At 34.8% G+C, this 71,887-nt stretch overlaps 5 protein-coding genes and 2 long non-coding RNA genes across 10 annotated transcripts in view; 2 read left to right on the top strand and 5 right to left on the bottom strand.

Annotated features, from left to right (window-relative positions):
• The window catches only part of LOC107958050 (importin-11), a 10,089-nt gene extending 4,321 nt beyond the window's left edge, over positions 1 to 5,768 (bottom strand). For 3 of the 4 annotated variants that reach the window (XM_016893703.2, XM_016893704.2, XM_016893705.2), the window contains exons 1-13: positions 5,290 to 5,768; positions 5,085 to 5,194; positions 4,814 to 4,886; positions 4,549 to 4,610; positions 4,246 to 4,387; positions 3,688 to 3,906; positions 3,485 to 3,551; positions 2,482 to 2,881; positions 2,077 to 2,224; positions 1,797 to 1,957; positions 1,353 to 1,452; positions 652 to 726; positions 394 to 528 (exon numbers count right to left, since the gene is read on the bottom strand). In XM_016893703.2, the coding sequence (XP_016749192.1) occupies positions 394 to 528; positions 652 to 726; positions 1,353 to 1,452; positions 1,797 to 1,957; positions 2,077 to 2,224; positions 2,482 to 2,881; positions 3,485 to 3,551; positions 3,688 to 3,906; positions 4,246 to 4,387; positions 4,549 to 4,610; positions 4,814 to 4,886; positions 5,085 to 5,194; positions 5,290 to 5,430 (1,833 nt within the window). In that variant the 5' untranslated portion in view covers positions 5,431 to 5,768. Of the gene's footprint in view, positions 1 to 393; positions 529 to 651; positions 727 to 1,352; positions 1,453 to 1,796; positions 1,958 to 2,076; positions 2,225 to 2,481; positions 2,882 to 3,484; positions 3,552 to 3,687; positions 3,907 to 4,245; positions 4,388 to 4,548; positions 4,611 to 4,813; positions 4,887 to 5,084; positions 5,195 to 5,289 lie in introns of those variants that run through there. The other variant, XM_041115819.1, reaches the window with a different exon arrangement.
• Positions 5,769 to 7,509: 1,741 nt separating this feature from the next.
• Positions 7,510 to 8,063, bottom strand: LOC107961285 (uncharacterized). The gene is made up of 2 exons (XR_001701249.2): positions 7,858 to 8,063; positions 7,510 to 7,725 (listed from the first exon to the last, which is right to left on the bottom strand). It is a non-coding gene; the product is annotated as an uncharacterized lncRNA (long non-coding RNA).
• Positions 8,064 to 16,438: 8,375 nt separating this feature from the next.
• LOC121219391 (receptor-like protein 7) lies at positions 16,439 to 17,332 on the top strand. Its single transcript, XM_041097485.1, has one exon. The coding sequence runs from the start codon at positions 16,439 to 16,441 to the stop codon at positions 17,330 to 17,332; it is 894 nt and encodes a 297-aa protein (XP_040953419.1).
• A 24,638-nt stretch (positions 17,333 to 41,970) lies between these two features.
• LOC107958048 (receptor-like protein 7) lies at positions 41,971 to 45,453 on the top strand. The gene has a single exon (XM_041115796.1). It carries the CDS (start codon positions 42,095 to 42,097, stop codon positions 44,906 to 44,908), a length of 2,814 nt encoding a protein of 937 aa, XP_040971730.1. The 5' UTR covers positions 41,971 to 42,094; the 3' UTR covers positions 44,909 to 45,453.
• A 769-nt stretch (positions 45,454 to 46,222) lies between these two features.
• Positions 46,223 to 47,450, bottom strand: LOC107958049 (30S ribosomal protein S31, chloroplastic). The gene is made up of 3 exons (XM_016893702.2): positions 47,148 to 47,450; positions 46,991 to 47,055; positions 46,223 to 46,472 (listed from the first exon to the last, which is right to left on the bottom strand). Exons 1-3 carry the CDS (start codon positions 47,311 to 47,313, stop codon positions 46,338 to 46,340), a joined length of 366 nt encoding a protein of 121 aa, XP_016749191.1. The 5' UTR covers positions 47,314 to 47,450; the 3' UTR covers positions 46,223 to 46,337.
• Positions 47,451 to 51,341: 3,891 nt separating this feature from the next.
• Positions 51,342 to 56,334, bottom strand: LOC107958047 (auxin transporter-like protein 2). Its single transcript, XM_016893701.2, has 9 exons — positions 56,007 to 56,334; positions 55,701 to 55,907; positions 54,812 to 54,997; positions 54,597 to 54,709; positions 54,280 to 54,463; positions 54,010 to 54,107; positions 53,261 to 53,468; positions 52,367 to 52,624; positions 51,342 to 52,274 (listed from the first exon to the last, which is right to left on the bottom strand). The coding sequence occupies exons 2-9, from the start codon at positions 55,878 to 55,880 to the stop codon at positions 52,053 to 52,055; spliced, it is 1,449 nt and encodes a 482-aa protein (XP_016749190.2). The 5' UTR covers positions 55,881 to 55,907; positions 56,007 to 56,334; the 3' UTR covers positions 51,342 to 52,052.
• Positions 56,335 to 65,148: 8,814 nt separating this feature from the next.
• On the bottom strand, positions 65,149 to 68,136 carry LOC107958046 (uncharacterized). Its single transcript, XR_005928710.1, has 8 exons — positions 67,837 to 68,136; positions 67,541 to 67,617; positions 66,983 to 67,059; positions 66,790 to 66,876; positions 66,536 to 66,625; positions 66,339 to 66,393; positions 66,130 to 66,252; positions 65,149 to 65,813 (listed from the first exon to the last, which is right to left on the bottom strand). It is a non-coding gene; the product is annotated as an uncharacterized lncRNA (long non-coding RNA).
• Positions 68,137 to 71,887: the final 3,751 nt, after the last annotated feature.

Raw genomic sequence — 71,887 nt, 5'->3', positions numbered from 1 at the left:
CAGAAGTATACAAAGATGCATATCATGTGCATAAGCACAAATACAAATACACACACTAAAAAAAAAAAACAAGAGTTACAAACTCATAAAAACATCTAGAGTTTCTAACTTATACTTCTTATTTTTAATGAGAACCAAAGAAATCAATTATGATCTTAAGTAGGACTGGACAAAAGCAAAAATCTGTAGTTTTCAAGTAACATCCACCATCTATTCAACTTTATCATCAGGAGCTTTACAAGCATGAAAGAATTTTTTTAAAGCTCAGACTGTAGATTCCAGAAAATTTCCACAATGCAATAAAATACACATATCACCTTCTCTTGAAAAGCAGATAGGGAAGAAAGAATGCCTTAGTAAACAGTGAACATTAACAACAGCAGCATAATATACCTTTGAATCAAACTCTTGAACTTCTTTGACCAACTTAAAACATGAACCCCAACAAACAGGAAGTAGATCAGAAAAATCTTTCTCTGAAAAGTTTGCATCTTCAACATGTAAACATAAGGATCGACAGGCTGCCAGCTAAAACAACAATAGACAACATAGTAACTGAGCAAAGTACAAAATAACCTTCACATTATGAAGAGGCAGAGAACAAAGCCGGGAGTTATCATATAGAAGAGAAAGCGAACGAATGGAGCATACCCTCACAGATAAGTCTTTGTCCTGTAACAACCGTATCAAGGCACAATATACAGCTCTTTTTGTGTCATCCTTTATCTGCAGGATCACAAACATCAGAAAAATTTATGACCAATTCTCCTGCTGCAGCCAATGCACTTTATTAACATTCCCATTAATAGAAATTAAAGAGGAATAACAAATTATACACAATACTATTTGACATTAGGAATTCCAGACTCGTGATGCATCACTCTTCTACTATCACAACATACAACAGATTACCCGATTCTTGATGCAAGTCAATATAAAAAGCACTCATCCAATGCTCACCAGATTGGAGCCTATTCCTAGTGGTACATATTCAAACTTTGCATTTGATTTATGTACTCTATATTCGAGTATTGCAGCCAAAGGAACAGGATCAAGTGCCAAACGATATTACATCTCACACTTTTCTTGAATCATCAGTTTCTTCCCTGAGGGAATCAAACTGCAACACTCAATTAGAAATCTACCATGTCTGAAACATTATCTACCATTAGTTTTCCAGAGGGGAAGTTTCAATTTTGATTGGACAAGCTTCTGACCTGAAAACTATTGGTCACCGTGATGCTATACTGATGGAAGCCTCAACATACTGCTGTGGCATGCATACAAACACATACATTTCACAAGAAAGAACTCAGAGATATGAAATGGCCTACAGAAGAATATTATGTTACCTCAGAAACCCATTGTCCCAGTATTAGAGCAACTTTCCGGTGGATGATACGCATATTTGGATGATCATTAGAAAGTTCAAGGGATAAAGCACCATTAAACCTGCAATCCGGGATTTTTCAGGAAAAATGAATTCATTGTACCACCTATTGAAACATAAGAAGATGATACTCATTTATTTATTTACAATGCATTAAGAGCAAAGCTTCAACAAGTAAGAACTGAACAAAGATATATTAGAAAGAAAGCAACTAAATAACATTCCCACTTTGCTTGGATTATTAAAATTAGGTTTACTAACAAAATAAGGTTTAGGGTTTAACACTCCCCCCCCCCAAAAAAAAAAAAAATCCTACCCCAGATCAACAAGGGTAGAAAGCTTATAAAATCAGCAAAACTATCAAGCGAGTATAAACCAAATATAGCCTACTAGCGAGTGGGTATACCAATCTCTGAAGCTGAGATAATTTGAGAGCTCATAATATACATATGCAGCGGCACCATAGGCAGCATCTTTAAGAAGTAACCCCGGAGTTATTTCAGATGTAGAAGTTGGGCAACCATTCATTGCCTCTTGAAGGATGGACACCACAATAGGAGCCAGCAGCTAAATGCAACAAGTTAAATTGAATAAACATACATGCATATAAAACAGCTGCCAACAAGGAAAAAGAAAAGAAAGGATCACAATAACATACAAAATGATTAGTACTAACTATCACATACTTGACTGTGGTTTTCAAACAATACAATATATAAAGCCTCCGCACAAGGCCTCAGTTTCTCTGTCCATTGAACCATATCCTGCTCATGATGAAAAACCTCAGGATTCTCATACCATTCCTCCAAATCACTCGTGGTTAGAACAAAATACCTGTTAATACATTATTTCGGACAGATTTAAAGCAACAATTTGTCAAAACGCAGGAAAGAAAAATGAAATACAGGGTGCTTTGCTCACAGAACTATTGATGTAAAATCATGATAATAATTTAGAAAATATTAATTTTAACCGTGGTTTTCCAAAATGTCACTTTTCTGCACCACAAAATGGGTTAATGGGTGGAAAAGGAAACATCAGAACGTGCAACAGGCCAAAGACAAACAGATAAAGAAGGAAAGCATAATTACCTCCTTATTAACACATTGCATAAAAGTACTATCCGTTCATTGGGCAGAAGTCTAGTCAAAACACCAGCAACAGCATTAGAAATGTTTTTCTTCATCTGCTCTAGTGTAACACCATTCTCATCCATAACCCGTCCAGTAACACTTGGTTTATATTCTTTACATTCAAATACACTTTTAGCCATTACCATACACTTAATCAGGAATTGCTCAAAGGATAATATATCTGGCTCAGGATCTGTAATCTTATTTAAGCAGAAATTTAGAACAGGTTGAAGGACGCATATATCACCAAAAGAATAAGGATGCCTTTGTTGAATTGCAACTAGAATCTTCATCAATTTAGTACATGCCCTCTTTATAAACTCCCAAAATTTAGGATGTCTATTCTGCAAAGATGTATCTGTAAAATAAGGTAACATAGAAATAAATCAATCATACAAATCTTCTATAACAAGTATTTGAGTGGCTTCAGCTTTATTGTTCAAAACAAGATTAAAAGTACTTTTTTGTTTACTGACCAAAATTAAAAATCAAAAGTTCCAGAATAAAAATATCAGTTCCTTCCACAATGCGAATGGAATAACATAGATTCCCATCAGACCAAGGAAACAGAATTTCTACATTCCAGAGGTTCTACCTAGTTCTGTATGTACAAGAAAAACATACATATATGGAAATTAAAACACACCAAGGAACTTGGTTTAGTTTCATACACTAATTCTAGATGAGGTCACTATTCTGCAACAAAGTTGTAAATATCACATGTTCATAGTGTGTAAGGGTATGAGTCCTGCAAAATAGAAAGCAGGAGAAATATTTGACGAATTTGTAAGCTAATTATATTGATTGCTTTTGTGGTTAATTAAAATTACAATATAACTCATTTGACCAGACATGCTTATCGCCTAATTTTTAGGAGAGGAAAAGGCAAAGTTCAAGCGTAAATGAATTCGGTTTTTTGCAAACGGGAGCAAAAATTGAAATCAAGCACAAGCTATCTTACAGTATGGAAGAAATGATTGGGCAGCATTCAAAAGCACAGGAGAGACCTCTTTGACTGGTCTTATCTCCTGCAATATGAAACATTCAAATAATATGCTCTCATTCCAAACTGCTATAGAAGAAAACAAGAAAATATAATGAAATGGTGATTGACTCTACAATCCTCAAAATATTCTAAATGGAAATGGAAAGAGAAAGAAGTACCTGTATACATTTTGCATCACTTTGAAACCCTGAAATCACTAATTGACATATTATCTTTAGACAAAACAACCATCTCTCACATGTTAGATAAAGATCATCATGATGCTGCTCCTTTCCATTTGAATTATAGCTCTGTGTGATTATAGAAAAACCATGTGATATTGTTTGTAAATCACTCTGCCAAATATGCCAGCAATATTTGTATAAATGGGATGAGATCTGCCAACAAAGTTTAGTAAGTCAGACTCTTTCAGTCTATAGAACAGGACAGTAAACGCAAAATTAGGAGTTTGAACCTATAGCAAATAAATTACAATCTCTAAGTGAAGAATGTAATGTAACACATATGAAGTACTCATAAACCAAAATGCAGAAGCCACTAATTAAAGTTCTAAATGTATATATTAGGCATTAGCATGAAAATGTTTTTCAATTAAGCTGTCAGTGTAGCATCCACCTTAATTTAAGCAAGAGGGAGCTAGATAAATGAGAGGTCCACAACAAGACTTTCATTTAGGGGGGTGCTATAAAAAGGAAGATGTTTCAGCATTCACATACCTCTGCAAAATTCCTTTGGTCTGCAGTAAGACGTTTTGTGGATAATTCTTTCAAAGTTCTAAAGAGAATCATAAAAATCCTGTGGGAGGTAAGAACATCAGCGGATGGGAGCTGCTGTGCAAGAAATGAGACAAGCTCTGGCCTGAAGTCATTACACCAACAAATCATTAAATATTATTAGCTAGAAAACGAAATGTCAATGAGATGTCATAATGCCGGAAGAAGAAAGACTTATTCTAGCTCAATAAAGTGGGAAAAATCATTAATGGATATCAACAAATTTAGTGAGTGATGATAATACACCATTCCCGGGGATAGTCAAAGCGAGCAATTTTTGAAATAAGCACTGCCAGCATTTGAGCTATCTGTATCAGAGAAAGAAAATGAAAATGATAGAAAGTTATTAAGGACTACTAAACTAAAATCAAATTAACATAAACAAGGTCCAATTCATACGCAACTTCAATCAAAGCCCTAAGCATCTGCTTCGCCAGTATAAGTCGAAACAACTAATACAAATAACCTTAAATTCTTTACCAATAACAACAAGAAAAGTTTAGAGAAACACCTGATAATTCTCTTCTCTCAAGTGTGATAACAATTTTTGTTTTAAATGTTGTTTCTCTTCATTGCTTATCCCCCTGAATATATAATTTCAGATCATTAGCATATCTATAGTTAACATTCTTCATCAGCTTGTAGCTGTACAGTGTGACTTGCTACTCAAAAATTCAAATGCAGTTTCCAAAGAGTTAAAATGAAAAACCGATCCTCATATTTCAAGTTTAAGCTCACTTATGAATAACATGCATGAGAAAAAAAAAAAGTGCAGAGCTTACGAGGAATCGCGTCGCTTCCTCCAATACCGATTAATACTGTTTTTGAAATATACAGAAGCCATTAATCGAATATCCACTTGCGAAGCTAAATCTTTCGCTGTAATCACTTCCTAAATCAATAAACAAAAACAAATTGCAACTTAAAAGCATATAAATTTCAAACACATTGTACAGAAAACTGCAAAATGAATACAACTAAATTTACCATAAGACAAGAGCAGAAACCAGGCCTGCTTTCAGATTGAGCAAGAGCCAACTCAGCCGGTTTGCGAATAGACTCATCTTGACTCATTGAGTTGGCGAGCAACGAGTATATGGCAGACAAATCAGAAACCGAGAGCGCCATCGGTATATCCTAAAATCTTCTCTCTTAAAACTTTCTAGTAAGAGAACAAGCTGAGTCGAGTTAGCGAGTCGGACTGGTGAGTCGCGAGAAGATTCGGAAAGGGCGGGGGAGGCTTTTTCACATCAAATGGATGATAGATGGTGAGGTTTCTTAGATGGAGTTATTTTCAAGCTTTCTCTTCTGTTTGGCTAAAGTGATACGAGAGATCTTGGTGAAGACGATGATGAAATGAGGAAGTGAAGAAGAAGAGATGGTGCAGGACCACCGTCTTTTAAGCCTCTTTAGCAGCTATTTTATGCTCTTCACCTCACTCACTCAGCCCTTTCTCTCTATTTACTTCCTACTCGCAGTATATATATATATTGAAAAAGGTAAAAACAAACAGAAAAAATATATATAACAAACAGAAAAGATAGTGAAATGATTTTATGGATGAAATTTAATATTTGATTTTTTTTTTTTTGAATTTTGACAATATTTGGATATGGTAAATATATTAATATTTGTATATTTTTTATATTTATTATTCGAATTTGTGGGTCCAGATAAAATATTGTGGGTCCATTTTTATTTTTTAGATAAAATATTTGTGATAATGGATTTAAATTCAAATATTTATTGTTGGAATTCCATTTATTTTAAATATAAAGATTACATCACAGTAGTAAAAGAGGTATCAATGGAAATAACTAAACAATAAGAAAGGAATAATTTTTAATAATAAAAATAGATAAAATTATTAAAATTCGTATTTTAATCAAATTTAAGAGATAATTTTCTAGTTAAACTTAAATGTATATCTTCTTATTCGTTAATTAATCGAATTGGTTCTCAATAAAAATATACAACTTCTTCTAGATTGTTATTGAATGACTTCAAATTTAAATATTTATTACTCATATCCACATTTCAATTTTACAAATAAATTTTACAATTTTACATTAACATGAACATTATTGTCAATATAATACATTAGAACGCATTATCTTCATTTTTATAAGTTAAAAAGAAACTATGGATTACAAAATATATTTCCAAATTCAAATTGAAATTAAAAAAAAAGTACAAATATTCAACTAATTATAAAAAAATATTCTATTAATGGTTTTAAATTTATCAAATCATGTACCCTAAACAATAGTCTCTTTGAAGAAAAACTAATCCAAATAAGGTATAACACCAATGGCTCATGTTCTATAAAGTTATTGCCATATCTTTTGAAAAGCAAAAATCTCATATTTCAATCCTCCTTTCTTTTTACAGATAAAGTGATAAAAAACACATCCTTAATCCTGTGAATAAAAATTATTAAATTTAACTAGACTTTGAATTTAATCAATATTAAATATGAATTCATGTCTGAACAAATTGGCACCTTACAGTTATCTCACCTAATTTGCAGATACATCTTCCCAAGTACTAATTGCTTTCAAGACACTAACACAATTTTGACCTGAATCCATCCCAAACCCAAAAACTCGATAAAAGTATCATGAAAGCTCCATACAAAATGTTATTTTCATTTTGCACTCTTTACCCAAAAATAACAAATTAGTCAAACAAGTCCTTCCAATTAAAATTATCATCTATTTTTGCTATTAGAAACTAGTGCAGCTGACGGTAATTACCAAATAATTACATATAATATAAGGACCAAATGGTTTTTTTAAGTAGAATAGCAAAATACAATCAGACTACTAATACAGGTCTCCATGGTACATTTGGCCAAAAACGCTATCCAATTAACCAAATCCAAATCCTGACTTATCTCAAATCAAGTAACTCAAAATACCCAAAAGTTTAAACCCCAAAATAACAAAAAGAAGTAACTTAAAACACCCTAACTCGGATGGATTCAATCCAAACCCAATCTGTGCTGCGAATGAAAGATTCCAAACAAAAGAGATCTAAGAACAAATCATCCAAAGCTTCCTATATATCAGGTACTTTTTTAAGTATTTTCTATTACTTTCTCTACAGAGTGATTGTCATGAGCTATATAATACTTTGATTCATCAACATTTGCAATCAATGTGAATACACCTAATCAATAATCAGAATAAAGCAGAAACACAATACTTGTAAAAATACCCATTCTATATTAATCAGTAAACTGTTCTCAACAATTTAAAAATCCAAAAACCATCCACTGCTGGATTAACACCGATTCAAAAGATCGAAATAAGAAATTAAACCAAAAACTAAAACAGAACCCACAGATTTCACTGTCTACTTGGATCTCTGCCTCATCTTTCGGCGCTTTCTCTTCAACCTTCTCATACGCTTCTTCTTCCACTGTTTAAGAAGAATACCCCCAAAAAAACAAATGAAAACCCATAAAATGATAATAATATTGAATAAATTTTAGCATGACGAAATGTACTACGCAGTGCAATCATCTGAGTGGGATGGGATTCATAAAATTACCTTGGCTCTCATGGTGATGTGATGACGAAAAGCTTACAGTCGCGGGAAAAAGCTAAAGCTGGTAGAAGATGCTGCTTCATCGGGTTTACACCATTATATAGATAAACCCTAGGGCTTATTTATGATCCAGCTATACCTTCTAAATGATGGGCTAAAATTTGGACCAGTTGTCTATAAATGGGCTGCTTGATGAACTCCGATTAATGTTTCTGATTGGTCAAATTTGCTATTAGACCCTGTAAATTACTTAAGTTGTGGATTTTGTACTTTTACTTTAATTTGGTCATTTTCTGTCTAAAATTTAAATATTTTAGTTCTAACTAAATGATAACTATTAAACTTATTAAGTTAAGTTCTATTATTTTTAAAATTTGATGTGTCAAACAAATTATCACATGTGAAATGCTATTTTTGTTTGTTATTTTCACATATTACTTACAAAAAATTAGTTAATAGATTTAACAACTAACGTTTGCATTAAGATTAAAATTTTAAAATTCAAAAAATATAGTCACTCAGAATGATCCAATTGGTGAACGTGAACTAAATCTATAACTTTATGCATAATACATGACTAATGACATAATTTAACCAAATATATTTAACTAATACCATTGGGTCAAAACTAAATTTTCAAAATTCAAAAAATATAAGGACTAAATTGATCAAGTTAAAGTACATGTACTAAATCCACATTTTACACATGGTCTAATATCTCTAATTTGTTGTCCTAGAAGTCGATCGAGATATCAAGATGCAATAACAATTACTCTCAAAGGTTTAGTGTTGGAGTTTGGTGAAAATCCTCATTGTCTTAACCTTTAATGACATTTCATGCAACAAACAACTTTGAAGGGTCAATACCACAAGTAATTGGCAAATTCAAAGAGATTAGTAGACCTAAGGCGTTCACAAGATCAATCCCATCATTTATTGGAAACCTGCAACAGCTTGAGTCCTTGGACCTTTCAAGCAACAATCTACGTAGTGAGATCCCTTTACAACTAGCAAACCTCAATTTTCTTTCATTTATTAACATCACAAATAATAAGCTAGTGGGCCCAATCCCAACGAGCACCCAACTTCGATCATTTCCAGAAGCTTCATTTGAGAACAATACTGAATTATGTGGAACTCCTTTGAAGATAATGTGCATATTGCCACTAACTAAAAAAGACAGCCCTTCATATTATGAGATTGGGAGTATTATACACTAATTCATTTTAAGTATTATATAAGATTTTGTTAGAGATTGTGTGACCTGAATTTCGTCTCTTGTTGAAAAACCAAATACAGTGGCAAAATAAGTGGATCTGTCAAGGTCTTTAAATAGCTTCTCATCATAAGTCATGTGATTGGTGCAACCATTATTAACTAACCAACTATTACATGGAATGCTTGATAAGAAGTAAGAGACAACAAACAACTAGCCTTCTTTTTCTTTAACTGTAGTATGTGCTCCACCTTAATGCTTATTTCTTGTTTCCTTGCAAAACCTCTCAATATTCCCCCATCAAGTTGCACATTCTGCATTTCACATCTGACTTTCCCTAGCACCTGAAACAGGGGTGGTTCTACTTTCCATAGTACTTACATGAAGAGTACTTATTGAAATTTCCAACACCATTACCTTTTGCAACAACTTCTGAACCATTATCACCACCACTCTTCTTCCCTTTCAACTTCTTGTCCTTTCATCCTTCACCCTACTGCATCTTAGCCTTCAATGCTTCTTTTACGCTTCCTTCTTCCCACAGTAGCCTCCTCTGCTTATAATGTTGAAAGTTCAACAAAGGTAGGAAGCAACTTGTTAAAAAGGTTGAGCAAGTTGCACCGAATGTTGAAAAGTTGAATGGGATAATTACAATTTTGGTCCCTAATTTTTTAGGCCATTTGCAAGTTAGTCCCTGAACTTCAACTATAAATAGGCCTTTTCATTTTTCATTTCAACCATCCCAACCAATCTTTCTCTCTTAGTTTTCTCTCTTCTCCCATTTGAGAATTCTTAAGGAATTCTATTTGTTTGTAATATTTTGGAGATAGTAAAGTTATCATCTGGTGTTAGTGCCCGAGGAAGTAGGTATAATTTACCGAACCTCGTTAAAACTCTTATGTTCTTTTTGTCCTATTTTTCTTTCAATATTTGAGGGTATAATAGTAGTATTTAATTGTGCTATTAAATTACATTAGAAGGAATATTCTGACTAAGGAAAGACTTGGTATTTAAGAGATCCTTGTGATCCACCTCTCTTCCCTGGGAATTGAACTTTGTGTGATTTTTTAGTACAATAATTTACGCGCTTCCGACCCTATTGGAACAACAAGTGGTATCAAGAGCCGAAGGTTAATCGTAGTATGCTCTCTGGTTGCAGTTTAAACTGATCTTCCACATCAGAAAAGATTTCCTTAGGTATATTGAAAGATTATGGAGAAAACGGTCGGTGTAGGAGCTTCAACATCGTCCATGTGGACAAGACCGACAATTGCAAATGCAAGATTGGCCGTGGAGATCTTTGATGGCACGGGCCATTTTGGTATATGGCAAAGTGAGGTTCTAGATGCCCTTTTTCAGCAGGGTCTAGACATTGCCATTGATGAAGAGAAACCAGATGATGTACAGGAGAAAGATTGGAAGGCGATCAATCGGTTGGCATGTGGCACAATTCGATCATGCCTTTCTCGAGAGCAGAGGTATGCTTTTTCAAAGGAGACTTCTGCAAATAAGTTGTGGGTGGCACTTGAAGAAAATTTTTTGAAGAAAAACAGTCAAAATAAGCTCCACTTGAAGAAAAGACTGTTTCGCTTCACATACGTCCCAAGTACCACAATGAATGATCACATCACCAAATTTAATCAGTTAGTCACTGATTTGTTGAATATGGATGAGACATTCAAAGATGAAGATTTGGCTTTGATGCTGTTGGGGTCACTTCCTGGGGAGTTTGAGTTCCTAGAAACTACTCTACTTCATGGCAGGAGTGATATATCTTTGAGCGAAGTCTGTGCGGCCTTATACAGTTATGAACAGAGAAAGAAGGACAAACAGAAAAACTCAATCAGAGATACAGAAGCTTTAGTAGTCCGAGGTCGTTCATACACTCGGAAGAAAACTCAAAAGGGGAGATCAAAGTCAAAGTCCAGACTCGGGAAAGATGAATGTGCTTTTTGTCATGAGAAAGGCCACTGGAAGAAAAATTGTCCAAAGCTGAAGAATAAGGGAAAAGCTGCTGTAGATGCTTGTGTTGCTAAGCATGATACTAGTGACTCTGAACTATCACTGGTTGCATCATCATCGTCGTTCCATTCAGATGAGTGGATATTGGATTCGGTTGTACCTATCATATGTCCCCTAACCGGGAGTGGTTCTCTGATTTAGTAGAACTAAATGGAAGAGTTGTTTATATGGGCAATGACAATGCCTGTAAAACTGTTGGGATAGGTTCAATCCAATTAAAGAATCAAGATGGATCAACCAGAGTTCTGACTGATGTTCGGTACGTGCCCAGTTTGAAGAAAAATCTCATCTCATTGGGAGCCTTGGAATCCAATGGTTCAGTTGTTACTATGAGAGATGGGATTTTGAAAGTGACATCTGGCGCACTTGTGATATTGAAGGGCATCAGGAAAAATAACTTGTATTACTACCAAGGTAGTACAGTTATTGGAGCAGTCGCTACAGCTTCCGGTAACAAAGAATTGGACTCAATGCAGTTGTGGCATATGAAGTTGGGACATGCCAGCGAAAAATCCTTGCAAATTCTGGCAAAGCAAGGATTGTTGAAAGGTGCAAAGGCTTACAAATTAAAATTTTGCGAGCATTGTGTTCTGGGAAAGCAAAAGAGAGTGAAATTCGGTACTGCTATCCATAATACAAAAGGTAATTTGGAATATGTTCACTCAGATGTGTGGGGGCCTTCCAAGACACCTTCATTGGGAGGAAAACACTACTTTGTTACTTTTGTTGATGACTTTTCCAGAAGAGTTTGGGTGTATACCATGAGAACTAAGGATGAAGTGCTTAGAGTTTTTCTTAAATGGAAAACTATGATCGAAAACCAGACTGGCAAGAAAATCAAGCGGCTTAGGACGGATAATGGAGGGGAATATAAAAGTGATTCGTTCTTCGATGTGTGCCAAGAGTATGGTATTGTTCGACACTTCACAGTTAGGGATACACCACAGCAGAATGGATTGGCAGAGCGTATGAATCGAACATTGCTGGAGAAAGTTCGATGTATGTTGTCCAATGCTGGGTTGGGCAAGTAATTTTGGGTTGAGGCTATGACATACGCTGGCCATCTTGTTAATCGTTTGCCATCATCTGCATTAGAAAGAAAAACTCTTATAGATGTATGGTCTGGAAAACCGGCTACAGATTATGATTCCTTACATGTGTTTGGATCCACTGCATATTACCATGTGAAGGAGTCAAAGTTAGATCCGAGGGCAAAGAAAGCTCTCTTTATGGGAATCACTTCTGGAGTGAAGGGATTTCGTCTTTGGTGCTTAAGCACAAAGAAAATGATCTGTAGTAGAGATGTTACCTTTGATGAATCTGCCACATTGAAAAAGGTAGCAGATAAAGATATTCAGACGAGCAATACTCCACAGCAGGTGGAGTGTACTCCAAAACAGGTGGAGTTTGAGCAGATGGGGATTTGCCCAATTAATAAGTCTAATTCTCCAGCCACAATGGAGGAATTAGAGGTTGAAGAGGTTCTGACCCAAGAACCACTAAGTACACCAGAACCAGTTGCAGTTGCAAGGCCACGGAGAGAAATTCGTAAACCTGCTCGATTTACTGATATGGTGGCCTACGCCCTTCCCGTTGTTGATGATATTCCTATCACTTATCAAGAAGCAATGCAAAGCTTAGAAAGTGATAAATGGAAAAGCGCCATGGATGAAGAAATGCAGTCTCTCCGGAAGAACAATACTTGGGAGTTGGCGCAATTACCGAAAGGTAAAAGGGCAATCGGATGCAAGTGGGTATTCGCAAAGAAAGATGGATCTCCTAGCAAGAAGGATATTCGCTACAAGGCAAGATTGGTAGCTAAAGGCTACGCTCAGAAGGAGGGAATTGACTATAATGATGTATTTTCCCCTGTTGTGAAGCATTCCTCCATTAGAATTTTGTTGGCCTTGGTAGCACAGTTGAATTTAGAGCTAGCTCAACTTGATGTTAAGACGGCTTTCTTACATGGTGAGTTAGAAGAGGAGATCTATATGACTCAGCCCGAAGGATACACAGATGCTGGTGGTAGAAATATGGCTTGTAAGCTGAACAAATCGCTATATGGATTGAAGCAATCCCCGAGGCAGTGGTACAAGCGATTTGATAGCTTTATGAGAAGGCAGAAGTACACAAGAAGCAAATATGACAATTGTGTATATTTGCAGAAGCTGCATGACGGATCTTTCATTTATCTACTCTTGTATGTTGATGATATGTTAATCGCTTCGAAGAGCCAAAATGAGATAGATAAACTGAAGGCTCAGTTGAATCAAGAGTTCGAGATGAAAGATCTAGGTGAGGCCAAGAAGATTCTCGGCATGGAGATAAGTAGAGATAGACCGAGAGGCAAGCTCTGTTTAAATCAGAAGCAATATTTGAAAAAGGTATTACAATGTTTTGGTGTAAATGAAAACACAAAACATGTAAGTACCCCACTTGCTTCTCATTTGAAACTTAGTGCTCAATTATCTCCGAAGACTGAAGATGAAAGAGAATATATGGCGAAAGTCCCATATGCTAATGCAGTTGGGAGTTTGATGTATGCGATGGTGTGTACGAGGCCTGACATTTCACAAGCTGTTGGAGTTGTAAGCAGGTATATGCATGATCCTGGAAAAGGACATTGGCAAGCTGTGAAATGGATTCTACGGTATCTTCGAAAAACCGTAGATGTTGGTTTAATTTTTGAACAGGATGAAGCACTTGGTCAGTTTGTAGTTGGATATGTTGATTCTGACTTTGCTGGTGATTTAGATAAACGTCGTTCAACTACGGGGTATCTGTTTACTCTTGCGAAAGCCCCAGTGAGTTGGAAGTCTACCTTACAGTCTACAGTAGCTGTGTCTACTACAGAGGCAGAATATATGGCAGTTATAGAAGCTGTTAAGGAGGCTATTTGGCTTAATGGATTGTTGAAAGACTTAGGAGTTGTTCAAAGTCACATAAGTTTATATTGTGACAGTTAGAGCGCTATTCATTTAGCGAAAAATCAAGTCTATCATTCAAGAACCAAGCATATCGACGTAAGATATCACTTTGTGCGGGAAGTCTTTGAAAAAGGAAAAATTCTACTTCAGAAGATTCCGACAGCAGATAATCCCGCAGATATGATGACCAAGGTGGTAACAACAATCAAGTTTAATCATTGTTTGAACTTGATTAACATCCTGAGAATTTGAGCACCTACAGGTGTATGGCGCTCGAGAGCGCATTTAGAGGCACTACAAAAGATAACTTTATCGAATTTGGGGAGTTGAAGGAAGTGTGTGAAGATGTGATTATCCTAATCAAATCTTCAAGGTGGAGATTGTTGAAAGGTCAACAAAGGTAGGAAGCAACTTGTTAAAAAGGTTGAGCAAGTTGCACCGAATGTTGAAAAGTTGAATGGGATAATTGTAATTTTGGTCCTTAATTTTTTAGGCCATTTGCAAGTTAGTCCCTGAACTTCAACTATAAATAGGCCTTTTCATTTTTCATTTCAACCATCCCAACCAATCTTTCTCTCTTAGTTTTCTCTCTTCTCCCATTTGAGAATTCTTAAGGAATTCTATTTGTTTGTAATATTTTGGAGATAGTAAAGTTATCATCTAGTGTTAGTGCCCGAGGACGTAGGTATAATTTACCGAACCTCGTTAAAACTCTTATGTTCTTTTTGTCCTATTTTTCTTTCAATATTTGAGGGTATAATAGTAGTATTTAATTGTGCTATTAAATTACGTTAGAAGGAATATTCTGACTAAGGAAAGACTTGGTATTTAAGAGATCCTTGTGATCCACCTCTCTTCCCTAGGAATTGAACTTTGTGTGATTTTTTAGTACAATAATTTACACGCTTCCAACCCTATTGGAACAACATATAAAACACTAATCAACTCCATTACTCTCAGCTGAGTCAAGTTCTTAGTGTTCTCCAAATAAGCAATTGTTGCTTTATACTTCTCAAGCACAAAGATTAGTATTTTCTGCACTAGTCTACAATTAGAGAGATCAGTCTTGAGAACCCTTACCTTGTTCGCAATATCTATCAGCTTGTTTGAGAATTCTTTGATTGACTCAGACTCCTACATCTACAACCTCTCGAATTTCCTGATTAAGCTCGACACCTTCATGCTCTTGATCCTCTCATCTCCTTGATACTCAATCTTGAGGTAGCCCTATATCTCCTTTGCTGATCCAAAAACCATAATTTTATTGAATATGGTTGGTGAAACAGAAGCATAAAGGCAAGCCTTTGCCTTTTCCTTCATGGTGGTTCTCTCATTGTCATTGTACAGTTTGATCTGGTTCATAGTTGGATTATTGTGAAGTGGAGCCACCTCATAGTCTTCCTTGATAGTTTCCTAATAATCACAACCCTCTATGTATGCTTGCATTCACAACCCATGCTTGATAGTTTTCTCTATCAAACACATGTGGGGTTAAAACAAACATGTTACTTGATTTTGATTCCATTTTTCTCAATTCCTCATAAGTGTATCTCTTAATTTTTTTCTCAAGATTCTCACAGAGCTTCTCTCACGGATCCCTCAAGAAAAGGGGCTCCTGATACCACTATTAATTTAGTTGAGAACTAAATGAAGCATAGAAAGCAAGAATGGGGGAAGGATATCAAATTCATTAACCAAACAATGCTTATATACATGACTCAAGTAACAAACTTAAATAAATTTTAGCTTCCTACTCCTACTAACAAGCTAACGATCTCCCTGGGACTTAGTCATCCTAATGATAAAAAAAACTTTACAGGCTTTGAGACACTAATAATATCAAATTAGTGTTACTTGGAAGAAATTTCTTGGGGAAAGGTTTTTGAAGAAAAATACAAAGAGGGATAATAGATGATACATAACGTTTCATATGTAATGAAATTCAACAAGCCTTCCATAATTTCCAGCATGACTGAAACCAAAATCATTAATGTTTTATACAAAGGGACATAGGTATGCAATTTTCTTGTCCAGTTTCAAATTTCACTTGTTTTAGTCTTCCTACAACACAACCATGCAAGTCATGCCACAGCAGTTTATGTTTTTGGTCTACACCGAACCATTGAGCATTCATACTCCTAGAGCATCCTAGCTTTCCCCCTCCCTCCATTTCTTTATACCATGAAAATCCCTTACAATTATCCTCGATCTTTCAATAACATCACCAAAAAAAACTGAGGATTTTACTGCTTTCATGGCTCTTATTCAATTCATATTTTGCAATTCTCCTTAGCATTAGTAACTTGATTTTAGTTTCTGGTCAATGCCAAAATGATCAGAAACAGTTGTTGCTAGAATTGAATTTGAGCAGCAACTTCAATCCTACTGCATTTCCTACCCTGTTAGAAAGGCCGATGAAATGGAATCAAACCACGGATTGTTGTTCCTGGGAGGGTGTAAGTTGCGATGCTGGTGGTCATGTTTCGATTTTGATTTGAGCGGTCGAGAAATTTCAAGTCCAATTGACGATTCAAGTAGTCTTTTCCATCTTCAACATCTTCGGCAACTCAATTTGGCCTTAAATCAGTTTATGACCGCTTTTCCTACTATATTTGATAAGTTGGAGAATTTGAGATATCTTAATTTGTCTGAAGCTGGCTTTACAGGGCAAATTCCAATTGGGATTTCACGCTTGACAAGGTTGGTCACTCTCGATTTATCTATTCATACATTATTTAGAACACCTTTGAAACTTGAGAAGCCAAATCTAAAGACGCTTGTTCAAAATCTCATGAAGCTAAGATTTCTCTATCTTGATGGCGTAAATATATCAGCTACGGGGAATGAATGGTGTCAAGCCTTATCACCATTGACTGAGTTGCAAGTGTTGAGCATGTCCGACTGTTATCTTTCAGGTCCTATACATTCTTCACTTTCCAGGCTTCGACCTCTCTCGGTAATTCGCTTGGACAGAAACAACTTGTCTAGTTTGATTCCACAATTCTGTACAAAATTCCCAAACCTGACTTGCCTTAGTCTTAGTAGCGTTAACTTCAGTGGACCCATTCCATCTTTCTCATCATCCATAAATCTTAGAGAGCTAATACTTGCTCTTAATCAGTTAAATGGCACAATTCATTCCACTGACTGGACAGGTTTTTCTAAGCTAGAAATTATTGGCTTAGGAAACAACAAGCTAAGCGGAACCATATCACCAACTTTGTTAGGCATTTCATCACTGCAGACACTTAGCCTTTCCATAACCAATTCAATGGCAGCATTGGTGACTTTCATGGTAAGGCCTCTTCACTGATTAATACCCTTGATCTTAGCAACAACATGTTACAAGGGCAATTTCCAATGTTTGTGTTTGAACTCCATGGTCTCACTTCACTGAATCTTTCTTCAAACAACTTCAGCGGTTTGATACCAGTGAGTGCCTTTCAAAACCTGAGGAATATGTCTGCTCTTGGTCTTTCATATAACAGGTGGTCTATTGATGCCACTACTACTAATATTTCTTCACTTTCTTTCCCCACACTTGCCGAATTAGATTTGGCATATTGTAACTTAACAGAGTTCCCTGGTTTCCTAAAAAATCAGATTAGTTTACACGTCCTAGACCTTTCAAAAAACCAAATTCATGGGAGAAATACCCGATTGGATTTGGAAACCAATAGATCTTGCGCGCCTAAATCTTTTTCAGAACTTTCTTGTAGGATTCGAAAGACCTTTGAAGAACATAACTTCTAGTCTTGAGATTCTTGACCTGCATGGTAACCAATTGCAAGGGGAAATACCAATTCTATCAAATGCCGCCTATTTGGATTACTCAAACAATAATTTCAACTCTGTTTTACCAGCTCAGATTGGTGACTCCCTCCAGTATGCTTTTTTCTTCTCCCTCTCAAATAATAACATTCAAGGGAGTATCCCTGAGTCGATATGCAACAGTAAATGTCTTGAAGTACTTGATCTGTCTAATAATTCCCTGAGTGGTCCAATTCCTCAATGCCTATTTCAGATAAGTAGATCACTTTGGGTATTGAATCTAAGGTGAAGTAATCTCAGTGGCATAATTTCTGACACTTTTTCAAAAAGTTGTCGGTTACAAACTCTCAATCTCAATCAAAACCGATTGGAAGGAAAGGTTCCAAAATCATTGGTGAATTGCAAAATGGTGAAGCTTTTAGACATTGGCAACAATCATATCAACGACTCGTTCCCATGCCATTTGAAGAATATAGCCACGTTGCGTGTCCTTGTTTTACGTTCCAACAAATTCAACGGTCACATTGATTGTTCTGGAAATAATAGTGGATGGCCAATGCTTCATATTTTAGACTTAGCATCCAATAATTTTAGTGGTAAACTGCATCTGACATGTTTGAGGACGTTGGATGCTATGCAGTCTAATCCGGATAAAAACCAATCAGAGCTCCAATATCTCTAATTTGAAGCTCTTGGAGTCTATGCTATTGTTAAATAACAAGATGCAATAACAATTACCACCAAAGGTTTAGAGTTGGAGCTGGTGAAGATCCCAATATTGTTTACCTCCATTGGCATTTCATGCAACAACTTTGAAGGGTCAATACCAGACGTAATCGGCAAATTCAAAGAACTTCATTGCCTTAACTTTTCGCATAATGCTTTCACAGGTCCAATCCCATCATCTTTCGGAAACCTGCAAGAACTTGAGTCCTTGGACTTCTCAAGCAACAGCCTACGCAGTGAGATCCCTTTGCAGCTAGCAAACCTCAATTTCCTTTCATGTCTTAATGTCTCAAATAATAAGCTAGTGGGTCCAATCCCAACAAGCACCCAACTTCTATCATTTTCAGAAGCTTCATTTGAGAATCTATTGGAATTATCATTTTCCTCTTATCTCTGGGTTGGGAATTATCATTGTACCTCTTATCTGTTGGAAGAGATGGAGGATCTGGTATTTCGAGCGTATCGATTGTGCTCTCTCCAGGCTTTTCCCTCGTCTTGGTCGTGAAACAAAAAAGCATGGGAGGAGAGCAAAGCAGAACTAAAGGAGGAGGACCCAGCATGGGATTAAGGAGTAGAGAATAAGTTAAAAAAGGTACTTAGCTATCTCTTTCCTTGTATTATCCAGTTTCTGGTTTTTGTTTCCACTGTATGTTAGTCATATAGCTTAATTTAAAATCTTGTTAATTAGTTAGCAGTTAGCAGTTATATTTTCTGTTATCCTCTTTCTGTTATTTTTTCATTTCCACTTGTATATAACAGTATCTTTTGTATCAAATACATTGAGCAATTTCTTTTTACTTTCATTCTACATGGTATCAGATCTGATATTTCTCTATTATAATTCCTTGTCCTTTCTTGTTTTCCAAACAATTTTCTTCTTGATTTTCCTTTCCTACGATAGCCCTCCATGATCATACATTACCCTCTAGTCCATACTATCTTCATCCAAATGAAAACCCAGCTTTGGTTCTTGTTTCTCCCGTCCTATCAAGCTCAAATTATCATTCTTGGTCTCGAGCAATGACAATGGCACTTTTATCCAAGAACAAGCTCCAGTTTGTTAATGGCACCATCACAGTTCCGCTTCGAACAGACCCTCTTTACTCAGCTTGGGAACGATGTAATACTATGGTGCTTTCTTGGTTGCACCATTCTATCTCACCTTCGATCATGAACAGTGTTCTTTGGCTTGATTTTGCTTCTGATGTTTGGCGCGATCTCCGGGAACGTTTTTCTCAGGGAGATGTTTTCCGCATTTCTGATCTTCAAAAAGAAATCAATACATTCAAACAAGATGATCGTTCAGTCACTGATTATTTTACTGAGTTAAAGATCCTCTGGGATGAATTGATGAATTTTAGACCAATTCCAGTTTGTTCTTGTCCCACATCTTGCTCTTGTGGTGTTTTTGCTACTCTTCAAAAGTATCATGATAATGATTATGTGATTCGATTCCTTAAAGGTCTCCATGATCGTTTTGCTGCTGTTCGTTCTCAAATCATGCTCATTGATCCGTTGCCTACGATCAACAAAGCGTTTTCTTTGGTTATTCAACAAGAACGTCACCTACTTGCTGCTAGCTGTTCCCAACTGTTTGTCAGTAACACACTGCGCCAACATCCTTCTTCAAGGAAATCTCAGCCGAAATCGGCTTCTGACTCACGGCAGTGCACCTTTTGTGGCAAATCCAGGCATACTGTTGATACATGCTATGAGAAGCATAGTTATCCACCTGGTTACAAGTCTCGTGGTCGGACTTCTCGTGCACACGCAGTACTTACTGATGGTGAGGTACCATCTTTGGACGCTTCACAGTCTGTTGCTATTTTGCCACCTGATTCTCCTATTACTTTGACACAAGATCAGTTACAGCAGCTCCTTACATTGCTTCCATCTTCTACCTCCCCTACTCATGTTACCAATACCGCCTCTTCTTTACCTTTACAGCCTTCTGTATCTTCAGGTAACCTCTTTTCTTTTCAACCCCACCATTGGATCATTGATACTGGTGCAACTGATCACATTACACACTCTTTATCTTTTTTTTGCCTCTTTTCATTCCATTAAACCAGTATATATTAATCTTCCAAATGGTACCAAAGTTTGTGCTCGAATTTCTGGTACAGTTATTTTTAGTAATAGCCTATACATTACTATTGTTCTTTATGTTCCGCAATTTACTTTCAATCTTTTATCTGTAACCAAACTCACTGCTACACTACCTTGCTCTTTTACTTTTCACAAAACTTATTGCTCTTTACAGGCCCTTCCATCTTTGACGATGATTGGTATAGCTAAAGTTCTACATGGTCTCTATATTTTGGACTCACCAGCTCAAACTCTCTCTATTACCACACCAATTGCCTTATCAGCTACCAACACGTCATGTTCCCTTTGGCATCCTCGTCTCGGTCATCTTTCTGACTCCAGATTGAAGCTACTTTCTCCTTACATACCTTCCTTGTCCATATCACCTAATGCACCTTGTAAAGCTAGTCATTTGGCAAAACAAAGAAAATATCCTTTCCTGTAAGCACTTCTGTATCCAATGAAAAATTTGCCCTTGTTCATATGGATATTTGGGGCCCAACCGATATTGTTTCTATTACTGGTCATCGTTACTTTCTTACTATTGTTGATGATTTCAGTCGCTTTACTTGGATTATCTTATTAAGAACAAAATCTGAAGTTCGTACCCATATTCAGAATTTTTTACCCTTGTTGAAACTCAATTTTCATCCAAAATTAAAGTCATTCGAACTGATAATGGCAGTGAGTTTGCCATTCCAGCTTTTTATGCTTCCAAAGGCGTTATTCATCAAACCTCTTGTGTTGAAACCCCGCAACAAAACGGTCTTGTTGAACGTAAACACCAACATATTCTCAATGTCTCACGAGCTCTATTATTTCATGCTGGTTTACCTAAGCATTTTTGGGGACATGCTGTTCTTCATTCAGTTTTTCTTATCAACCGCACCCCAACACCTCTTTTAGCTAACCTCACTCCTTTTGACCATTTATACCAAACTAAACCATCTTTTCAGCACCTACGGGTTTTTGGCTGTCTTTGTTTTGCAATCACCCTTACTGCTTATCGCCACAAATTTGATCCTCGAGCTCGTGAGTGTGTTTTTCTTGGATTCCCACCACATGTCAAAGGTTACATTCTTTTTGATCTGTCAACTCATGTCATTTTTGTCTCAAGAAACGTTCATTTTCATGAGTATGTTTTTCCTTTTTCCTCTCAACCATCTTCTTCCTCCTCCATCCCACAATTAACCTTTGACCCCTCCATTACTTATGATTTGCCACTTCAACCACAGGTTTCACCTCCCGTACCCTTGCAACCCTCTAGGCCACCTCGTCTTAGGAAACCACCATCATATTTAGACCAATATCACTGTTTTTTAAGCAATGCTGCTACCAATCATTGTCAATACTCTACACCCTTTACCCTTGCTCTTAATGCCTCTTCTATACCAACTACATATTTACAAGCTAGTAAAATTCCTCATTGGCAAAAAGCAATGCAAGCTGAAATTTCTACTCTTGAACAAAATAACACTTGGATCATTACGGATTTACCTCCAGGCAAGACTGCCATTGGCTGTAAATGGGTCTATCGAGTGAAATATCGAGCTGATGGTTCTATTGAGCGTTACAAGGCTCGCTTGGTTGCCAAGGGTTTTACACAAACCGAGGGAGTCGATTATTTTGATACTTTTTCCCCTGTCGCCAAGCTTACTACTGTTCGTTTACTGCTTGCTATTGCTGCTTCCAAGAACTAGTTTTTGCACCAGCTTGATGTCAATAATGCGTTTTTGCATGGAGATTTGATTGAAGAAGTTTATATGGTTTTGCCCCCTGGTTTTGCTTCCTCTACTCCACATAAGGTCTGTAAATTGCAAAAGTCGTTATATGGCCTAAAGTAAGCAAGTCGCCAATGGTTTGCTAAACTCACAACAGCTCTCACTTCTATTGGTTATGTTCAATCTACTTCAGATTTCTCATTGTTTGTTAAAAAGGATGACACTTCTTTCACTGCCTTACTAGTTTATGTTGATGATGTTATTCTAGCTGGTGATCATTTCAATGAAATAACACGAGTAAAAGATTTTCTGGATTCTACTTTCAGCATAAAGGATTTAGGTGATCTGCAGTATTTTCTTGGTCTTGAAGTTGCTCGCAGTTCTGCTGGCATTTCTCTTTGTCAGCGAAAGTATACTCTTGACCTCCTGTCTGACTTTGGCTTCTCTGATTGCAAGCCTATTACGACTCCTATGGTTACCAAACTCCCTCGTGATGCTTCTGACGAATTGCTTCCTGATAATACTATCTTCAGAAAACTCATTGGTCGTCTACTGTATCTTGTCTCTACTCGACCTGACATCGCTTTTGCAATCCAGCAGTTGAGTCAGTTTTTGGATCAGCCCACAGTTGCTCATCTTCAAGCTGCTCATCGTGTTCTCCGTTACCTAAAAGGCTGCCTTGATTTTGGACTTTTCTTTTCTGCTTCTTCCGTACCTATACTGAAGGCCTTTAGTGACTCGGACTGGGCTGGCTGTCCTCTTACAAGACGTTCTGTAACTGGTTATTCTCTTGTTAGTTGGAAAGCTAAGAAGCAAAGCACTGTATCCTGATCCTCTTCCGAAGCAGAATATTGTGCCTTTGCATCTACTATTTGTGAAATTCAGTGGCTTCGATTTCTTCTATGTGACTTGCATTTATCTCTTCCTGGCCCTACTGCTCTATTTTGTGACAACAGTTCTGCTCTTCAAATTGCTGCCAATCCTACATTTCATGAACGTACTAAACACATCGAAATTGACTATCATCTTGTTCGTGAAAAGGTGTTGTCCGGTGTTGTTAAACTACTTCCTTGTTCTTCCAAGGACCAACTTGCTGATATTTTCACTAAAGCCCTTGCTGCTGCTCCTTTTCAGTCTATTTTGTCCAAGCTAGGACTGTTTCCTATCCACTCACTAGCTTGAGGGGGGGCTGTTAGTCATATAGCTTTATTTAAAATCTTGTTAATTAGTTAGCAGTTAGCAGTTATATTTTCTGTTATCCTCTTTCTGTTATTTTTTCATTTCCACTTGTATATAACAGTATCTTTTGTATCAAATACATTGAGCAATTTCTTTTTACTTTCATTCTACACTGTATGCTGTTTTTGCTGGTTGTGTTCTCCCCTTCTTATTTTGCTTGTAATATGTGTATACTTTTTTTTTCGATTAAATAAGTTGAATTATCTTCTACCAATACGATTGCTTTCTGGTCAATGTCCTAGCTTCTGGACGGTGATATTAATTTGCAGGCATGGTTCCAATAACTCTGTTATTAGCAAAGTCAATAATCTTTAAGTCCAAAAGTACTCAGCCGTGATATCGGAAGTAGAACCGTTAACACCACCGGCAAGTACTCAGTGATTAGGAGGAGCCACAGAGAAGAACTGTATTGAGGAAATGTTATGAACTGAAGTTGGGTCAGTATCAAATAGATTTGAACTTAAAACAATCCAAATCCAAAATATCCAAAACAAAATAACTCGAAAACTTAAAAAACCAACAAAGCCTGTCCAATGTGCATGTTTATAGTTGGGGTAGTGGTGCAATTTGGTTTCTTTATTCTCAAATATTTCAAAGGATTAAGGAATGCAATTTGGTGCATAAAGCCAGACCATCGATTTTCCCTCATTTTTATTATCATCAATTTACAATAATTTTCTCTATATTCGGTTATATACCAATGGTCGAACCAATCAAACCATCAAATTAACTAGCAAATCTAATTCTCCCACAAACCATAAACACAATGAAATCACACGTGGTGTTGCTATAATTTTCAACCATCTACTTGTACATACATTATCCAAATGAAACCAGTGGAAAACATGTTGGTTCAACCAAACACAAGGCACTAAAACCTCAGCTTTTTATGTTCATTTCCCAACACAACCCAAAATAGAGCTGCCATTGCTACAATTCTGCTTCTCAATACACATATCTACATTTACTTAGTTGCCATAAAATGAACCCCAAAAAAACTCAACAGCAGAGAAGAATAACTCAAATTAAAAGAGTAATGTTAACAACAGCAAATTATAGCATACACAACAAGTTGTCTCAATTTAAGCCATTACAATAGAAAAATTAAAGAAATTAAGCATTAACTAGTAAAAAGGGATTCATCAATTTCAATTTTTATCTTCTCATCATCATCAAACTTATCTTTTCTCGGTGGTGATGGTGGAACTGGCACCCTTGGTGGCCCTCTCCCCTTCTTCTTGTCCCTAGGCCTTGCCTATTCAATTTCATTATGCATATATATAAAACAAAATCAAAATCTATCAAGTTTAACCAACAATGGGAACTAATAATAACAATAGCACTTCGGTTTATCTTTGGATTTAGAATTATCATTGTACCTCTTGTCTATTAGAAGAGATGGGAGGATATGGTATTTTGAGCGTATGGATCACGCTCTTTCCAGGCTTTTCCCTCGCCTTTATCTTGAAACCAAAAAGCATGGGAGGAGATCAAACCGGAACCAAAGGAGAAGGGTCTAGCAACATTTGGAATTAAGGATTAGGGAATAAGTTAAAAAGAGGCACTTCAGCTATCTCTTTCCTTGTATTATCCAGTTTCTGGTTTCTGTTTCAACTGTATGCTATTTTTGCTGCTTATGTTTTTACATTATTATTTTCCCTGTAATATATGTATCATGTTTCTTTTGGATTAAACAAGATGAATTATCCCAAAGCGAAAAAATATGCCTTCAAGATATGTTGTGTTGGAAACTAGGCAACCATTCCTTCAATTTTAGGATACTTGCATAATAATTGTAAGTTGTAACATTGTTGAACTTAGTTCCCATGCAACACATGCAGCAACAAAGGTGGACATGCAGTTCATGCAAATTTATGCACATAAATTTTCCGGGTGAAATACATGCATCTGATGATGTTAATGCTACTGTTTTGTCTTATTTTCATTTTGTTACTTTTTAACAATATTTTTGTAATTTAGTTCATTTTGAATTATGTTTGGATGACAAATTGATGTAACTTGATGGTCAAAGAGCTGGTTACCAGCTTTGCTCAAATGTGCAAGTAATATCACCTAGTTCCAATGTAATAGGTGGAGTTAGGTAGTGTTTAGGTGATGAATTTGTTTATTTTGACCAGCCAATGACTGGTATATGTAATGGGTTAGAGCCAAAAGTTTCTTTTGAATGAAATCATCAAATTTTACTTCCATATGCTCCACTTTTCTTTATTTTCTAAATTCTGTTTCTATTCCTGCTTGAAGCTCAAAGCTTGAATTTCAAGCATTTTTCTTCATTCTTCATCCGGGTAAATTACCAGATTAAAGTTCTTACTTCATCCGGATAAAGTGTGTCTAACACCAACAATTGGTATCTAGAGCCCTTATCTTAGTGGACCTATTATAGTTGGATCACATACTGATGGCTTCATCAAGCTTCTCACCAGCTGCACCTCGAGTTTTCAATGGAGAAGGATATCACATTTGGGTAGTCAAAATGAGAACCTACCTCCAGGCATTTGATATATGGGAGGTAGTTAACTCAGATGTTGAACCAAAACCATTGAGAGCAAATCCAACAGTGGCTTAAATGAAGCAATACTCTAAAGAAAAAGGTAAAAAGCATAAGGCCATGTCATGCATTCAGAACTGTGTTTGTGATGTAATTTTTCCTAGAATCATGGCTTGTGAAACACCAAAACAAGCCTGGGACAAACTCAAGGAGGAGTTCCAAGGCACAGAGAGGACAAGGCAGCAGCAGCTCTTGAACCTAAGAAAGGACTTTGAGAACTTGAAGATGAAGGGAGAAGAAACTTTCAAGCAGTATTCAGACAGAATAATGGCTGTGGTTAATAGCATAAGGCTCCTTGGAGAGCAGTTCAATGAAGCAAGAATAATGGAGAAGGTGCTATCTACCTTACCTGAAAGGTATGAGGCAAAAATATCCTCCTTAGAGGACTCAAGAGACTTGACCAGCATCACTCTAACTGAGCTGATCAATGCTCTCTATGCACAAGAACAAAGAAGGGCCAGTAGACAGGAGGAGCACCAGGAGGGTGCCTTCCAAGCTAAAACAAATACTGGCTCAAGCACCACTGCCTATAAAGGAAAGAAGACTTGGAAGGATAAACCTAAGTCAGATGCTCTATAAAAATGGGAAAGACCTTGCAAGCATTGCAAGAGGCCTGGTCATCCAGAAGCCAAATACTGGTTTAGGCCAGATGTGCAGTGCCAACACTGCAAAAAGATTGGCCATGTTGAAAAAGTTTGCAAAGAGAAAGGAAGACCAAGGTAGAATCAACAGCAACCAAGGGCTGAAGCTCGGGTAGCTGAAGAAGGCAGTGACAATGAGGAGCAGGTCAGTCTTCTGCTTAACTGCTCAGAAGAAAGTCTCAAATGGTTGGCTCCTTGACAGTGGCTGCACCAACCATATGTTACCAGATGCAGCTATTTTCAAGTCTTTAGACAGAAGCTGTAAAACTAAATTTAAAGTTGGCAATGGCCACTTTATCAAGGCAAAAGGAAAGAGAGATGTGGTTATTTTCACTCCAACAGGTAACAAGATCATTTCAAATGTTTTGTTAGTTCCTGAAATTGACAGAAACCTGTTAAGTATAGCTCAGTTAGTTGAAAAAGGCTATACTGTGGTGTTCAAAGAAAATGAATGTCAGATCAGTGATCCAAGTGGATCTATGCTCATGTCAGTAGCCATGACAGAAAAGAGCTTTGTTGTGGACTGGAATAAAGGCTTTGATAATGCCTATGCTGTTTCTTCTGAAGACTCCAAGCTTTGGCACCAAAGGCTTTTGGGCATGCCAACTTCAGATCAATGACTCAGATGATCAGTGAAGACTTGGTTGAAAACTTCACCAACTCTGTTGAGGAAGAAGAGGTATGTGAAGTCTGTCAATTAGGAAAACAAGCAAGATTGCCATTTCCTACCAATCAAGCATGGAGAGCCTCTGAGAAGCTGCAGCTTGTACACACAGATGTGTGTGGCCCTATGAAGACTGAATCATTGAATGGAAACAGATACTTCATTTTATTTATTGATGATTACTCCAGGTATTGTTGGGCATACTTTCACCAGAATAAGTATGAAGTACTCTCAATATTCCAGAAATTTAAAGCTGTAGCAGAAACTAAAATAGGCTGTAAACTCAAAACCCTTAGGTCTGATAATGGAACAGAGTATACTTTATCTGGGTTTAATACCTTTTGTGTTGAAGCTGGCATTAGACACTAGCTCACCAACACTTATACACCTCAACAAAATGGTGTAAGTGAAAGGAAGAATAGGAGCTTGATGGATATGGCCAAATGTTTATTGTTTGAGAAGAATTTGCCCAAGACCATGTGGGCTGAAGTTGTCAATACTGCTGTCTACATTCAGAATAGGGTTCCAACCAAAGCACTTGCTCACAAGACACCTTTTGAGGCCTGGTTTGGGTTCAAGCCATCATTGGCTCATATGAAAGTCTTTGGTTACCTATGTTACAGCCAAATACCAGTTGTAAAGAGGGACAAGTTGTCCAAAAGAGCTATTCCTGGTAATTTAGCCGGGTATAGTATGGTCAAGAAGGGCTACAGGATCTTGGACCCTTTAACAAACAAAATCTAAGTAAGCAGAGATGTGATCTTTGATGAAAAAGGATGCTGGAATTGGGAGAAGAATGAGCCAGAGGCTGTTTCTGAAGAGCTGATGGCTGATCATGTTGAACCTAATCAAGTTAGTTCTGAAATGGACATTGATGACATGCTAGTCAGAGGCACTAGACCTTTGGCTGAAATTTATGAAAGAGCACAAGTTGCCATATTGGAGCCATGCAGTTTTAAAGAAGCTGAAGCTAATGAAGGATGGAAACAGGCCATGGTTGAAGAAATCAAGATGATTTAAAAGAATCAAACATGGGAGCTAGTTGAAAGGTCTACCAACAGAAAGACCATCGGTGTTAAATGGGTTTATCGAGCCAAACAAAATGCTGATGGCAGTTTAAATAAGCTGAAAGCTAGACTTGTTGTCAAAGGCTTCAGTCAAAGATATGGCCTGGACTACATGGAGACTTTTGCACCAATAGCCAGACTTGACACCATCAGATTGCTAGTTGCTTTAGCAGCACAAAAGCAATGGGCCATTCATCAATTAGATGTCAAGTCTGCATTCCTAAATGGCTTCCTTGAAGAAGAGATCTACATTGATCATCCTCAAGGCTTCGTTGTATCTAGCAAAGAACAAATGGTGTACAGGCTTAATAAGGCATTGTATGGCCTGAAACAGGCTCCTAGAGCCTGGTATGCTCGAATTGACAGTTACTTGGTCAGTTTGGGATTTAACAGAAGTGTTAGTGAGCCAACATTATATGTTAAGAAGAATGAAGCTGAAATACAGATTATTGTATCCCTCTATGTCGATGACCTTTTGGTGACTGGAGGAGATCATGACATGTTGGCTGAATTCAAAGCAAAAATGAAGGACATGTTTGAAATGTCTGACTTGGGGCTAATGACATATTTTTTGGGAATGGAGGTGCGTCAAACAGAAGGAAAAATCTTCTTGGGACAGAGAACATTTGCCTTAAAGGTTTTGTCCAAGTTCTCAATGGAGAATTGTAAGCCAACGAGCACTTCTATTGTTGTTGGAATGAAGCTGTCAAGCCAAGGAGATCATGAACCAGTCAATGAGTCTACCTACAGGAGCCTAGTTGGCTGCTTGTTATATTTGACAGCAACTAGGCCAGATATCTTGTTTGCTATGAGTATGTTATCAAGGTTTATGCATTGCTGTAATGTCCAGCATTTTCAAGCAGCAAAGAGAGTGCTAAGGTACATCAAAGGCACTCTTGACTATGGTGTGTTATTCAACAAAGCTGAAAGTTTGAAGTTGAGAGGCTATACTGATAGTGACTGGGCTGGTTCAAGTGATGATATGAAAAGCACCTCTGGATATGCTTTTACCCTTGGCTCAACCATGTTTTGTTGGAGCTCAAGGAAACAATCGATGGTGGCTCAATCAACAGCAGAAGCTGAATATGTTGCAGCTGCCAATGTTGTAAACTCAAGCCATTTGGCTGAGAAAAATTCTAGCTGATCTTAACTTACATCAAAGGGAGGCAAAAGTGATCTTTTGTGATAACAAGTCTGCTGTTGCAATTGCAAAGAATCCTGTCTTCTATGGTAGAACGAAGCACTTTAGCATCAAGTTACATATGATAAGGGAGATGGAACAAGCTCGAGAGGTGGAGCTGATTCATTGCAATTCAAAGGAACAGGTTGCTGACATTTTCACAAAGGCCCTTGGTGTGTCAAGGTTTATAAAACTGAGAAAGCAGCTAGGTGTTACAAGCATGGAAACTAAAGAGGAGTGTTGAAGTTAGTTCTCATGCAACATATGCAGCAACAAAGGTGGACATGCAGTTCATGCAAATTTATGCACATAAGTTTTCTGGGTGAAATACATGCATCTGATGATGTTAATGCTACTGTTTTGTCTTATTTTCATTTTGTTACTTTTTAACAATATTTTTGTAATTTAGTTCATTTTGAATTATGCTTGGATGACAAATTGATGTAACTTGATGGTCAAAGAGCTGGTTACCAGCTTTGCTCAAGTGTGCAAGTAATATCACCTAGTTCCAATGTAATAGGTGGAGTTAGGTAGTGTTTAGGTGATGAATTTGTTTATTTTGACCAGCCAATGACTGGTATATGTAATGGGTTAGAGCCAAAAGTTTCTTTTGAATGAAATCATCAGATTTTACTTCCATATGCTCCACTTTTCTTTGTTTTCTAAATTCTGTTTCTATTCCTGCTTGAAGCTCAAAGCTTGAATTTCAAGCATTTTTCTTCATTCTTCATCCGGGTAAATTACATTTTTGTTGAAGTCCAGATTGAAGTTCTTACTTCATCCGGATAAAATGTGTCTAACACCAACAAACATAACAATTTCAGTTTCAACTGTTCTTGTTTTGTTTATAAACGTAGTAAATTCAATTACTGGTTCCGACCACTTAGATTAGATCATGAAAGATCCTTAGCTTCTCCCCAGTGTGAAAATTTAACGTCAACTTTTGCATTATCACAAATATTAAATAAGTTGTACGCAGAGAACCCTTAAGCAAATGCAACGTAGTTTTATTAGTTGAAAAACAAACGTCAGCAAATTGAGGATTCATAGTCCTATAGCATTCGAACGTTCTCAGTCCCCGATTTCTTTATATTGCGAACATCCATTACGATTTACGTTCATCTTTCAACATCCTCACAGAAATAAGGATTTTACTGGTCAATTTCATGGTTTTAGTTTCTGGCCGCTCAAACTGAGGATTCATTTATTGCTGTTCTCGGGATAGTTTAAGTTGCGATGCCGGTGGTCATGTTATCGGTCTTGACTTGAGCAACCGATCAATTTCGAGCGCAATTGATCTTGTCTTCAACATCTTCAGCAACTCAATCTGGCTTATAACAGATTCATGCCCACTTTTCTTACTTGGTAAATGGAATTTTTTTCTTTGGCACAGTGCTTAGAACTACTCACCTCTCCCCATTGTTATATATATCTAGAATTATGGTAATTATTATTAAAATTCACTATAAACTCAAAATTACTTAAAATTCACCAAAACATTGCTATATATATCTAGAAGTTTTATAAAAAAAATATTAGATTATATCATATTTAAAACAATGCATTAAAGAATCAACTATTTTCCCATAAATGTACTTCTGATAAAATACATGTAATTTTACATGTATATAATTGCCATCATTAACACATGTTCTCGTCTCTGATCGAGTTATTTCATTCAATATTTCATTTATAGTCATTTATTGAATTTTATATCTTCGGGGAAAAAAATAAAAAAAAAAACTCTGCATGTGGTGTTTTTCTTTTCTTGGCATGAAGAAGGGACCTAAGCTATATAGCACTGCTATTTGCTTAACAAAGAAGCTGCATATCAGATACTTTTGCTGAGGTCTCTCGTGATTTAACAAAGCCAATACTCCTCCTCATATTATGGACTTTAATTTTATTATCAAAAAAGTTAAAAATGACAGATATAATGATCAGATCGAGAGAAACGTTTGCAATTTTCTTCTCCAATAGAACATTGCAGCATTGAGCATTCATACTACTATAGCATCTCAGCTTTCTCCCTCCCCCATTTCTTTGAATTCTCAACATCCTTTACCATTTTCATTCATCTTTCAATAATCTCACAGAAAATGAGGATTTTACTGCTTTCATGGCTCTTATTCAATTCATATTTTGCAGCTGTTTTAGCATTAGCAACTTGGTTTTAGTTTCTGGTTAATGTCAAAGCGATCACAAACAGTTGTTGCTGGAATTGAATTTGAGCGGCAACTTCAACTCTACTACATTTTCTACCCCATTAGGAAGGCTGATGAAATGGAATCAAATCACGGATTGTTGTTCCTGGGATGGAGTAAGCTGCGATGCTGGTGGTCATGTTATCGGTCTTGATTTGAGTGGTCGATCAATTTCAAGTCCAATTGACAATTCAAATAGTCTTTTCCATCTTCAACATCTTCAGCGACTCAATTTGGATCTTGATCGGTTTGAGCAAGTTTTCCTGGTGGATTTGAAAAGTTGGAGAATTTGAGTTATCTTAATTTGTCTGAAGCTGGCTTTACAGGGCAAATTCCAATTGAGATTTCATGCTTGACAAGGTTGGTCACTCTCGATTGATCTACATCTCGTTTTTCTGAAACATCATTGAAACTTGAGAAGCCAAACTTAAAGATGTTTGTTCAAAATCTCACGAGGCTAAGATTTCTCTATCTTGATGGCATAAATATATTGACCACGGGCAACGAATGGTGTCGGGGCTTATCCCCAATGACTAAGTTGCAAGTGTTGAGCATGTCCTACTATTATCTCTCAGGACCTAAACATTCTTCACTTTCCAATCTACGATCTCTCTCAATAATTAGCTTAGACAATAGCAATTTGTCTGGTTTGGTGCCACTATTCTTTGAAGAATTCCCAAACCTACCTTCCCTTAGTCTTGGACTCTATAATGTCAATGGACCCATGCAACTTGTCTATCTAGATTTTTCCTTGAATAATTTTTCTGGTCCAGTACCATCGTTCTCATCATTTACGAATCTTACGTTGCTAGATCTTTCTGATCATATGTTAAGCGGTACAATTCATTCCACTGACTGGTCAAGCCTTTCTAAGCTAGAATTTGTTAAGTAACCACAAGCTAAGTGGAAGCATTCCACCATCTTTGTTTAGGATTCCATCACTGCGGAGACTTATCCTTTCTCAAAATCAATTCAATGGCAGCATTGGTTACCTTCATGGTAAGGTCTCTTCACCGCTTCATACCCTTACTTTTAGCATTAACAGATTACAAGGACGATTTCCAATGTCTGTGTTTGAACTTCATGGTCTAGAAATATTTACACTTTCTTCAAACAACTTCAGCGGTTTGATTCCAATGAGTGCCTTTCAAAACTTGAGGAATCTTGCATGTCTTGATCTCTCATATAACATGTTGTCTATCGATGGCACTGCTACTAATATATCCTCACGTTCTTTCCCCACATTTTCTACATTGAAGTTTGCATCTTGCAACTTCACGAAGTTCCCTGGATTCTTGAAAAATCAGTCCAGTTTAACCTATTTAGATCTTTCAGACAACCAGATTCATGGGGAAATGCCCAATTGAATTTGGAAAACAAGATATCTAAGTTACCAAAAACCTTTCTCAGAACTTCCTTGTACAGTTCGAAAGACCTTTGGATAATAGAACTTCTAGCTTTATTATTTTGGATCCGTATGGAAATCTATTGGAAGAGAAAATCCCAATTCTTCCATTAGATGTCACCTATCTGGATTACCCAAAGCAACAATTTCAACTCTGTTTTACCAGCTTTCTTTGGTGACTGCCTTCAATTTGCTTCTTTCTTCTCCATATCAAATAACAACATTCATGGGATTATCCCTTCGTCATCGTGATGTAATTGATTTGTCTAATAATTCTGAGTGGGCCAATTCCTCAATGCCTCTTTCAGATGAACGTGCTTTTTGGAGTACTGATTAAGGCGAAACAAACTCAGTAGCACCATTTCTGACACTTTTTCAAAAGGCTGTTAGTTACAAAGGTTCCAAAATCATTAGGGAATTGCAAATGTCTGGAGGTTTTAGACATTGGCAACAATAAGATCAATGACTCGTTCCCATGCCATTTGAAGAATATAGCCAAGTCGCATGTCCTTGTTTTACGTTCCAACAAATTCAACTGTCACATTGATTGTCCCCGAAACAATAATGTATGGCCAATACTTCAGGTTTTTGACTTAGCATCCAACAATTTTAGTGGTAAACTGCATATGACATGTTTGGGGACATGGGATGCTATGCAGCCTAACTCAGATAAAGGCCAATCAGAGCTCAAACATCTCATAAATTTAGACTTTGGAGACGATGCAAAACCAGTTACCATCAAAGGCAATAAGTTGGAGCTTGTGAAAATACCAGTTAACAACTTTGAAGGGCCAATACCAGAAGTAATTGGTAAATTCGAAGCACTTGATGCCCTCAACTTTTCACATAATGCTTTCACAGGGTCAATCCCAACAACTTTCGGAAACTTGCGAGAGCTTGGGTCCTATGCGGTGGGATCCCTTTGCAGCTAGCAAACCTCAACTTCTGTTGAAGCTGTGGCCTGCAGTGCAACAGAGAACCAGTAGCAGAAAATTGATCAAAGACCAGCAGCAACAAATTGTATAATTTGAGCTGCTACACTGTTTTGAAGTAAAGTAATGAAGCTGGTTCTCTTGGAAGATCACATTTTAGATGTTTTGTTCCTATGGAACTTTGTTCAATTCTTTTGTATTTTGACAGCAAAGTCAGTTGGAAAATTGACTGATGTAATAGCTGGTATGCCAGCCTTCTTTTGTAATCAACTTGCATTATTTTAGTAAGTATTAAGTAAGGGCAGTTAAGTTAGTAGGTAACTGTCAAACATTACTTGTAACTCCCATATATTCAAAAATTTGAATGAAAAATATATGACTTCAGTTACAATTCTATGCTGAGTTTTTTTTTAGTTCTCTTTTTGCTTCATTTGATTTGGTTCTTTGTACTGCCATTTATCCAACAAATGGTATCCAGAGCTTTCAGTCTTTGAGGGCCTTGGTTGTACACTGTCATTAAGCAAGCTATACTTGAAACAAAAGAAGCAAAGGTTGTTTTTGGTTGCTGAAAATGAGTTTTACACCACCTCCTCCACCTGTCTTTGCTGGAGAAAATTACAACATCTGGGCAGTAAAAATGAGAACATATTTGCAGGCACATGACCTGTGGAATGTTGTTCTCAATGACACTGAGCCACCACCACTAAAAGCCAACCCGACCATAGCCCAGATCAGGCAGCACAATGAAGACTGTGCCAAGAAGTATAAGGCTATGTCGTGCCTTCAAAGTGGAGTTTCTGATTTTATTTTCACAAGAATAATGGCTTGTGACACTCCAAAGCAGGCCTGGGACAAACTCAATGAGGAGTTTCAGAGGTCTGACAAGACCAGGCAACAGCAGCTGATCAACATGAGAAGAGATTTTAAAAATCTCAAAATGAAGGACTCAGAAACCATCAAGCAGTATGCTGACAGAATCATGGCTACTGTCAACAACATAAGGCTGCTTGGGGAAGAATTCAGTGACCAAAGAGTGGTTGAGAAGGTCATAACAACCTTGCCAGAGAAGTATGAGGCAAAAATTTCTTCTCTGGAAGACTCAAGGGACTTGTCAACAATCCCTTTGACAGAGCTTATAAATGCTCTTTATGCTCAAGAGCAGAGAAGGGCAAATAGGCAGGAGGACCACTATGAAGGAGCTTTTCAAGCTAGAGGCAGAGAAAGCTCAAGTGCAAACTTAAATGCCAAAGGCAAGAAGCCTTGGACTGAGAAGAAGAAGAAAGAACCTGTCAAAAGGAAGTTCCCACCTTGTGTCCATTGTATGAAGACTACTCATATTGAGAAATACTGCTGGTACAGACCAGACATTCAATGCAGAGCCTGCAAGCAATTTGGCCACATTGAAAAGGTCTGTAAGAGCAAGTCAAAAACACAACCACAATTTCAAAACTAAGCTCAAGCTGCAGAAGAGGTTGAAACACCAGAAGAACATGTTTTTTTAGCATCATGCTTTGCAAGCTCGAGCAAGGTTAACAAAATTTGGCTGATTGACAGTGGATGCACCCACCATATGGCTTCTGAGAAGAGTATATTCAAGGAGCTTGACACTACCTTCAAGTCCAAAGTCAGAATTGGCAATGGTGAGCTACTGGAGGCAAAAGGGAAAGGCAAGGCTTTGATAAGCACCAAGTCAGGTATTAAAACCATTTCAGAGGTTCTCTATGTACCTGATATTGACCAAAACTTGCTAAGTGTTGGCCAGCTATTGGAGAAAGGCTATTCTCTGATTTTTGAAGGCAAGAACTGTTTGATCAAAAATGCTGCTGGTGAAGTGTTAACCACAGTGGCTATGCAAGATAGGACTTTCATTGTAGATGTGAATCAGCTTCAGGCTAAAGCATATGCATCTCAGTCTGATGAGACTGATTTGTGGCACAGGAGGATGGACATGTGAACTACAATTCTCTGAATATGATGCAAAAGATGGATTTGGTCAGTGACATGTCTAAAATTGAGCCAAGGGATGCTGTGTGTGAAGTCTGTCAGTTAGGAAAATAGACCAGGTTACCATTTCCTGTCAACAAAGCATGGAGAGCTCATGGGAAGCTTCAGCTGGTTCATACAGACATTTGTGGACCAATGAAGACCACCTCCTTAAATGACAGCAGGTACTTTGTACTTTTTATTGATGATTATTCAATGTTCTGTTGGGTGAATTTTTTAAAGCATAAGTCAGATGTTTATGGTTCTTTCTGCAAATTTAAAGCCTTGGTTGAAAACCAAGCAAATTGCAAATTGAAATGTTTGAGGTCTGACAATGGTTCTGAGTATGTATCTCAGAAGTTTCAAAAATTGTGTGATGATGCTGGAATTCAACACCAATTGACTACTGTGTACACACCACAACAAAATGGTGTCTGTGAAAGGAAAAACAGAACAGTCCTTGATATGGCTAGGTGTTTGTTATTTGAGGCTAAAATGCTTAATGCTTTTTGGGCTGAAGCTGTGAATACAGCTGTTTACTTGTTGAATAGGCTGCCAACTAATGCAGTCAAGGGTAAAACACCCTTTGAAGCCTGGTTTGGACAAAAACCATCTGTATCACATTTGAAGGTATTTGGTTGTCTATGTTATGTGTTGGTACCTGAGGAGAGAAGAACCAAGTTGGACAGGAGGTCCATGCCTGGGGTGTTTGTTGGCTACAGCAATGTGAAGAAAGGATACCGAGTCTTTGATCCACTGACCAAGAAGGTTGTAGTGAGCAGAGATGTGAAATTCAGTGAAGCAAGTAGCTGGAAATGGGATGGAATTGAAGCAAATTTGCCCGAGGGAGAACAGATTGATGTTGATCTGCAGCAAGCTGAAAATGAAGAAGTAACTGAAAATGGCTATGATGATGAACCTGTTCGAGGCACTAGGACATTAATAGACATCTATGAGAGATATGCAGTAACCATAGTAGAGCCTTCATGTTTTGAAGAAGCTGCAAAAGAAAAGTGCTGGCAGGATGCTATGGAAACTGAATTTAAAATGATTCAGAAAAATGATACATGGGAGCTTGTGGATAGACCTGAAAACAGAAGAATCATTGGTGTCAAATGGGTCTTTAGGACTAAAAACAATGCTGATGGTACTTTGAACAGACACAAGGCCAGATTGGTTGTAAAAGGTTATAGTCAGCAGCAAGGGGTTGATTTTTCTGAGACTTTTGCACCTGTTGCAAGGTTGGACACTATCAGACTGCTGCTTGCTTTGGCAGCTCAAAAGCACTGGAAGGTGCACCATTTAGATGTTAAGTCAGCCTTTCTAAATGGCTTTCTTAATGAAGAAATATTCATTGAGCAACCTGAGGGTTTTGAGGTTTCTGGTGAAGAACAAAAGGTTTACAAGTTGAAAAAGGCCTTATATGGCCTAAAGCAGGCTCCAAGAGCCTGGTATGAGAGGATTGATGGCTACTTGGCAAGGCTCGGGTTCACAAAGAGTGTCAGTGAGCCTACACTCTATGTTAAGAAGGATCAGAAGGAAACTTTGCTAATTGTTTCCTTGTATGTTGATGATCTGCTAGTCATTGGCTGTAAAGATGAACTGGTAGAAGACTTTAAGAAGCAGATGCAACATGTCTTTGAGATGACTGACCTTGGTCTAATGACCTATTTTCTTGGTATGGAAATCAGACAAGGAAGTGATGGTATTTTCATAAGTCAACAAACATTTGCTTCCAAGGTGCTTGAAAAATTTTGCATGTCGAAATGCAAATCAGTCACTACACCAGTTGCATTGGGGGAGAAATTGTCAAATGCCAGTAAGCATGATCGAGTAGATGAGAAAGCATATAGAAGCTTAATTGGTTGTCTGCTTTATTTAACAGCAACTAGACCAGACATTGTCTATGCTGTTAGTCTACTTTCAAGGTTTATGCACTGCAGTAATGTGGCACATTTGAAGGCAGCAAAAAGAGTGTTAAGGTATGTCAAAGGAACCATCGATGCTGGTGTAAAGTTTTGGAGGGCAAAGGAGCTGAAACTCTTAGGCTATTCTGATAGCGATTGGGCAGGGTCAGTTGATGACATGAGGAGCATTTCAGGTTATTTTTTCACCTTAGGCTCGAGTGTTTTCAGCTGGAGTTCAAAGAAGCAACAAACTGTTGCACAATCCACAGCAGAGGCTGAGTATATCTCAGCTGCAGCAGCAGTAAATCAAGCCATTTGGCTTAGGAAGATTTTGGATGATTTGAATGAAAATCAAGCTCAGCCTACTGAGATTAGAGTGGATAACCAATCAGCTGTGGCCTTAGCCAAAAATCCAGTCTTCCATGGTAAGACTAAACACTTCAAAATCAAATTTCATTTTGTTAGAGAAGCTGAGCAATCGAGGGAGGTTAGCTTAGTTCATTGCAGTTCAGAAATTCAGTTAGCTGACATTTTAACTAAACCATTGGGAGCCAACCGATTTAATGCTTTGAAAGAAAAGATTGGTGTTTGTTGCAAACAGCCCAAGGAGGAGTGTTGAAGCTGTGGCCTGCAGTGCAACAGAGAACCAGTAGCAGAAAATTGATCAAAGACCAGCAGCAACAAATTGTATAATTTGAGCTGCTACACTGTTTTGAAGTAAAGTAATGAAGCTGGTTCTCTTGGAAGATCACATTTTAGATGTTTTGTTCCTATGGAACTTTGTTCAATTCTTTTGTATTTTGACAGCAAAGTCAGTAGGAAAATTGACTGATGTAATAGTTGGTATGCCAGCCATCTTTTGTAATCAACTTGCATTATTTTAGTATGTATTAAGTAAGGGCAGTTAAGTTAGTAGGTAACTGTCAAACATTACTTGTAACTCCCATATATTCAAAATTTTGAATGAAAAATATATGACTTCAGTTACAATTCTATGCTGAGTTTTTTTTTTAGTTCTCTTTTGCTTCATTTGATTTGGTTCTTTGTACTGCCATTTATCCAACAACTTCCTTTCATTTCTCGATGTCTTAAATAATAAGCTAGTGGGTCCAATCCCAACAAGCACCCAACTTCAATCATTTTCAGAAGCTTCACTTGAGAACAATACCGGATTATGTGGACCTCCTTTGAAGACAATGTGCGGATTGCCACCAGCTAAAGAAAACAGCCCTTCAGATTCTGAGACAGGGAGCATTATACACTAGAATCATTTAAGTTAAGAGAGGTACTTTAGCTATCTCTTTCCTTGAATTATCCTGTTTCTGGTTTCTGTTTCAACCGTATGTTGTTTCTGCTGCTTTTGTTTCCACCTTCTATTTTCCTTGTAACAAGTTTATCCTGTTTCTATTGGATTAAATAAGTAGAATTATCCCAAAATGAAATTTCTATCTATCTATATATATATGAAATAAGCCTTGGTGTTAGTGTTTTTGAATCGAGAGACCAGAGCAAAGATATTTAAGAGAGAAAGTAAAAAGAACACTTAGCAGATGCAAATAATCTGCTTGTATATTCTTTGTCATTTATTTACAATATAAATGTGAAATAGCTACAAAAAATCAATTAATCCCACTAAACATCTTGAGAAAGTAAAGATAAAATGATTAAACAAAAACATCAATTTTAGCACAAGGGAACCTTGCTCGCACTTTATATGAGGGATCGCCAAAACCCTTAACAGTTCGTATTTTGATGAGCTTGCATTTTTTGTGAAGTCGTCTCTTTAGGAGAGCTCGCAGCTTTTGATGAGTTCACATCTTTTGAGCTCGCAACTCCGTAACCTTAATTCATCATTGCATGAATGGTTACTTCACAATTTATTACTTGTACTTAGATTACCATGCAGTAACTGTAAGTAACCAAGAATTCATCTTAGTGAAATGATAGCCTTGAACATAGCAAAAAAAAGACTTTGAAGTCAATGGCTTTGGGATATTATTAGTGAGAAAAATGGTGTATGGAATTAATTCAGTGGAAACTTGATATGGACATCCAACCAACCTTTTAATATCCTTGTTCAGTCTCCTCTCATCTCATATATCATTCAACTCTATTGCAGACTATAATCAACTGATTATGGTCCAGGAAAAACTAAAAAGGCAAAAGAGGGAAAATAGATGATACAGACATAATTAGTCATATTTTTAGAACACACCATTCAAATTTAAGGAGCCTGCATTAAAGCCACATGGAATTTTTGGTACACTTCTCAACCTATTTAGAAGAGAATTAATAGGTAAAAACAACTCTCTCATCACTCTCAATTTTGAAATTGAGCAAATTGGTCCTTCTCAAAAAAAACTTTAAAGTAATTTAATTTCTATCAATTTCAAAAGTGAGCAATAAGAATAATTAATCACGAAATTAATATTTTTTTATCAATTGAACATGATTTTGATTGGTATAATAACAAATTTAACCATTAAAATTCATACATTTTGCCAATTTGGTTCTAATTTAACAAATTTATTTCACAAAATTTGTGCAAATGTGTAAATGTTGATACTAAATTTGTTGAACTTTTTAGAATTAAGGCTAAAATGACAAAACATATAAACATTAAAGAATAAAATTATTATATAGATAAAAACTATGTACAGTTAATAAGAGAGATTAATGTTGTGCTTAATTATCCTTAATTGCTTATTTTCGAAAATTGACAGGCATTAAATTACTTCAAATTTTTTTAAAGAGACTAATTTGCTCAATTTCAAAATTGAGAGAAATTGGAGAGATCTTTTTACCAAATTAATAATAGTCTGCATTTTTCTTCACTAGCAATTTTGCCCCTTGCATGTAACTATTTACTTTTTCAAATAATGTAGTTTTAGTTATTGTAATTAGTGTAAATTAATACCGATAAGTGTTGGGTACAATGGTAAGACATATTGTATTTTTAAGAGGAGATACAAGTCCAAAACTTAAAAATGACATTGTTAAGAGGGACCGTCACAAATCTCAAATATAAACCGTAAAACAAATATGAATAATAAAAATTTAGTGTAAATTAATATGAAATGTAAGCAGGCCCGTTCTTGACTTTTTGAGGCTATAGGCGAAACAATAAATTGGACCCATTTTAAAAGAATTATAAAATGTCATACAATAAAAGCTAAAAAAATTTTGGGACCCTAAGAGATGAAGCATTTATGGTGAAAAATTGGAAGCCCTAGCATTTAATTAATTTATTTTAGTCTATTTTTTTTCATATTAAAAGCTGAAAAAATATTTGTTTTGAGTCCCTATTTTTCTTATTTACCCCATTTGACCCTTCTATTTTTCTATTTAAGTACTTGTTATGTAAGTATTCATTATTAACCCTATTTTTCTTTTCCTTTGTCCAAAGCTGGTGGTTTTATAGGGGAAATTCCAATTGAGATTTCAGGCTTGATATAGTTACTCTTAATGTATCTTAATTTGTAGTCAAACCTAAGAATTCATCTTAATGAAATGATATATGGACATCCAACCAACCTTTTAATTTTCTTCTTCAGTAAGTCTTTTCGATATGGGACATAAGATGTTACATGTATTGAAATATAACCAAATTATTTAATGTTAGCAGAACCTTATCCAGGGTTGATGGAGAAATTAACCCACACACAACTCTATAATCCTTTTTCTTCTCTCTTTCATTATTAGACCAAGTGAGACGTTTGCAATTTTCTTCTCCACTCTCCCTATTAATCACTTTTTGAATCTTCCTACATGGCAGCATCCAGAGTCCCTTTGAACGGGTAGTGCGTTTATTTGAATTAATGTAAAAATTATAATGACGTGAGATTAAATATTGTAGCATACATTGTAGCGTGAGATAAAAATAAAAGTTAAACATATTTTCCCTCCCCATTTCTTTATATACTCAACGTCTCTTGCAAGTTTCATTCATCTTTCAATAGCCTCAAAAAAAAAAGAAATATGAGGATTTTACTGCTTTCATGGCTCTTATTTAGTTCATATTTTGCAATTTTCCTTAGTATTAGCAACTTAGTTTTAGTTTCTGGTCAATGTCGAAACGATCAAAAACAGTTGTTGCTCGACTTGAATTTGACAAGCAGCTCCGATCTTTTTATATATCCTATTCCATTAGGAAAGCTGATGAAATGGAACCAAGCCATGGAGTGCTGTTCCTGGGATGGTGTAAGTTGCGATGGCGGTGGTCATGTTATCGATCTTGACTTGAGCAACCGAGCAATTTCAAGCTCAATTGACGGTTCAAGTAGTCTTTTTCGTCTTCAACATCTTCAGCGACTCAATTTGGCTTCTAATCAGTTCATGACTGCTTTTTCCGCTGGATTTGATAAATTGGAGAATTTGAGTTATCTTAATTTATCCAATGCTGGCTTTACAGGACAAATCCCAGCTAAGATTCCACGCTTGACAAGGTTGATTACTCTCGATTTATCTACAGATCCATTCTTGAGTGGAGAACCATTGAAACTTGAGAAGCCGAACCTAGAGATGCTTGTTCAAAATCTGACGAGGCTAAGATTTCTCTATCTTGATGGCGTAAATATATCAGCTATGGGGAATGAATGGTGTCGGGCATTATCGCCGTTGACTGAGTTGCAAGTTTTGAGCATGTCCAACTGTTATCTTTCAGGACCTATACATTCTTCACTTTCCAAGCTCCAATCTCTCTCAGTAATTTGCTTGGACTACAACAACTTGTCTGCTTCAGTTCCACAATTCTTTGCAGAATTCCCAAACCTGACTTCCCTTAGTCTTAGAAGCACTGGGTTGAATGGAAGACTGCCAGATGAAATTTTCCAGATACCTACCTTACAGACACTTGATTTGTCATACAACATGTTACTCAAAGGTTCATTTCCAAATTTTCCTCTCAATGCTTCTCTTCAAGCTCTCGCACTTAGCAGCACAAAGTTCGGGGGACAAATTCCAGAATCTCTCGATAACCTAGGACGACTGACAAGAATAGAGCTTGCTGGTTGCAATTTCAGCGGACCCATACCCAAAGCAGTTGAGAAACTTACCCAACTTGTCTCTTTGGATTTTTCCAATAACAATTTTTCTGGCCCAATACCGTCCTTCTCTTCATCGAGGAATCTTACCAACCTAAGCCTTGCTCATAATAAGTTAGTCGGCACAATTCATTCCACTGACTGGTCAAGCCTTTCAAAGCTAGAAGATGCTGACTTAGGAGACAACAAGCTAAGTGGAACCATTCCACCAACTTTGTTTGGCATTCCATCACTGCAGAGACTTGACCTTTCTCACAATCAATTCAATGGCAGCATTGGTGACTTTCATGATAAGGCCTCTTCACTGCTTAATACCCTTGATCTTAGCAACAACAAGTTAAAAGGGCAATTTCCAACGCCTTTGTTTGAACTCCGTGGTCTAGAAATCCTACATCTTTCTTCAAACAACTTCAGCGGTTTGATACCAATGAATGCCTTTCAGAACTTGGGGAATCTTTTGTCTCTTGATCTCTCACATAACAGGTTGTCTATTGATGCCACTGCTACTAATATTTCCTTGCTTTCTTTCCCCACATTTACCGGACTGGGGCTGGCATCTTGCAACTTAACAGAGTTCCCTGGTTTCTTGAAAAATCAGTCCAGCTTAATGTACCTTGACCTTTCCAACAACCATATTCATGGGAAAATACCCGATTGGATTTGGAAACCAATAGATCTTTTGCGCCTAAATCTTTCTGATAACTTTCTTGTTGGGTTCGAAAGACCTTTGAAGAACATAACTTCTAGTGTTCAGATTATTGACCTGCATGTCAACCAATTACAAGGGGAAATCCCAATTCCTACATTAGATGCCACCTATCTGGATTACTCAGACAACAATTTCAGCTCCGTTTTACCAGCTCACATTGGTGACTCCCTCCAGCGTGTTTCTTTCTTTTCCATCTCAAATAACAACATTCATGGGAGTATCCCTCCATCGATATGCAGCAGTACATCTCTTAGAGTACTCGATTTGTCTAATAATTCATTGAGTGGGCCAATTCCTCAATGCCTCTTTCAGATGAGCGGATCTCTTGGAGTATTGGATTTAAGACAAAACAATCTCAGTGGCATAATTTCTGACACTTTTTCAAAAAGTTGTAAGTTACAAACTCTCAAACTCGATCAAAACCGATTGGAAGGAAAGGTTCCAAAATCACTAGGGAATTGCAAAATGCTGGAGGTTTTAGACATTGGCAACAATCAGATCAATGATTCATTCCCATGGCATTTGAAGAATATAGCCAAGTTGCACGTCCTTGTTTTACGTTCCAACAAATTCAACGGTCACATTGATTGTTCTGGAAATAATGGTGGATGGTCAATGCTTCAGATTTTTGACTTAGCATCCAACAATTTTAGTGGTAAACTGCATCTGACATGTTTGGGGACGTGGGATGCTATGCAGCATAACCCATATAGTAACCTGTTAGAGCTCAAACATCTCCATTTTGTAGATTCCGGTTCTGGAGGCGGTACTAGATATCAAGATGCAATAACAATTACCACCAAAGGTTTAGAGTTGGAGCTGGTGAAGATCCTGCCCGTATTCACCTCCATTGACATTTCATGGAACAACTTTGAAGGGCCAATACCAGAAGTAATCGGCAAATTCAAAGAACTTCATGGCCTTAACTTTTCGCATAATGCTTTCACAGGTCCAATCCCATCATCTTTCGGAAACCTGCGAGAGCTTGAGTCTTGGACCTCTCAAGCAATAGCCTACGCGGTGAGATCCCTTTGCAGCTAGCAAACCTCAATTTCCTTTCATGTCTTAATGTCTCAAATAATAAGCTAGTGGGTCCAATCCCAACGAGCACCCAACTTCAATCATTTCCAGAAGCTTCATTTGAGAACAATGCCGGATTATGTGGACCTCCTTTGAAGACAAAGTGCGGATTGCCACCAGGTAAAGAAGACAGCCCTTCAGATTCTGAGACAGGGAGCATTATACACTGGAATCATTTAAGTATCGAGATAGGGTTTACCTTTGGATTGGGAATTATCATTGTACCTCTTATCTATTGGAAGAGATGGAGGATCTGGTATTTCGAGCGTATCGATCTTGCTCTGTCCAGGCTTTTCCCTCACCTTGGTCGTGAAACAAAAAAGCATGGGAGGAGAGCAAAGCAGAACCAAAGGGGAGGACCCAGCAACGATTGGGATTAACGAGTAGGGAATAAGTTAAAAGAGGTACTTAGCTATCTCTTTCCTTGTATCATCCAGTTTCAGGTTTCTGTTTCCACTGTATGCTGTTTTTGCTGGTTATGTTTTCCTCTTTTTATTTTGCTTTAATATGTGCATCCTGTTTCTTTTCGATTAAATAAGTTGAATTATTTTCTACCAATACAATTGATTTCTGGTCAATGTCCAAGTCAATAATCTTTTAAGTCCAAAAGCACTCAGCCATGATATCGGAAGTAGAACAGTTAACACCCCCGGCAAGTACTCAGTGATTAAGAGGAGCCACAGAGAAGAACTGTATTGAGGAAATGTTATGAACTGAAGTTGGGACAGTACCAAATAGATTCTAAATGATTCACACTTAAAACAATCCAAACTCAAAATATCCAAAAACAAAATAACTCGAAAACTTAAAAAACCAACAGAGCCTGTCCAATGTGCATGTTTATAGTTGGGGTAGTGGTGCAATTTGGTTTCTTTATTCTCAAATATTTCAAAGGATTAAGGGATGCAATTTGGTGCATAAAGCCAGAACTGGACCGATGATCTAATTCTCTATATTTAATTATATATCACCGGTCGAACTAATCAAACTATCAAATCAACTAGCCAATCTAATTCTCTCACAAACCATAAACACAATGAAATCACACGTGGTGTTGCTATAATTTTCAACCATCCACTGGTACATAAATTATCCAAATAAAACCAGTGGAAAACATGTTGGTTCAACCAAACACAAGGCACTAAAACCTCAGCTTTTTATGTTCATTTCCCAACACAACCCAAAACAGAGCTGCCATTGCTACAATTCTGCTTCTCAATACACATATCTACATTTACTTAGTTGCCATAAAATGAACCCCAAAAAAACTCAACAGCAGAGAAGAATAACTCAAATTAAAAGAGTAATGTTAACAACAGCAAATTACAGCATACACAACAAGTTGTCTCAATTTAAGCCATTACAATAGAAAAATTAAAGAAATTAAGCATTAACTAGTAAAAAGGGATTCATCAATTTCAATTTTTATCTTCTCATCATCATCAAACTTATCTTTTCTCGGTGGTGATGGTGGAACTGGCACCCTTGGTGGCCCTCTCCCCTTCTTCTTGTCCCTAGGCCTTGCCTATTCAATTTCATTATGCATATATATAAAACAAAATCAAAATCTATCAAGTTTAACCAACAATGGGAACTAATAATAACAATAGCACTTAGGTTAAATTTTATCATTAGTCCCTCTACTATGCAAAAGTTGTGGATTTAGTCTTTGTACTTTAATTTGATCACTTTAAGACTCTGTACTTTTCAAATTATAAAATTCCAGTGTTCACCGAACGAGAATTGTTAAATTCAGTAAGTTTTGCTATTTTCAGAATCTAATGCGACAAACATACTATCATATGTGTAATGTCAAAATTCGGAAAGTATAGTCCATGACTAGTAACTAAATTTAATCAAATGAATTCAACTATTACTATTTTGAGTTATGACTAAATTTTCTACATTAGAAAAGCAGAGGGACTACAATTACCAATTTGAAAAGTACAGGGGCTCAAATTGATCAAATTAAAGTACATAGACTAAATCCACAACTTTAGTAAAGTACAGGGACTATTAGCAGAATTTAACCATAACACTTACATTGCCAAAAGAGTGATTGAACCGCTTCCCTCTCTCTGTTTTCTTATCCCCTCTGCCACAGTACACTGAAAAAAAAACCCAAATAAAACCCAAATTTGTCATCTTCAAAAGAAACCCAGAAAAATAACAAAAAAAAAATTATGTTTCTTTTAGCTACCATAGGGGATTGAAGGAGAAGAAGCTGCTGAGAGTGAAAAGGATGAATTTGAAACTGATAAGGAAGTTCCAAGGGTTTGGGAATGAGATGAAGAGATACGAGAAACATATGAAAGGTTAAGGGATTGAGCTGAGATTGGAGCTGCTCCAAGTAGTAGTGACGCCATTGTTCGTTTCTCTTTTGATGATAAGGTTATCACTTACCACATTTATATCACCAAAAAGGACTTAATCTTTTCTGGGTTTTATATATCCTTTCAGGTTTTAGCCCAATCCCAATATATCCCTCGTCTGTTCTAAGCCCAGATTAAATCATGGATCATTGAAACAATTCTTAATGGGGGTGTAAATTGACCCATTGTATTATCCCGGCCTAAGTATAAATAAGGTTAGACAATCATGGATCAAATTTTAGATGGGTGTCTAAACTTTAAAATGTTTTGTTTTAATCCCTTCCTATGCTTTAATTAAATCAACGGGTGTGATTAAAATATAGAAATAAGGAAACTATAGCAGTTTGATCAAGTCAGGTTAGAAACTAAGAAATTTTGTCGGTGACTTAGAACCTGTTAAAACGATTATCGAATACGTTTCCCTCCAGGGGCGAGCATTCGATCGAGTCGAATCGAGTCAAAAAATTTTGAGTTAGTCGAGTTGACGAATCTTATTTTAGCAACCGAACTCAATTTGAATTTTTTTCGAATCGAGTAAAAAGATTTTAAATCGAGTTAACGGATCCTATTATTTATACTCAATGTTATGTTTACATGGACTTATTATTTAAGTAGTAGACGAAGTATAAGATTACTTAACATTTATCAAAACGATATAATTTTTTTCTTTTAAGTTAATGGTTTTGACTTTTAACTTTAGAAAATGTAAACATTTATCAAAACGACGTAGTTTTTGTCTTTTCTTATTCGAATTTTCAGATAACTCGAATTGTGTAATTCATATTCGAGTAAAACCAAAAAATTTGATTTTTTTTATTCGAGTTGATCTAAATAACTAAACTATTTAATTCAAAATTTTCAAATCGAATCGAATTTTGCTCGCCCCTATCCCTCTTACTCTTTTGATATTAAAATCAATTGAATTGGTTAAAAGCTAAACTCAGGTTCCTCAATGTAAATCCTACATGGCATGATCAACGGTGGGTTTAGGATCAACGGTGTGATTTCAATTTCTAGCTAATGAAGTAATTATACTCACTTGTGGACATTACATGCTTAAGTCCACTCCAACTTGCAATATTCAGGAATTTAAGATCAATTTAGAATGAGGGTCAAAATTTGAGGGTATTTAATGCAATTAACTCATAAATAATTTTTATGGTTATGACAAACCTGACAAAATTGAAGTACCAAGTAACTGAAAAGACAAGATTTGGGTTTAACTAAACTTCTGACAAAACTGCAGCTTTCACTAAGCAAAAAAAAAAAAAGACCCTTGCTTATTGTGGTAATCTTCCTTTAATTTTAAATTACTTCAATCTAATCCATTCTTAGTGATGCTTATACTAAAAGCATTTAATTCTTCCTTTTTGTTTATATTATTTTACATTTTTTTTACTTTAATCCATGAACAAGGCACACAATTGGTTTGAATCTCTAAAAAGCTGTAATTAGAGCAATAATTAAGCTTCATTATATTTCTCATAAACTTGCTTTGAAATATGGTCAACTAAAAAACCTTACAAGTTAAGATTGACAGCTTTATTTTAAGTAACCCATTTTTCAACAAATTATATACTTCATCAAACAAATGGGATTTGTTTGATGACTTCAATTGTAATTCTCGTTTCGATTGGTATAAGTTTTTTTTTATCGACGATTGGCATAAGTATTATTGTTAATATAGGAGGACATGGATTTGAGTACGCTGAAACGCATTATCTTCTTATATATGAGTTGAGAAAGGGTTTGGGTAGTTCTAAGTATTGTATAAAAAAATAGATATGATCAGAATTTATAATGAAATTGTTTAAAAAAAATTATAGTTCTTCAAAATTGTGATTCATTAATGTCATGTTTTTGTTGGTTTATTTATGGTTGTAGCCCCTCTACTTTAATTTGACATAATTTGGACCTTCTCTTTGTAATGTTATTAGCATGCACAAGTTCATAATACTTATAGTTGTTGCAATTAAAGTGATAACGAGATGTTATTCTTTTTATTGATATTTGATCTCATAGTCGAGTTGATGTGAAAATTCAATCAATTCTGTCCAATTAATAATATGTTTTACATGTCATTTGAATACTTGAGGTTGTTTTAAAAAGGAAAATTCACAACATCACTTTAGCGGAAGTAATTAACGATGTTATTAATTTGGACGTGCTAATAACATTATAAAAATAGAATGACTAAATTATATCAAATTAAAATAAATAGATTAAATATAAATTTTAGCATGGTAAAGGGACTAAAACCACAATTAAACCTTTTTCCATGTAAACCAAAATGATATTAGAAAGCGGAATAGCAAGGTGCATTACACTCTCAATTAGAGAACTCGTATTCAAACTTTGGTGATGATATTATTAGGAGTGACAATCATAAATTCTAAAATAATTAATCATCATGAATCGTAAAACGAACATAAAAAATTACCTTAATGATAAGAATATTAATATAAATGATAGGGTGGATTTGGTCAATACCAACAATATCTCATGGGAACCAACTCTCCCACATGAATCACAAATTGTGTCAAATTTCTTTACTTTACCTAATCATCAAAAAAAGAAGCGCAACAATACTAAAGTGGGTTTTGACTTAGCTTCAAAAGACAACATAAAATATGGTAATTGAAACCCTAATCATGCTTGCAATTGATTCCCCATTCTCCCCTTTTTCTTTATTAATTACTTGTAATCAAACTTTGTGATTAGCCCCATCAGATTCAGCACTTTCAAATGGGGACATTCACACACTTTCTCTTTATAAAACAAAAAGAAAGCAAAGAAACCTATCTTTGGGTTGCATGTGCTAGAAGAAATAAAATATATAAAACCCTTTAGGTGATTTATTTTTTATTTTTTTTTATAAAAGCTACTAAAGTCAAAATATACCATTAATACATATACTTTCATAAAATTTTAATTCAATCCATTTGTTGATATCAAGACGGAATCTGTTCATTATTATGTATATTTTCTCGTTTTTCCATAATGATTTACCTGTAAAATTGGTATGATTATATAGGTTGGTTGATGGTAAATTTTGACAACAAATACTAATAGTCTCAATAATATGACAAAAAAATATTAGTACTAAACTCAAATTTCATTTAAGTATCGAGACTAACAATTTTTTTTATACAATGCATAAAATTATCCATAATCTATCCTTAACCTTTAAATAGAAGGATAAATTCACTTAAGGGTGCTCGAACTCTCTTTTTCTTGCATTGAAAATACTACAAATATCAATTGAGCTAAAAACTTGCTCTTTTTGATACAATACCTAAAACTACACGTATCCCCTCTCCAATTCATAAATAGAAGGATAATGCGTTTCAAAACACTCGAACTCACATCCTTTTTATTTATACCGATTAAGTTAAGATTTAATTGACAACGGGATATTTAAATAAACATATAATTAAAATTGACAGCAATGCTGAAAGATAGAAATGATTAGCCAAGTATGATTGTAGATGATACAAAATAATTCATGCATATCGTGTAGGCATCGTATGTTCACATGTGAAATTCAATGAAGGGGGAATATTTAGGAGTGATGAGTGGCACGTGACAAGCAAATGAGCTAACGTGTAACCCATGTGAAATGTGGGGGCGGGTCCCCGGCCCACTCTCCTCTTCCATATAGAATCTTAATATCAAATGGGACATTAAAGGATGTCCACATGTTTTTTCTTAAATAAGGGTGACACTGTTTAGGGGATGAATTCCAAATTATTAACAATAGATTTAAACATAATTTTTTTAGGTATTTATCGGAATAAATCTAGTAATTAATTTTTTATATTTTATAAATCTATTAAAGGATAAATATTAGCCACGAGTTTTCAAATTGTTTTTGTGAAAATCGAACTCTCGACTATTTTTCCTAACTTTTGTGATTAATTTTTTTTTAAATTAACATTTTCGAAAGTATGATAAATGTAATAATTAGCACTACAAAAAGACATTAATATAAGTTTTTAAGGATGAGAAAAGAGGGAGAAAGCTGAACATAATACTATTTATATATGATTTAATTGGATAGCAAAGGAATCATCACAAATTCAACACACTATTTTTTTACTTATCAACTAATTTAATGGAGAAATTTGAAGGAAAAAAAAAGAAAAAAATAGGAAAAGCAAAGGGCAAAAATCCAGCACACTAAGCATGTAGGGGAGAATATTGCTATCTCCCCCAATATATGATACAACATATGGAGGAAAACATGGAAATCATTGGCGGGTTTTTTTTTTCTCTCTCTTTGAGATAGGGAGGAAATGGTCAAATTTCGGTTTGGTCCTTCTATTATGTTTAAATTTGGAATTTGGTCTCTGTATTTTAATTTGACATGATTTGTCCTTTTATTTTTATAATGCCATGAGCTAGTCCAAAGTAGTTAACATCTGTATCTTTCCAATTAAAAAGCTAACATTGAACTTTTTCTTAAAAACAACCCTTCTCATTCATCATGCTGATATGTTTTCTTCTGGTGTTGGAATGGGTGTTTTTAGGAAAATTTCACGTTAGCATAATTAACTGGATACTATTAACTATTTCGGGCTAACTAATGAATTTATAAAAGAGAGATCAAATTATTTCAAATTATAGAGACGAAATTTTAAATTTGAGCATAATAGAGAGACCAAAATCGAAATTTGACCGGAGAAAAACGGGGAATAGTTGAAATTTGAGGTTTGAGATGGTTGAGAGTGAGCTTAATGGTGCATAGCAGCAGCTGGTGATGTTGGTGTTGGAGGCTTGCATTGATAACACTTGGCAAACAAGCCAAAAGAGTCAATTTGCCTAATGAAATTGGTCATGCTAGCCCATCCCCCGAACCCGAACCCGACCACTAGAACCCACACCACAATAAAGGCGTTTAATGCATACATTCCAGTCCAACTTGGCATGAAGAATGGTGGCTTTTCTGCAGCATTCTGTTTCACCAAAGAAAAAAAATAGTAAGTAAATAAAAATTCTAGTAATTTACAGGGACTAAAACCAAAATTTCACCAATTCTTCTTTATACCTGCCGAGCAGAGGCTTTTCTATAGGTGAGCATATGGGCTAAAGCTGGGATGATATAGACGGTGAAGCTAACCAAAAGAGCGCCGACCGCCGAGTTGATAGGGCCGAAGAATGGGAAGATGATGGCCAAGAACCATATCGGAATCACCACCGGCAGCCGTGCCAATGCCCTCAAACAAATGCTTTTAGTGTCATGCATCCCTATTACTTTCTCCCATACGAAGTACAACGGTGTGCAAGCAAACCCAAATGTTATGAACTGCAATACCCCATTTCATGAAGTCACAATTTGTTAAATTGGTTTGAAATACTGGTTTAATTATACTGTATCATCCTACTTTTATAATGTTATTAGTAGGTCCAAATGGACAACACTCTTAATAAATATTGTTAAAGTGTTAAAAGTATCCAACCCGATCAACTCAAATCTAAACCTGATTTGATCATAAAAAAATTAAAAAGCTTAACTTTGAATTGACTTGAACCTAAACTAACCCTAAACAAAAGTTAACGTGAACCCAAAATTATTCAAACTCGAAATAACTTAAACTTTATATAACCCAAAACTAAAGTGATACTAAACCTAAAATAATCCGAACTTATAATTTTACCCAACTTGAAAAATAACCCAAACTTGAAATAAACAAAACTCAAACGTGAGAAGAAATGAACCTAAAACTTAACCCGAATTGATTTGATCGAAAACCAACTTAACCTGTAATTTTTTTACCCATGTAGTGTTAATTGATAATTGATAATAGTGTCAACGTGTTCATGGAAATTCGCACCATCAAATTAATTGTAGTATTTACGTATTAATGACATTATTAACGTAAAGAAACTAAATTATATACCAAAATGAAACGGAGGGACCAAAAACAGAAATAGACCCAACCTGGTGAATAAGCATTAAGATAACGGCGGCGTCACGGAAGCCATTTTTAGGGAGGAGAGAGAAGGCATTGGAATGGTTGAGGAGTTCGTCACCGAAGGCCCAGTAAACGGCAGCAGCTGACGGAAGTGTAAGGGTAAAAACGTAAAGTGTGGCCAATAAATATATGTACTTGAATTTTTGAGGCTTCCACATTGCATGCATAATTTCCCTGAAAAAAAAATTTCAACCAAACAGTTATTTTTTACCCTGAAATTGAAGAAAGTGATGAAAAACAATAATTATGTTCATTATATTGACTATAAATTATGAAGCATGGTTAAATGACCAAAATACCCTTAATATTTTAGTAACTTTCAGCTAAAGTCTACGTTAAATTAAAATATAAAATTAAATCCAAAGGTTGAGAATAGTAGAGGGACCAACTTGAATAATTAACCCTATGTTCAGTTCACTGTTAAATCTTCCTAGAGAAATGGGAAAGGCATTGGATAATACGGTGAAACTTTACTTTTGGCCCTTACTGAAGACATATAATTTATTTTAGGTCCTTTTAGTCTAAAATTTTTGCCTTTTGAACCCCATAATTTATATTATCTTGACCTTGATAAAAAAGAGAATAGGAAAGAAAGAAAGGAAGAAAGGAAGAAAGAAGAGTGATATCGTCGTAATTCATCAAAGTTTCGAGCACTTTTTAAAAGTAGTTTTCAAAAGCAATGTTAAATTAGCACGAAGTAGAAAAAAAGACTTACACAGTGACGGCATGTCCGCCGAAAGTGTAGAGAATATTGGTGGCTCCGGTGAAATAAAGCACAAGCTTCGTCGGACCGCTATGCATCACGCCCTCAGCCTAAAAAATAACCAAAGAAAAAACATTGAAAAAAGGTGGTTTTGCAAGTGCATGAAATGGGAGATCATTATCGAACCGGTCGGGACAGAGATCAAATAAATTATTTAAAAAATCTTTAAAAAAATTAATTCAAATTTTTTAACTCGATTCAACAAGTTCAGCACGATTTTACCTGGCCGTGAGCGAGGGCAGCAATAGCCAGGTACCAAGCTGTATAAGTGGTCATCCCAAGGCCAAGAAAGGACCAAATACGGTAGTTGTGAAAAGATGGTATGAAAACTGTTGTTGCACAACAAGCTCCAAATATGTAGGTCCATGTCCTCTTGTCCAATTTGTCATTAACGTAGTATATATTACTGTTATTAAACCAATACATCAAAATAAGATAAAATTAAATAAATAGTCAAATTATAGTTTTGATCCATCTACGATAAAAGGACCAAAATCATAATTTAACCTAAAAAATCCGGTTTTGAGATTGATGCAAACCTTGCACAGCCTATAAGTTGTATGACAGATCCAAATAAGAGGAAAGTACAGTTGAAGGCAAGTCCTATTGCCTTCCAATATGGACCCAATAACCCATCAAGCACTTCGAACCACTGTAAATTTTAAAAAATTACAATTTAACTTAGCATTACTATTCGAAAAGTATTTTTTAAAAATATCTGACGGTTAGTGTTCGAGAGGTTAGTGTTCGAGACCTGAATCACATGGTTCTTGAAGTTCACATTCTCTTTCTCTTTCCTGCTTCTATATTCAATGTAGAGTACACTTATGAGGTATGCAGTCCAACTTCCAATAAGTCCATAGAAAACTTGTAGCAGAATCCCAGATAGCATGCCCAATTGAGAAAATGAATATGGTAGAGTCAACAACACTTGTGCTACCTATAAGGATCAAAAAATAAATAATGTAAATTTAAGAGACAAAAAATAAAAAGGGTCTAAATATACTATCAATACCTGTTTTAGTCCATATAGTTGAAAAAAATTAAATCCTTTTACTCTTTTTTTTATTTGAAAATTCTAGTGGTAAATTTTGATGAAAAATACTATCAGTTTTAATAATTGGATTAAAAATTTTAACTGAAAGGTAAAAATTCTTTTTTTAACTTTTTAAGTATATGGATTAAATGTCGAATTTTTTCAAAATACAGAGGCACAAAACATATTTTATCCATAAAAAATTGTTAGAGGAAAAAAAGTCAAAAAATGCTACACTCCTTGTATTTCAGCATAATTCAAGATTTAACCCTAATATAAAAAAAAGGTTAAAATTTGAATTTTTTTTAATTTAAAAAGTTTATTTTCGGTCAACATGTCCTACGAAGATATTTTAATCAACATGTCAAAGTTGGTATAACAAGAAAGGGTAAAAAAAATTGTCACCTAACTATCTTGGAAATTTTTGATGTTTTCATTTTTATGTTAGTCCATCGGTGATAAAAAAGGAACAAAATTAAATAATTAGGTGACTTTTTCGTAATTTTTCATAATTGGGTAAAAAAAAATATAGATGGTTAACTTCTATTATAGTATACCCAAAAAGAAATGGTGGTGAGGGGTAAGCGGGGGAAAGAAGGGGATGTACTTGATTAGAAGCACAGCTGAACCAAGCATCCCAGGCAGAACCACCATGCCAAAGTAGATTCTTAACATTAAACAATGACTGGTTTTCTTCTTCTTTCTCTTCATCTCTATTCTCAACATGATGTTCACTTTCGTTATAATTCGACACTATTGCTTCTTCACTTTGCTTTTGTCCCAACATTCTTTTTTTATTACCAATCTACTAGATCTGCAACATAAAAAAAGAAAAAAAACAGACAATCAATGAGACAAAACAAAACAAAACCCAGAAAAATGAAAGAAAGAAAAAAAAAACTTTGAAACAAACCTTTGAAGTTTGAACTGTCTCTCTCTATATGTATATGTATATATAGAGAGAATTCTCTAATTTTTCTCTGTTTTTCTCTCAGCTCAACAATGGTGTTGAAGAAAAGACCCTTTTGGCTGCTCCTATTCAGCTCCTATTATATATATATATGTGTATATATATAGTAGGACTGTAATGGAAGAGGGTTGAAGAAAGGGGTGAGAGTGACAAAACCTAAAAATTCTCTGCGTATTCCACTTGCGATTCGATTCTTTTGAGTTGAGAGAATTTAGAGATCTATAAGTGACTTAGACGTTGTTCTCATCACAAGAGCTTTGGGTTTTTTTATATATAGACCCCTCTTCCCCTTAGGTAAACTTTTTCACTTAAAACGGCTAACATAAGTATATATAATGGGTTAATTTTATTTGAGGTACTTAGACTATGGATAAATTTTAAATTAGTCCTTATCTTCAAAAACATTATAATCGATTGCTTATAAATAGGTTTAAGTGCGAATTTCATTATAGGTTTTGATCATATCTGCTTTTTTTGACATAATATCTAGAACTATCCATATCTCTTCCTAACCCAGATAATACGTTTTTGTACACTTAAACTCATGTACTCCTATGTTAGTAATCATGTCCATACCAATCGAGCTAAAATTCAATCGGTTGTTTATTTTGTTTTATTTATTTATCAAGAAATGATGCTCAGATCCAAATCCAAATCTCAGTCACATAATTCCGGGGATTATTATTATAATTAAATTTTGTTTCCAATTAAATTCTTTCTTTTTTTCTAATTTGTTTTCTGATGGTAGTTTCTTTTTTCTAATCTCCCACTCATTTCCATTCGCGCGTGCCTTCACTTTCTAGAGGGAAAATGATGCTGTTCTTTCCACGCTTGCCAGAGGCGAGTGGGTATCACAATAATGATTTTTTTCCCTAATGGGCTGCCTAACCCAACCAACCATTGAAAGTTAAGGCCTATTTTCTCTCTTTTTGGAAAATATAAAAATATTAAAAATTCATTATATTTATTTCAGGTTCGGATAATATCTGTTTTTTTGACACAATACTTAGAATTATCTATAGCTCCTCTCCAACTCATGTTCTCTTACATTGACAACAATATACGTACCAATTGAGTTAAGATTAAATCGATAAGATATTATTTAAAAAAACAAAGCATGGGTTAGTAAATTAATATTTTGTTGTGATTTTGACTATGTTTCACAACACAGATTTTTTAAGTTAAAAAATATAATATATTTTAATAGTGATTAAAGGTTTTCTTATAATTAAAGCTTTAATTATTTGAAAAAGAAAATGTGAAAGAAGTCAATATCGGCGCGGCCGGAGAAAATGGAAGAGCTTTTTAATGGAAAAAGGATTGGCTGGAGCCGCCAAGCCGAGATGGACCCACAGACGATGCGGCACGCTTTTAAAGGAAAACACGCGCACAATGAAGCCTTATAAAGCGAAACGGCTCATGATATAAACATGAACTTTAATCGGTCGGCTTGATTATGGCCCATTATTATTGTGTATATGCTTGGACCCCTCTCTCTTCATTGTCTTTACAATTCAACCTTCTTTTAATTTCTCCATCCTTCCAATTCTTTTTTTTTCTAATTTCGTCCTTCCAACTCTTGGATTCTCTTTTCAATTTACTTTTTATTTGGGAAAAAAATATGCAATTGACAAATGGGGTCTTGATATTATTGATAAAAGTTGAAATTCGAGTCCAATCATAAACAATTTGTCATGTGTAGGTCTCCAGTCTCATCGTGTGTTGATAAAATATGTAGATTTTAATTTCGATTAGTATGTTTATCATTAATATTAGTTTAATTTTACTTTATAATTATTCAAATATATATTTATAATTTTACTTTGTAATTATAAAGCTTAAAAATAGAATGAAATCTACATTGATTTCCATTTTTATATCATATCTCATATATAAATACAATAGATGTGTGCCAGTATCATTGGTTATTACTATAATTCATCACATTCACACTCACTTTTGGGTGAATAATGTTTTTTAGGAATAATAATTTATTTGGTCCTCCAATTTTATAAAAAAGCTATTTTAGTCATGTATTTAATTTTTATTCTTTTTTAGTCTTTAAATTTATATTTTTTTGTCAAATCATCCAAAAATAGATAGAAATATTAACGTTTTTTAACTTTGTTGACGTGACATACATATGGATTACCATGTGATGACACTTAAACATTTAATTAATTTTCACAAATTTTAAAAAATAAAAAAAATATATATACTTTTTTAAAAAATAAATTAAAAACCATTAAAATTATTAAAAAAATTAGCCCTTTTATTTTTTATATGATTTACTTAACCTTGAAATTAAATTTAATAAAGTATAATTTTTTATAGCCTTAACATAAATTTATTGTTAATAAGAGATCACATAATTTATCATAAAAGATTGTACCCTAATTATCCAAATTAAAAAATTAATGAAGGAGGAGATGACGATGGAAGTGACGGTGGCAAAATGGTGGTGCGATGGTGGAGCCACCAGGTATAAGGGCGGAAGAAAGTCCATGTTAAATGGAAGAAATGTTGATAATATTCCATACAAAACACCCCACGTAGTCCCCTTTTAAGCGTTAACTTGTCGGCTTGGTGAGGGTTCGCCACCCAACACCATCCTTCCACTTGCCCACCAAAAAAATACAAAAAACTCTCAAGTGATTGAGTTAAATCGTTTTGACTAATAATAAAGTGAACCTCGACATGAAAATACTAAGATTTTTTAAAGTGAAAATCTATTATGTTTTGAATGATTTTTTTTATATTTTAATTTTTTATTTAATGTTGGGTAAGAAATTACATCACACGATTTAAATCAGTGTTAATCGAATGCTTGACAAAAGTTTTAATGACTATCGTATAATTTTATTTTCATATTTTTATTGTATTAGGGTAAACTACACCGCATGTTAATTACTCAACTATACTTAGGTTTCTTTTTCGATTACCCAATTATAAAAAATTACAAAATCAACACCTAACTAGCCACAATTGTCTATTCTAGTCCAATTTCATTAATTCTTGTTAACTTTGTGATGGATACTTTTCTAGGAAACGCCTCACAAGTCACAAACGTGGGTTAAAGATGAACTGTATTATCTTCTTATATTTGAATTTTTCATTCTTTCAATGTCTACTTATCAACACATTAATACGTTTGAACATCATTAACTCCCTATATTTGAATTATCGCATCATCTCTCCATCACAAAGTTAACAAGAATTAACGAAATTGGTTATGATTATTAAACTTAAAGATAATTCAAATATAAGAAGTTAACGCTCTTCAAATGTATTAATGCATTGATAAGTAAACACTGAAAGAATGAAAAATTCAAATATAGGAAGATAATGTAGTTCATCTTCAACCTACATTTGTGACTTGTAAGGCATCGCCTAGAAAAGTATCCCTTATACGCTCAAATACCAATCTCCTTACAAACCATTCTCACTGTTGTATCAGTACGTAGTGAGCTTACTAAAGAAAGTATAATTTACCCATAATATTGTTGGTTAATTCAAATCATTAATATATACAATTAAATGTTAACTATTTTGGTTTGCATTCTAATTGGAATGGTTAACACCGTTAATTATTTTAGATTAACTAATAATATAATAAAAATAGAAGATCAAATCATGTCAAAAGACTTGCATTGTTTAAGTCTTTATTGACATTAGGTCGCAAGTTCAAATCTAGACAACTTCTTTCTTTTATCCTTGATAAAAAAATTAAAAAAATCTAAAATTAAACATAAGCAGGACTAGAATCATAAATTAACCAATTAACAAAATTTTATTTTGGCATATATGATTTAGTGGGAGAAGTAATGATTAGTGAATAGAAATTTACTCCTTAATTTGCATTGGTGTTTCCTAAGAGTACCAAAATTCGGAGTATTATGTTGCATCTATGACTCTCACATGGGTCCCTCATATTTCCCAATCTTTTGAAATTCACTTCTTTTCTCCCTTTGGGTTTTGTCTTCAACGTATTGATGGATAGCTGTGAAAGACTTAAAGAAAGATTATCACAGATGTTTTAATTATATTGTTTCCAACTTTTATCCTTGTATTTATGTAGAAACCAACATTGCTTTTGCAATGTAGGTAAGATCATGTACACTTGTCAGTAATTAATTACAGCAAATCCAGATTGAGTAAATGCTATTTGACACATAATTGTTTGAGGATTTGGTTACTTTAGACCCACTTTTCATTGCGTTGAATTAGTTTTGAATTATATCAATTTGGGTTAAGATTGTTTGGGGTTGAGGTTAATTTTATGTTTAGAATATTTTAAAGTCGGGTTATTTGAGTTTTTTTTTTCGGATTTTCGGGTCAAAATATTTTAGTTTTTTTCATTCAAATTTGGTTTATGAGATTAAGTTATTTTGAATTATTTGTTTTGATTATTTAAGGGTGAAATAAAAAAATTTATTATTTTAAGAGGTTAAAGTACTATTTTACTATTTATTAAATTAAAAATATTATAAATTTAAAGGGCTAAAAGTAAAATTATTCATTTGGAGGGGAGAGCCCTTGCCACCCCTAGGGCCGCACCTGCAATTATTTCAAGTTCGTGTCATATTAGAGTAGATTATTTTGGGTTTGAGCTATTTTAAGTTAAAATTATTTTAGATTCAAATAATTTTTATTTGAGTCGATTTTTTTTAGTTTTAACTACTTAATTATTATTTTAATTTAGACACTAATTAAATTTATAATAAATAATTAAAGTGATTTTTTAACTTTAGTAAACATGCATTGTTGGCACAGATAAAAAGTGTATGCACTATCATGTACATTCAATGCAAATTTCCAATCATTCTACCCAATTGGTTCTTCAAAACTATGGATCATAGGTATCATGCAATATCAAAGTTGACAAGGTTAATTTCAACATGACAAGTACTTTGTAATTAAGTTGTCTGCCAAAGCATTCAATTTAATGAACATGGTTACATGAACACTAGCTTAAAATTCCATGGCAGTACATCTTGTAATAATGAATTTTAATGTTTAGTGGATCTTTTGCCCCTCTCCCCCCAAAGTTTTCTGCTAAAAAGCATGCTTATTATAAAAAAATGATAAAAAAATGGAATCTTTAATTAAATATAGGAGTACAAGCCTAGGAGGGTCTAGGGTTTAGTGGGAACCTAGAGACAGAAAATGCCTTTTATTGGATTACGGTTAGTGCCTTAGGGTGACAAGTAATCGATGCCTTTGCTTACTTAGCCTTTCAGTTATGTGGATGGTCATATTGGACACCATATTATTCATTTAGAAATGGAATTGGGATGAAATTATAAAATTTTTAAAGGATAAAGTTAAATAAATTAAATAATTAATTTTTAAGAGAAGTCAAAACTTTAATTTCTTTTGTTCATTTGACTAAAGAGGTAAAAAGACTTCAATTAATTTTTTTGGGAATTTCAAAAATATGATTTTTTTTTCTTTTAACAAGAGTTAAAAGGACTGAAATTAAATTATAATTTTTTGATGAAAGGGTCAAAAAGATGAAATTTTTTCATTTAATCAAGAGGGACCAATGTCTCTCATTGTCTTTGGATTCGCCCTTGATTATTGACAAGAGAAAGTCTTGAGAATTTTGATATTTCAAGTTTAAGTTACATCATATGTGAGTTTGACAATTATATTAGAGTTATCTAAATATATTTTTGTTTGATTTTTCGATTAGTTATTAAGTGATACATATGATATATGAAAGTAATGATTGATTGTCGTTATAAATTCTCAAATTATTGTATTTTAAGAAAAATGCAATGGCCTGGTTATTCATATTTACTTGCATGAAAAGAAATATATAAGGAATGATTCTTTGTATATATTGGTCCATGGCTTGCGGTGTTCTTCCTAGTGCGGTTTTGCATGCTGGCACATCATAAACCACATGTTGTAGATAGTTGATGCATCTGATTTTGAAGTTGGTAGTTTTTTACTTTGTGCTTATCCTTTTCGTCTTAATTATCATATACAGTAGTAAAAAATAGTCGATTGAGTGCCCAAATTAAGATGAAGACATATCATTATTAAGAAATAAGTTTATACAACAACATTGAAGAGTTGTAATCCAAGGATAACTTTTAAAGATCAATATAAAATTGAGAGAAGTTTAGATCACTTAAGAACATATGATGCATCTTAAAGAAGCAATTCTTCTTAAAGAAGCAATTCAACTATCTTGGAGAAGTTTTAGTCCAAGAAGGAGACTTGAAGATTGACTTGAAGCATTCAAATAGTGGCTTGGTGATAGATATTGATATATGTTGTATTTATCCACACTATAAAGAGAGAAAACTGAGTAAGAGAAGCCAATATTCATAGCATATATATGTGCCTATTTCATGGAAGTTACATAGACTTGGGTCATATTTTATGTTCATTGGGGAATTGGTAAAGTATAGTTGTTTGACACCTTTGAGTGTTTATTATTCACTTAGTATTGGTAAGTTTGATAGTTAGGGGCTTTAAGCATGAAAGACTCATTGGGGGGGGTCATAAATGTGCTTGGTGAGGTTGCAATTATCCAAACATTAGGATAGCTTAGGCTTAATCTATTACTTGTACTGTGAAGTTATTGTAGAATTCTTCTATAGGCGAGGCCCTGCAGATGTAGGTTAAGTTTGAACTAGGTTAACAACATTTTATGTTTTGCTCTTTCATTATCTTTGCATTTGTTAAGTTGTGTGACAAGGCTTCTATCTACATCGCGTAGCACACTAAGTTGCCATAGCTTACTGCCAAACTTTGAATTTTTCCAATTAGCATTAGAGCTACACATAAAGTACTTGTGCGAGCCTGCATTTGCTAGTTGTGCAATGGAAGGAATGGAGTTCAACTCTATGTCCCCCTCCTATGGATAAATCTAGTTTTGTTGGAGAAATGACAAATGGTTTGTGATGTGAACAAATCCTTGAGTCAACAAATTGCTGATATAAAGGAGGTCAATCTGAAATTTGTTGAGGTTATAAAAGAAAAATATTTTGTGATTGTTGATCTAGAGAAGGCTAATGAAAACCTTGAAAAAATTATTCAAGAGAAGAATAGTTTTATTATTGATTTGAATAATTGATAGTAGATCAAACCATCTTGATGAAATTGGATCTAGCTATGAGAAATTTGATGAGATATTCGCTGTTGGAAGAAAGGAAATCGACATGATCTTGTTGAAAGCTTTTAGTTTCATGTTCTTTAAGTTTTCTTGTAAAAAAACTCAACTTTTATATTTTCCTCAACCCTTACTTTAATGGATGCTTTACTTTTCATTTCCATGTTCATCATCTTTATTTTTAGCATGAGTACCTAAATCTAAAAACGTGTATGGGCACTTATAATAACAAAGTCGTGATGGCCATGTGCTCCCAAAGCGGATAATATCTTACTAGGTTGGGTATTGGCTATGACATTTATTAGTATCAGAGTTATTTGTCATGCCTCTTGAGCAATGGTGGGGCAAACCTCAGCGAAGACATTAGGTCCCTAAGGGGGGTGAATGTAATACCCTAGGCAAATCCTTCATCGGCAAAGCACGAGAGAGACCTAGGCTATATAAAAGGGTAGCAACACTTAAGTGGTAAAAGGCCTCTTGGGGGTATATGGGCACTCCCAAGAATAAAGCTATAAGGGTCATGTGCGCTTAAAGCAAACAATATCTTACCGGGTTAGGTGTTGGCTATGAAATTTATTGATATCAGAGTCACTTGTTGTGCTTCTTGAGTGATGGTGGGACAAACCTCAATGAGGACATTGAGTCCCTAAGGGGGGTGGATGTAATACCTTAGAGAAATCTACATCATCAAAGCATAAGAGAGACCTGGACTATATAAAAGGATAGCAACACTTAAGTGGTAAAAGGCCTTTTGGAGGTATATGGGCCATGTGTGCCCAAAACGGACAATATCATAATAGACTGGGTGTTCACTAGGACATTTATTGGTATCAGAGCCACTTGTCGTGGCTATTGAGCGATGGTGGGGCAAACCTTAGTGAGGATACTAAGGGCTAGTTTGGATGGGCGGTGTGTTTACCTCCGGTGAGGTTAAAAACAGCGGTGGCGGTGAGATTAGGTACTGTAGCGGTGAGATTGGATACTGTAGCAGTGAGATTAGAAACAGCGGTGGAGTGTGTGTTTGGATTCAAACGCAGCTGTAGCGGTGAGGTGAAAATAGAAAATGACTTTTAAGGACATTAGATTAAAAATGATATATAATAGAAGTTTTTAAAATTATTTAACAATTACAAAATTAATAAATGATTAAAAATTATTATTAAATATAATTTAATAAAAATATATAATTTAATAAAATATATGAATTTACTAAAATTATAATATATAATATTATAAAATATAATTTAAAATAATTATTATTAAATATAATTTAACAAAAATATATAATTTAATAAAATTCTTAGTATTAAATATTCTTATATGAATTTACTAAAATCATAATATATAATACTATAAAATATAATTTTAAATAATTATTATTAAATATAATTTAACAAAAATATATAATTTAATAAAATTCTTAGTATTAAATATTCTTATGATTGTATCAACAAACTTCATCAATTTCTTCTATCAAATATTAAAATATTTGAACTTGACTTTGAATATTGATTTTATGATTATTACTTTACCATCAGCAACCCAAGTTCAATTTACTTAACAACATAATGAATTAGGGTTTTTCTTCATATTCCCAATTATGTATTCTATTTCCGACCTTAAAGCACCTTTCAACTCATCTCATCAGTGATTTTCTGTCCATTGACAAATTAGGATTCTATTGTTTGTGCATCAACAATTTCGAATTCTAAAGTTTAGAACGTAAATTTTATTTTCTCAATTTCAATTTTGTTTCTAGATTTGAATTGCAGCAATTTTGGTCTTCAATGTTGTTTTCTTCTTTCATTTTAACTTCTTCTTTTTTGTTATATTTTCTGATGCATTTTTTATGATTAAACTTTTAGACATGTTTATTTTCAATTTTTTCCATGAGCATTTAGATAAAAAAATATTAAAACTATTCAAAAGTTACTTGTTTGCTTCAAAACGAAACATATAAGGACTAAATTGCTCATTTTTATATTAGAGGACCCAATTTGCTCTTGAATTTCTAATAGTTTAACCAACAAAAATCTTACATGACCTAACAAAAAACCTCTCCAACTAAATTGCACGCATAACTTGTTTAGCAAGGTTCATTTTGTCTAAAGATTGAACAGACTTGGATTAACAATTTATATAGATAAAATGTACTCTTATTGTAATCGACTTGGACAAATATGAATGGTGGTCATCTTTTATAAATACAAATTTGTCATCATACAGGTTTAAAAGAAAGTAAAAAAAAAAAGCTGATCATTTCATCATTCAATTTTAAACATTTAAGAAAGGTATAGGTTTTCTGTCTGGCCATGATTCTATTTTCTCAAAGCACTTGACAGGTACCACCCCATCAAAACCTTAAGTTAATATCACTTTATTGTCTGAAATGTAAAGCTTCATGCCTTCTGCAGTCATCAAGAAAACAAGCGAAGACAACTTAAGAACCGTAGTTTGGCAAGAACAAATCAATATATGTTCGGCCACGACTCTAAAGAAAAGTGAGAAAGATGACTTGCTTCTTTCATGATTCTATGAACCGAAGCAATAACTGCAAGCATGCTTACATTCCAAAGCTTTTCTAACATCAAGATAGATCAAAACGTTAACATCTCGTCTCATACCTGAAGAGGGTAAAAGATACAAATCATCATAAGCCCTCTACAGCATTTAGATTCATTAAAACTCAATTTATGTCGATTAGTGCTTGTCATTTCCCATTATCGCTTAAAATTCACGTTTTATATCGGCACCTTAGTAATCCCCTTTCATAATCTTTAGCATGAATCCTATGGTGAAATGCAGATAACAAGCATAACAACACCCCTAAGCAGTTTGTCACGTATACAGTGCTGGCATATTAAAAATAGAGAGTAAAATAAAGGAGTTCGTATGTCAAAGTTCAGAGGAACAGTAAAGAGAAATTTCATGATATCTCACCACTTATCACTTCACCGTCAGTCGGCAAGCCACTTGAGAAGTGAACATGCAATCTTTTCATGCGCTTCAAACCCGACTCCAAAATTGATTCCAAATTCCTTTTATAGGTTCCATGTACGCAAACTATCATCTCAGGGAAAATCAAGAGGATTATGCAAAATAAAAGGCATAAAGAAAGTCCATAAATCTAAGAGACATGATGTTCTTACATTGCACTTCATCAGCTGAAAGTATTTGTTTTAATAATCTTTCGGACTCAACTGTCTGCCAACGTGACATACAATATCTTCCTTAGAAGTGCATAGGCATAAATAAAGATGCTCAAAACAACAGCTAAAAATAATCTAAGGTGACAATTTAGATAAAGCATGAAGAAATTAATAGATTTTTAAGAAAGATTCATCACCATGACGGTATGGCCTTGGTTTGCACGTATCAGAAGCTCCCCATTTTCCTCAAGAAGGCTAAACCGTTGTTTATTATCTTTTCTGACAGCCTACAATCAATAAACATAAAAACCATGAAATTTCTTTTGGCTGCAAAACGAACATTTTCCTTCTCATGATTGTTTATACACCAACATTTTGGAGACTAAGAATCTAAATCACTTATAAGTAAACAACAAATAGTATTTAGCTCAAAGAAGGAAAATGTTTATACATCAATAGCTCAAAGAACATTTCTGAGGCAGTACATGAACTATCCTCTTTCTCCTCCCGCGTTCAGCACAACTCATCTGCTTCTTCCCTGCATTAGTAAACTGATCACTTAATTTGCTTATATAAAATTCAACATGCAAATACATGGATTTAGCAGCACTAAAAGGAATAGAATTATGGAAGAAGAAAACAACAATTTTTTTGTCGGCATCATCCAGCTTTTGGTTTTGAGCACCGTCAGCTGCTGACTGCTCACTAGGCGATGGATACACTGGAAAATCATTACCGAACATAATATTAAGTTGCTACCAACTATGAATTCAGTCAATTGATACAACAGTAAGTCCACATCTTCATCAACAAAACAACTGCACAATATATTTGCTACTTGAAGAGATTTATGTGCTTCACCTCATTTCTTTCCCATTATTTACATTTTAGAAAAGATTTCCATTCATTTCCTCGGCAGGGGTTTCATTAACATTGTCTTTTACAAAAACTAGAAGTTTTTCATAAGAATTTCACGACACTACTTATTAATGTATTAGATGCTCAAAGAAAGAAATTGCATCAGTTGCTAGTTTCAACTGCCTAAAACCTCATTAGCACATTCATCATAAGAAGCCTTCTTTTCTGGAAAGATTACTGAATGCAAAACAATGATATGAATTTATCTGTAGGACTATTTTTGAAATTTAACCAAATAACAGAAGGGTCATTAAAATAAAATAAAAATTTTAGCAAAAACAGACCCTTTGGTTGCGTCCTCTAAGGTATACAGCAGTTTCATGGCATCGGTGTATCTCAATTCAGCAGCAATAGTTGAAATCTGCAAAAGGAGAAATGCATGTTAACCCGTAAACAGTCACCACCATCACCTTGACCAAACTGATTTGCAAACCAAGGGGAAGGGGAAAGGGAAGGGGAAGGGGAAAGGGGAGAAGAAGGGTAACCAAATATCAGAAGAAACAAAAGGGGGAAAGAAACAATAGAAATAATATGGGTAAAAGAGGAAAAGAAAAAGCAACTGGAGTTGCTAAATTTTTACCGGACCAACAATCTCCAGTTGATTTGGGGCTGACCAACGTGGTGGAGGCTGCTTCTCACCGCACTGGCATGCTGAACCAAAGGGCTGACCAGTGAGGTTGCTGCCATTTCCCCCCCCCCCAACCGCACCTCACTGGTATGCAATGACAAACCAAATGAGCCCTAAGTCCCTAAAGGGGTGAACATAACACACTAAGCAAATCCCACATCGACAAAGCATGGGAGAGACTTGTGCTATATAAAGGGTTAACAGCACTTAAGTGATAAGAGGCCTTTTGAGGTGTATGGAAACTCCAAATAACAAAACCATAAGGGCCATATGCACTCAAAGGCAGATATCCTTTCTCTTATATATCTTTTTCCCCTACAACTTTATATTTTTTACTCTTTTCACTAAGAACCTCTTGAATTAACTAAAAAGTATTTTAGAGCCCAAACTCCCATACTTCTTAATTTATCTTCGTCGTGTAAAAATCCTAACCTATTTCTAAACTCGATTCATCGTCAAATAAGCATTTGCATACCCTAAATTTCGATGCAGGCAAATGAAGCATGTTTTATATTTAATTATTGTGAGCTAGGGACTATTCAATGTAATGTTTACAGGAACCTAGATTTTAGGGTATAGTTTATAATATTAAAAGCCTATATAATTTATGGTCAATGTGATCCTAGAAGATAAATATAATTAATAAATTAAGAAGACATATTAATGGTTAAACTAAGTTTTCATAAAGAATAATGAGATGGGACATAAGGACTATATGCTATGACATAGCACAATATATTATTGTCTATCCCTTTCATATTTTCAATAATTCCCCACATCCACCGCTTCTATCAAACCATATATATGTTTTGAACCTGAAATCATTGCAGCCCCTATAAATTAATACAACCTACTCACTACTCTAATTTAATGAAATTCGATCATTTAAAAATGAAAAAGAAAGAAGAAAATTGTCAGTTTTCAGATAATTTTCTTAATTATCAGTGTTATGCATGCATCCTAAAATGAATTTGATGATTTGGTCAAGCATTTGGCAAATCCAATGACCCCAAAAAATTGTGATTTTTTTCATATTTGGAGGGATCATGTCTCAAACAATTAAAGCATAAGTTGAAAATCGGGAAGGGAGATTAAGTATAAAAAATTAACATCATGTTTAATTATGGGTAAATTGTAAAAAAAAGTCACTTTTATTTGCCTTAGATTACATTTTAGTCACTTATGTTTGAAATGTTACGTTTTAATCACTTATGCTATCGTTTTGTTACGAAGTGATCACTCTACCATTAAGCTCCGTTACCTCCCTAACGGCTAGCTTACATGGTAGTTTAAATGGATTTTCAATGCCAACTTGGATGTCCTACGTGGTAGTCCAAATTAGATTTATTTAATTAAAAACCTATTTTCATCTCAGCAACTGGATATCCAAGTTGACATTTAAAACCCATCTGGATTGCCACGTACCATTAGGGAGGTAACGGGGTTTAACGGTAGAGTGACCACTTCATAACAAAACAATAACGTAAGTGATTAAAACGTAACATTTCAAACATAAGTGACTAAAATATAATTTAAAACAAACAAAAATAACTATTTCTATAATTTACCTTTTAATTATCTATACCATCAATTCGGAATAAAGAAAAAAATTTAATTCAATTGATTTAAATTTAAATTGACCTAATTTAATTTATCATAAAATGTCAACAATCCAAAATAACATAAACTTAAATTTGACTAAAATGAAAAAAAAAATGAAACCACATATACCCCAAAACTTTTAAATTAAAATCAATTTAATCCAAATTAACTCAATTTAAAACAAATTCAACCATTCTTTCAAATTAATTGCTATGATCTTTAATCATTGGTGATCATTGACCGAACAATAAAAATTTTAAAAATAGAAGATTTTTTTTTTTTGATAAGAGACAATCCATTGGTTTGGTAATGAATGGGGGACCTTCAAAAGAAAATTGATGTGTAAAGGGAGGGCCAGTATATATACTATTTTGTACCTAACCATCTAGTATTGGTCCCTACTGGCTTTGGCCTATGGGGGAGTCTTAATATCAAAGCTATAAATGGCTTACTTACTAATGCTCTACTTTGCACTTAATTCCACATTCAAGCATTACCTTTCATTTTCCTTTGGAAATTGTATGAGTTTTCTATCAACCTTTATTGAAAGCATATACTTTTTATAGCTTTGGAACTAGGCATGGGACTAAATTTGAAAAGCATATATACATATATTTTGTTAGAATTTATCCTTATCCATATTATATTTAAGTATTTGATTGAATTGGTCTCACAAGTTAATCACGCTTGATTAAAATTCTTTTACAATTATTAGGCTATTTTTATTTTTTTATATTTTTAAATAAAATCTATAGAAATATCGATTGAGTTTTAGTTCGATTGGTATGGGCATTATTGTCAATGCAAAAGGACGTGAATTTGAGTGTGCTGAAGCGTATTATCCTCCTATTTATGAGTTGGGTGAAACTATGGGTAATTTTAGTTCGATTGACATGGGCATTATTGTCAATGCAGGAGGACGTAGGTTTGAGTATGTTGAACTGTATTATTCTCCTATTTATAAATAATTATAAGCATTATCTAAAAAAAAGCATATATGATATGAAATTATCATTTTTATTACCAAATTTTACATCTAATTATTAATGTTGAGATAAATCGAAAAATTTGGTCATGTATTATCATTCATAAATTATGCTGCCATCCCATCCCATGCCAGCTGTTTGCATTATTTTGGAATAAAAACCTTGCCTAACTTATTATTGTTGTACTACTTGCTAGTGTTAAGTGTGGTTGATAAATAGCCAAATTGAATTTACATGTAAATATATATTATATGGTGAATTACACAACATTCAATTTGCTTCCACTATCTTTTGATTTACAAGGATTCGAATTATATGTTTCCTCTATGTCATATATGGGTATATATATATATCACAAATAATATTATGGAGAATCTAATGTATAGTGCATGTCAATTCTTATCAATAATATATTTGATTCTATCAAACATTGAGTGGAATGGTAAAATACATTGTATTATTAAAGAAAAACGTAAATTCGAATTTTAAAATCAATGAGTCAAATTATAACCACGAACTCTAAATATAGATCATAAAACGGATATGTAAAATACCAAAAAAATATATTTGTTTGCGATGATGTTAGAGATTGTGTGACCCCAATCACGCTACTTGTTGAAGAAATACATACAGTTACAAAATAAGGAGATCTGTATGGACCATACAGCACAAATTTGAATCTATATAGAATTGTTCTTTTTCTATTTGACTTTGTTTAAAACAGGTTTTTTCATGCCTCTTGTATCATTTGTTTTTTAACGTTAATAAATTTCTCAGACTTTTCACGTAAAATCTATGTGTGTTTTTTCTTATTGCTTTGCGATCGTTTTATCGTCATTATCCACTTCTATTATTAGAGATGAATATATATGTGCGACATTACTGATCTAATTTTGGAAAAGCATGCATGGGACTTGTGTACCAAGAAACGGTCGAGTTCTGATGGAATTTAGAGTCTACGAAGAATGAGAAAGGTAAAAAAACTATGAGGAATATGTGTCTATATGTCATAAATATATATATACACCCAAAGATGCTATCAAAAAAATTTCAGGCAAGATTGATGAGCATCGGAAAATGAGTGAGAGTGTATTTAGGATGAGCAAAAGGGTTAAATTATGATTGGGTTGTGTTTTTATATTTCATTGATTTAATTGAATCGATTTAGTATCAACCTGTTCAAATGATTAATTAATTTATATTTTATATATATAAATGTTCGTATTTATAGTTTCGAGTTCATTATCAAAGATTTGTAAATAAACAGTTTTTCTTTACTACAGTGTTGGGTCATAGTTTCTCTTATATAAGAAAAAAAATTCAATCAATGCGTCGGTTTAATTAAAAAATATATTAAATTTTTATATAAATTTTTTTAAAATAGATAAAATCGATTTTTAATCCGATTTCAAGCC

This window comes from Gossypium hirsutum, chromosome A01 (assembly GCF_007990345.1).
Source record: "Gossypium hirsutum isolate 1008001.06 chromosome A01, Gossypium_hirsutum_v2.1, whole genome shotgun sequence".
Taxonomy (NCBI): domain Eukaryota; kingdom Viridiplantae; phylum Streptophyta; class Magnoliopsida; order Malvales; family Malvaceae; genus Gossypium; species Gossypium hirsutum.
Note: the sequence above shows the minus strand (reverse complement) of the source record. Positions and strands in the feature narration are given on the sequence as shown.

Coding starts and splice junctions, on each gene's coding strand:
- LOC107958048 (XM_041115796.1), top strand. CDS start 42,095: ATGAGGATTTTACTGCTTTCATGGCTCTTATTTAGTTCATATTTTGCA.
- LOC121219391 (XM_041097485.1), top strand. CDS start 16,439: ATGGAATCAAACCACGGATTGTTGTTCCTGGGAGGGTGTAAGTTGCGA.
- LOC107958049 (XM_016893702.2), bottom strand. CDS start 47,313: ATGGCGTCACTACTACTTGGAGCAGCTCCAATCTCAGCTCAATCCCTT. Junction 47,056..47,147: donor TTCTCCTTCAATCCCCTATG/GTAGCTAAAAGA, acceptor TTTTTTTTTCAG/TGTACTGTGGCAGAGGGGAT. Junction 46,473..46,990: donor TCAATCACTCTTTTGGCAAT/GTAAGTGTTATG, acceptor GAAATTGAATAG/GCAAGGCCTAGGGACAAGAA.
- LOC107958047 (XM_016893701.2), bottom strand. CDS start 55,880: ATGTTGGGACAAAAGCAAAGTGAAGAAGCAATAGTGTCGAATTATAAC. Junction 54,710..54,811: donor TCAAGAACCATGTGATTCAG/GTCTCGAACACT, acceptor TAAAATTTACAG/TGGTTCGAAGTGCTTGATGG. Junction 52,625..53,260: donor TCTTAATGCTTATTCACCAG/GTTGGGTCTATT, acceptor GGGGTATTGCAG/TTCATAACATTTGGGTTTGC.